This window comes from Amblyomma mixtum, chromosome 9 (genome assembly GCF_055824585.1).
Source record: "Amblyomma mixtum isolate Tamu chromosome 9, ASM5582458v1, whole genome shotgun sequence".
In the NCBI taxonomy this organism is placed as follows: Eukaryota; Metazoa; Arthropoda; class Arachnida; order Ixodida; family Ixodidae; genus Amblyomma; species Amblyomma mixtum.
The window spans coordinates 55,737,292-55,809,380 of record NC_143020.1 but is presented as its reverse complement, the minus strand read 5'-3'; the positions used below and the strand labels follow the sequence as shown (position 1 = coordinate 55,809,380).

Genomic DNA, 72,089 nt, shown 5'->3' with positions numbered 1-72,089 from the left:
GGATGCCTTTCGCGCTGTACGCACCGCCCTCCCAGACACTCCCATCGCGGACATCGATGCATGGGTGCAATCACTCACGCATAACGTTCACCACAACACGCGAAACATTGAAACTACAACCGAAACCCCTACACTCGACACACGCCTAGCCCACCTCTGGGAAGCTTATCACAGCCTCCTGGAACGCTGGAAAGGCAACAAACTTAACAGGCCACTTAAAAAGCCGCTGGCCGCGCTGCAGACACAAATTCAACAACACTCTGAGGAGCTCTGCCGGAACAACTGGGGACAGATATGTGACGGAATCGCAGGGAACCTGTCCAGCAAACGCGCATGGCAACTCCTCCAATACCTCATTGACCCCACACACACCAAATCAGCGACAAAACACCACGTGACACGCCTCACACACGAACACATTGACGATCCTGACACCCTCCTAGACACACTTCAAACCATGTACACCTCTCCAGGCGCCCCCACACCTTTACCCCACTACACAGGACAAGCAAATCCCACACTCGACACCGGCATCACGGAGACGGAAGTCAGAGCGGCCCTGCTGATTCTCCGCGCCAACTCCGCACCTGGTGCAGACCAAATCACAAACTCCATGCTCCGTAATCTGGACGACCGATCAATCACCCAGATTACGAAATACTTCAACCAGTGCTGGAGGGAGGGTAGCCTGCCGCAGTCGTGGCGCCACGCGAAGGTAATATTCATACCAAAACAAAAGAAACCACTTACCATCCAAAACCTTCGCCCTATTTCGCTAACCTCATGCCTCGGGAAGCTCCTCGAGCATGTTGTGTTAGCGAGACTCACAAATCACATGGCGGACAACAATCTTTACCCGCATAGCATGGTGGGATTCCGCCGCCATCTATCCGCACAGGACGCCATGCTGCAACTCCCACACCACCTTTTTGACCCGCTTCTTCCAGGTCACACCAAGGCAGTCTTAGCTTTGGATCTTTCCAAAGCTTTTGATCGCATTGAACATCAGGCGATCATGGCTGCCCTATCCCCATTGAATGTGGGTGTGCGCACGTATGCCTACATTCAAGCATTCCTCACTGACCGCACAGCTGAGATACACTTCGGCCCTTTGTCTTCCCCCTCCTACACGCTTCAGAGTATCGGCACCCCTCAAGGGTCCGTACTTCCCCCTTTCTCTTTAACATTACCCTCATCCCCCTCGCCCGAAAATTGGCAACTATTCCCCACCTGAAGCACACTCTTTATGCCGACGATATCCCCCTGTGGGCCACCCACGGCAGTGACGGCGGCATAGAGAACACCTTACAGGAAGCAGCCACACTCACCCAAAATTATGCACGGACCATCGGAGTGTCTTGCTCCCCAGAAAAGTCCGAACTGCTCCTCATCCGTCCTAAGAACCACCGCTGTCCCCGCTCCCCCATTGTCATTGAACTGAATGGTGACCCGGTACCTGAGGTTGGCACCCTCCGTGTATTGGGCCTGCACATCCAGAACGATGGCAAAAACACCACCACCCTCAACAAACTCAAGCAGGTTGTAGGCACGATATCGCACCTCATCCGAAGGGTTTCGGGACATCACAGAAGCATGAAGGAGCGCGACCTATGTCGCCTCATTCATGCCTTTGTCCTCAGCCGTGTGCTGTACACTACCCCATACTTACAACTATCCAAACATGACATAAATGCTTAGGATGCTTTGATTCGCAAGGCATTCAAGGTAGCACTTCATCTTCCCCTCAACACACCCACAGACAGATTACTAGGCCTGGGCCTCCACAACACGATCGGGGAACTCGTGGAGGCCCACCGACAGGCCCAATACATCAGGCTCACACAAACCTCCACAGGTCGGTATATCCTGGAATCCCTCGGAATCGGACTACCGGCCAACGACCCAGCCCTCCTCGCCATCCCACGACCCCATAACCAGGAGCTCCTTATCACGCCGCTCCTGAGGAATATGCACCCGTCCCACCATGAGCAGCGCCGCAGAGCCCGTGCCAAGGCACTCCATCGAGCGTACGGCCCCGAGCCGGACGCCCTATGGGTGCACGCTGCCTGCACGGGTGATGAAGCGAGAGCAGCTGTGGTGGACTGCTCTTTATCCGCCCTTCTCACACTACCTCTCCCTCCAGACACCTCCCCAGAAGCTGCAGAGGAAGCCGCCATTGCACTTGCTATCACCCTCACGGAAGCCCGGTACATTTTAAGTGATTCTAAAACTGCGATTCTAAATTTTGCTCGAGGCCGAGTCCATGTCCCTGCTTTTGGCATACTGGACTCGGCCGATGCACCCCCGCCCCGCCAAGTGGAGCTGATATGGGTGCCCGCGCACTCCGGGAATCCCGGAAACGAGGTCGCCAACCTTTTAGCCCGAGGTTCTTTAAACCGGGCTCAGGTGCCCTCGGATCGGGGATTCACAAAGGAGCGCATGCACTCATTCAGCGAGCTGACGCAGGCCTACAGAGCCTCAAGCCAGCTCTACCCCCACACCCAACACGGCTAGGGAATTCTGTGACACGGGATACGTGTCCGGACTTAACCTTCACTCGCAACATACGACACGCAGACTGGCTCAACACCGAGGAGACCCTCGGTAGCGACCACTGCATCCTTAACACTACACTACGCACACGACCCCTCAAGCGTCCCGGAACACAAGCCCGTATCCCAGATTGGACGAAATTCAGGCAAAATTTTCACGCACTTGATAATACACCCATTTCGGAGCAAGGATACCAGATGGTCCCAACAGCTGCTGACACACCTTTGCTCGCATGAAACTCAGATGCAGCTCTCAGAGGCGGTCACGGACGTGGATAACCACCTTCTACACCTCTGGGAAGCCCGTCGCAGCCTCGACCGCCGTTGGCGGCGCCAGAAACATAACAGAAAGCTTAAAGCTCGAATTTCCGAGCTTACCCAGAAAGCGGCAGAGTACGCGAGCCAACTCGCCGACTCCAACTGGGTGGATAGATGTAACACGGCCGCGCGACAAATGTCCTGCCGCAACACATGGCGTCTCTTTCGAGCCCTAATCGACCCAACCCAAACACGAACAGAAACACAAAAACATTTGCAGCGAGCAATGCATGCTTTCCCTGGCAACACAACTCAACTGGCACAGAAACTTCGGGACCAGTATCTGTGTACAGCCCAAGACGCCCGTGGATCTGCGTACTCTTATGCAGGCAAGGAGAACGCGGAGCCGGATCAACCTTTCCAGCTCCATGATCAGCGGGCGGCCCTCGCCAAAATGAACCGGGGCACTGCGCAGGGAGGGATAAGGTCACCGTCAAGCTTTTGACAAACCTGCCTGACTTGTCATACCAGTCCCTCCTCGCCTACATCAATGCAACTTGGCGCGGGGACACCCCCCTTCCAATTGACTGGAAAACGGCTCTGGTCACTTTCATCCCTAAAACAGGCAAACCAGTTGACACAGATAACCTCCGCCCCATCTCTCTCACCTCTTGTGTGCGCAAACTCATGGAGACGATGGTGCGGGATCGGTTATCTGCATATCTTGAACACTAACATGTATTTGCGAGCACCATGTTCGGATTCCGCCCACACAGATCCGCACAGGATGTCCTCCTGCAACTTAATCGGGAAGTCCTTGACCCCCTCGAATGCCCCCATAATGACCGGGTAGTACTCGCCTTGGATCTCAAAGGGGCATTTGACAATGTAACACACGAGATGATACTCACTAACCTAAGTCAGACCGACTGTGGCCTCAACACATTCAGATACATATGCCAATTTTTAATGGATCGTCAATCCTACATCCGCATCCAAGATAGAGAGCATGGTCCTTACCTACTCGGCACGCGGGGAACCCCCCAAGGGGCGGTACTTTCTCCGCTGCTCTTCAATCTGGCTATGATGCACCTGCCGGCACAACTGGATGGTGTCGCCGGCGTGCAGCACCCCCTGTACGCCGATGACATAACCATATGGGCCACGCAGGGAAGCACAGGAGACATTGAAACCAGCCTGCAAACAGCGGCGACGATAGTAGACCGCTACGCCCGCCGCTGCGGTCTTCAATGTTCCCCTCAAAAATCGGAATTTGTGGACCTCCGCCCCTCACAGAAGTGAGCAACTAAAATCTCTCTTTCTGTTGAGAGTGGTCCCATACGCGAAAGTGACGCGATACGGGTACTAGGACTCTACATCCACAAACACAGACGGCCAGACACTACATTAGCCAAACTCCGAAAGGTGGGGGACCAGGTGGGCCGTATGGTCCGCCGGGTTTCCAACAAACGCGGGGGGTTACGAAGTAAGGATGCCTTGCGGCTGGCAAACGGCTTTGTAACCAGTCGAATTCTCTATTAGACTCCTTATCTCCACCTACGGAAACAAGAGGAGGATGCGCTTGAGGTCATCCTTCGCAAAATTATTAAGCGTGCCCTTGACCTCCCCATCACTACTTCAAACAGCCGGCTTATGGCTCTTGGGGTGGTGAATACTTTCCGGGAGCTCCGGGAGGCGCACCTTACAAACGAGTACACGCGCTTGTCGCTAACGGAGTCGGGTCGCCGCCTTCTTGCTCGACTCCATATCCAACACACCCCTCCAATGGAAGACAGGTTTCGCATCCCAGAACTGTGTAGACGTGCCCTCCACGTGCGGCCTCTTCTAGCAACATGTCACACGAAGACCATAATGGTCGGCGCCTGGCACGAGCGGAAGCGCTAGCCCGACATTATGGCAACAAAACAGGTGTATACTACGTGGACGCCTCCGGTCCTCACCACGGGGGATGGTACACGGCCGCGGTAGTTCACAACAGCAACACAGTTAACGGCCTCACCTTCAGAGCCAGAAGTGCAACACAAGCAGAAGAGGTCGCGATTGCTCTCGCGGCCTCACATTCCGATTCAAAATACATAATCACCGACTCGCGAGGGGCCTGTCGGAACGTCGAACAAGGCTGCACTCCCTTCCTAGCATATCGAATATACGGGATACGGACCCCGCACACCGTTACATTATATGGGCCCCTGCTCATCAGGGGTTGGCAGGAAACGAGGCAGCAGACGCAGCCGCCCGCGCGCTCTCTCACCGGGCTGTTTCCTCCTCCCCACCCGATCAGGAACCCGATTTTAATCCGGTGTATACATTCAAAGAAATTACAGCCTACTATCAAAACAGTCATCGCCTTTACCCAAGCCCATGTAAAGGCCTCAAGAAGGCGTATGAGCGGCTCCTTCTCCGCCTTCTCACCAATACATTACTGTGCCCGGCAGCACTAAAGCATTTTGACCCCTCCTGTAACGGCAGCTGCCCGCACTGTAGTGCGGTGTCTTCTGACACCTATCACATGGTGTGCGCCTGCCCCTCCAACCCGGCTATTCCCCCCATCCCCAACCCAACCCGGGAGGACTGGGAGGCGACCCTGCTCGGCTGCCACGACTTACAGGCCCAACAAGCCTTAGTCGGGCGCGCCCGGGCGGCGGCCACCGCCGCTGGGGTCCCATACTAGGGACCTCCACCTAGTGTTTGTAAGGATCGGTCCCTTACGGGCTGATCGAAGCATACCTCCTGTCCTTTCTTAATAAATGTTTTCACCACCACCACCTCCCCGCCCCACCCTTCCCTAGATAACAAACACGCAACGCTCTGGCGCAGAATACAGACACACTTTCTTCCCTCACCCCTTACCCTTGCCCACTATCATCCCTCCTTTCCCACTCCGGCATGCGCCCTATGCCCAGAACCCTTCGCCTCTTCCCTCCACATCCTTTCCCTCTGCCCGGCGGACCCTCCCCCGCGGGACCTAGAGAACCTCAAGACCTGGGAGGACTGGGAGACCCTGCTGCGCTCGGAGGACCCGGCCTTGCAGACCATCGCAACCGGCCGGGCTGCCAGTGTTATGGACCTTAGAACATAAACACTTGAGTGCAGTGGGGTCGTGCGGGGACCCTGGGGCGTGCCCCGAATTCCTTGTGCAATAAAGTTTTTTAGAGCGCAGCTCTTTGGCGTCCGTTCCTGGGTTTCGCGTCGTCGTCGGCGTCGGCGTCGGCCTCGTAACAAGCTCCGCCCCCAATGTCATGCTTTTCAATTGGTCGAAATGCTCGTGACGTCACAGTGCGCGAATTTCAAATGGGGCCAATTGTACTTTGGCTAGTAACCATGCAACCAATCAAAGGGATCGTATAGTGATGCTGCAACTAAGTTGGACTGAGTTTAGTTAATTGCTTAATTAATCAATTAGCCTAATTAATATAGAGGAGAATGAAGACGTCAGAAGAAAAGAAAAGAAAAGAAAGACGCGCGCCGCAGCGACAACAGCGTCCGCGGAAGGAGACGCTGCTGAAAAAAAAAACAGATAAGTACGAAGCCGCGTTCCCACCACCACCACGCACTTCCCCACTCAGAAAGACGTTGCTCGTTTCATATACGTTGTGTCGAACATCCTAGACAGTTCCAACAATTGACAGGTTAATGACAGAACACGATGGACAGAAGTGCAATAATGTCAATATGAAATAGCCTAATTAACCTTTCTAGTTAGACCGCATAAATCTATAAAACCGAGAACGAAATTGGTCGAGTTGGGGAATCGAACCAGGGTCTCCGGAGTGCGATACGAGCACGCTAGCCACTCCGTAATGCCAGCTGAATGGTTTGGAATGAACAAAGGCGCGTCTAGCTAATACGGCGTCTTCGTTCACTCCCATCTTCCCCCTTCCCCTTACCTCACCCAGATATGCGAGAGAGATACATTTCCTTTCCTCAAAAAATAAATTTACCGTCCAGCAAGGCGTACAGCCGAATTGGCGATGGCGTTCTGTGGACTCCCTGGCAGCGTTGCAAGACGCTGTCGCGTTCCACTCTTACAGGCGAAGCTTAACATGTTAACCACACATCAGTAACACACGCAGACAGCCAATGGACGCGTCATTCGCTGGCAGCACTTGATTCATCATTCACAACCACATTCTTAACGTACGCTCCCTTGCCGCACATGCCAAGGACGTACACCACGATCACATTCTGCGCCATTCCTCTGTACTTTGCTTTGCTGAAACCTGGATGGATCCCGAAGAGCCTCTCGAAATCATAGATTTCCTATACTGCTGTGGTGCTCGCAGAGACCACAACAGAGCGGCGGGAGTCGCTATCTACTTGCGCACAGGTCTCTCTGCAATACCAGTCGAAATGTTTGGCACGTCACATGAACTTGGCGAACTGTGCGCCGCAAAGTTGCCCAACGGCTTGCTGGTAGTAGCTGCCTACTTCGCCCCTACCGCACTCACGAAAGACGTCGTGCACTTCCTGCAACTCGCATTAACCGTCCATCGATCCACACCGATGTTAGTAGTGGGGGACTTTAATGTTGACATAAAGACAAACAGCAATTTCCTAACACTTATGCGGGAGAACATCCCGTTCCTCTCGCTCGTAACGTGTCCCACGGCTGTGACAACCTCGCGAGGCACTTGTATAGATCTCGTCTTTGAGAATCAAGCATTGGTGTACCAAGTCGAACATATATCAGTATATTTCTCCGACCACAAAGCTTCATTCATGACTGTCAAGAACTGTTAGTGGAATGTTTGTTAAAGGAATACGTGTGAAAAATAAAAAAAACTCTGTGATAGCGCATACATGTGTTGCTCGATTTCTTTGCCTCAATCTATCGAAAAGGTGAAACACCTTTTTGCTGCGCTCAAATTTCGCATTAGGAAGTAACGTAATCGTCGGTAATTTTTTTCTCTCTCTCTCTTGTGGCTCAGCCCGAGCAACACCACCTAGACGAACTTCGTCTAGGTGGTGTTGGCCCGAGCCAGTGGGCAGGCCCGTGCACTTTCCCTTTCATGCTTCCTAAAGTCGCAGCAACAACAACGTTGTCAACACCAACGCCCATGAACACAACGAACGCCGATGGCCTAGAGCTTCAGCGCCGTGTTTATGGCACAACGTTGTCAATGCCAACGCATGCAGCGCACATCTGTCCCTATCGCCACGTAGGTTAAAGCCCAATTGAGGTGTCCACCATTCCAAGAGGGCAGTTATGCGCCTTCCCCCTGGTACAGGTGTCCACCGAGATGTGTGAGACAGATACTGCGTGTTTCCTCAAAAACCAGTTTACCAATTTTACCCTCTGCTTTCCTAGCTCCCACTCCATTGGTTTGCCTAGCATAGAGCGCGACTGAGGCGTTCAGAGCTGCAATCTAAAATTTTATTTACATATGTACACATGCCACGGATACAGGATACGGTGACATTCACGATATTACGCTAACCATGAAAAGCAAGACATTCAAACATGTGGTTCAGAAGGAAGGAAGGAAGGAAAAACTTTGTTTTACTCTAGTCCTTTTTCCTGCGGTTTGGGAGCATCTTCAGAGACGTTTTCTCCTTGATTTTACCCCCAGGAGTCTTCTCTGTCGAAGTCGTCCGCCTCTAATCAGTGGTCGGTTGCCCTCAGTCCAGGGCTCCGCTGGCCACTGCCGCCCGTTGAGCTCGCTGTACCAGACCTTCTTGGTCTTCACAGCGGTCGCTGGACAGCAGAGTCTCCCACTGCTCCGCACTCGGGTTTTGTATTTTGGGGACCACGTCTATCTTTTGGCAGGCCCATGTGATGTGATAGAGAGTAGGTTTTCCGTCGCACCAGGGACATTTGTCCGCGTATATGGTAGGGTGCATTTTGTTTAGTATATGTAGGTTTGGGAAAGAGCCTGTTTGTAATTGTCTCCAAGTGACAGCTTCCTCTCTGCTGAGAGATTTGTGCGGTGGGGGATACCGCAATCTTCTGCCTCTGTAGTTTTGTAGTATGGCCGAGTAATCCCTGGGTGCTGGCGCGAGTTACGCGGGCTCATCGGATGCTCGGAAAGTAATGCATCCTCGAGCCATCCTGTCGGCCTCTTGGTTTCCTGCCACCCCCGTGTGCCCCGGTACCCACACAATTTTGTGTGGGATCTTGTCGCTTTGTTCTTCCTGGTTTTTAATTCTGTCGCTCGCTGCGAGGAGTATACGGAGCGCGTGACGACCTATCCTGCCATTCATGTAATTTCGGCAGGCTGTTTGAGAGTCGGTGAGTATTGTTAGCGACCGCCCGGTTCTATAGCCCTCCGCCACCGCTAGAGCAACGGCTACTTCCTCGGACTCTGCAGCTGTGCAGCCTCGGAGAGACGCGCTGGTCATTTCGCGTAAAGACGAATCGACCACCGCCGCCACAGCGATTTTGGTGTCTCCTCCTCTCCAAGACGCGTCTGCATACACGGTCGTGGCTTGAGGAGCGTATGTTCTTTCGATGAAGTCGGCCGATGTGGTTCAGAAAAAAATTTGTTTACACTTGCCAATGTTACCAGATACATTCACATTGACAAGAACACATGACATTAAGCATGTAAAGCGAGCCAATTAAAGAGGTACCATAAACATCTCTAAGGAACTAAAACAAATGATGTAAAACAGTATAGCATTTATACCTATTGACAGAAGAGCGAAAAGGCAATAATTTGACATTGAAACATTGAAAAGGAGACCTTAGCGCCAGTTTGGTCTAAAAATCACCGTTATTTCTAAAATAACGGTCTAAAAACCGTTATTTACTCAAATGAAAGGGCATGACCATTGCCGGAGAAACTCTTCCCCACCCGAGAAAACGAGTTCCTCGGACAAAAAACTGGTCAGTTCCCGTCGGAGGCGGCCGAGAATTGGCCACACAGCGCGGCGTCGAAAGCCACTAGCGACCGCGGCGCATCGATTGCGCCATAAACTAAAAAGCCTGCAACTATTAATAGGCGACCAAAACGGCCGCTTGGGAAGCGGCGGCAGGAGACGAAGCACGAAATGCCCTGCCCACGAAATCCCGAATGAACCGCGCGCCAAAAGACACGCGCTACAACACAGGTGACTGTAGAGAGAGAGAGAAAAAACTTTATTTACACAGGGATTGGGGGCACGCCCCAGGGTCCCCGCACGACCCCACTGCACTCAAGTGTTTATGTTCCGAAGGTCCATAACACTGTAGCGTGGCGATTAGATTCCGGGAGCCGGCAATTCGGACAGGTACTGGAGCGTAACACACCCCACCGCTCCAACCGATCACAAGTAGGGAGCACTGCCCAGCCAAGTTTCCAGAAAAAGTCATGTAGATGGTCTGGGAGAGGTAGACGCTAAACGCGCCCTCTGAACGCGGCGCATAGGTGAGCGCCGAGACGCCGGCACAACAGGCAACAATAGCAAGCCCATAATGTCCACCACACGGTCTGCAACGATGTTGACAGCAGGTGCTACTGCTCTTATATGCCTGTAAAAGGCCACTGATGAAGCATAGAAAGCGGTAGGTTGCTCTGACTGGGGTCCATGATTAACAGGGGCCGCCGGATCGAAAAAGCGTAAAAAAGGGCCCAAACAGTACCGAGCCAGGATTCGCGCCGGAGACGCTTTTACTAGCAGGATATGCAAAATACTCTTCAACGCTAGCAGCGAGGACGTGACGGACAAATTTGGAAAGGCAGAGAGAGAGAGACAGAAAACTTTATTTCAACAGGAATTCGGGGCACGCCCCACGGTCCCCGCACGACCCCACTGCACTCAAGTGTTTATGTTCCTGAGGTCCATAACACTGGCAGCACGGCCGGTGGCGATGGTCTGCACGGCCGGGTCCTCAGAGCGCAGCAGGGTCTCCCAGTCCTCCCAGGTCTTGAGGTTCTCTAGGTCCCGCGGGGGAGGGTCCGCCGGGCAGAGGGAAAGGATGTGGAGGGAATAAGCGAAGGGTTGTGGGCATAGGGCACATGCGGGAGTGGGAAAGGATGGATGATAGTGGGCTAGGTTAAGTTGTGAGGGGAGAGTGTGTGTCTGTAGTCTGCGCCAGAGTGGTGCGTGTTTGTTATCTAGGGAGGCGTGGGGTGGGGGGTAGATCTGGCGTGAGGCTCTGTATGCCTGGGTCAGCTTACTGAATGTGTGCATGCGCTCCTTCGTGAATCCCTGATCCGAGGCCACCTGAGCCCGGTTTAAAGAACCTCGGGCTGAAAGGTTGGCAGCCTCGTTTCCGGGATTCCCGGAGAGCGCAGGCACCCATATCAGCTCCACATGGCGGGGCGGGGGTGCATCGGGCGAGTCCAGTATGCCAAAAGCAGGGACATAAACTCGGCCTCGAGCAAAATTTAAAATCGCAGTTTTAGAGTCACTTAAAATATACCGGGCTTCCGTGCGAGTGATAGCAAGTGCAATGGCGGTTTTCTCTGCAGCCTCTGGGGACGTGTCTGGAGGTAGAGGTAGTGTGAGGGGGGTGGATGAAGAGTCCACCACAGCTGCTATCGCTTCATCACCCGTGCAGGCAGCGTCCACCCATACGGCGTCCGGCTCGGGGCCGTACGCTCGATGGAGTGCCTTCGCACGGGCTCTGCGGCGCTGTTCATGGTGGAACGGGTGCATATTCCTCGGGAGCGGCCTGATGGGAAGCTCCCGGTGAAGGGGTCGTGGGATGGCGAGGAGGGTTGGGTCGTTGGCCGGTATTCTCATTCCCAGGGAGTCCAGGATATACCGACCTGTGGAGGTTTGTGTGAGCCTGATGTATTGGGCCTGTCACTGGGCCTCCACCAGTTCCCCGATCGCGTTGTGGAGGCCCAGGCCTAGTAATTTGTCGGCGGGTGTGTTGAGGGGAAGATGAAGTGCTACTTTGAATGCCTTGCGAATCAAAGAATCCAAAGCGCTTATGTAATGTTTGGATAGTTGTAAGTATGGGGCAGTGTACAGCACACGGCTGAGGACAAAGGGATGAATGAAGCGACATAGGTCGCGCTCCTTCATGCCTCTATGAAGTCCCGAAACCCTGCGGATGAGGTGCGATATCGCGCCTACAACCTGCTTGAGTTTCTTGAGGGTTGGCACCAACCTCCGGTATCCGGTCACCATTCAGTTCAATGGCAGTGGGCGAGCGGGGACAGCGGTGGTTCTTAGGCCGGATGAGGCGGAGTTCTGACTTCTCTGGGGAGCAAGACAGTCCGATGGTCCGTGCGTAATTTTGGCTGAGGGTGGCTGCTTCCTGTAAAGTGCTCTCTATGTCGCCGTCACTGCCGTGGGTGGTCCACAGGGTGATATCGTCGGCATAAAGAATGGGCTTCAGGTGGGGAATAGTTGCCAATATTCGGGCAAGGGCGATGAGGGTAATGTTAAAGAGAAAGGGGGAAAGGAAGGACCCTTGATGGGTGCCGATACTCTGAAGTGTATAGGAGGGGGAAGACAGAGGGCCGAAGTGTATTTCAGCCGTGCGGTCGATGAGGAATGCTTGAATGTAGGCATTAGTGCGCGCACCCACATTCAATGGGGATAGAGCAGTCATGATGGCCTGATGTTCAATGCGATCAAAAGCTAAAACCTCCTCTGTCCCGTGGTTGTCCAAGAACCGCATGGGCCACAAGCTCGGTTCCGCCTGACCAAAAAAAAAACTATAGTCTGCACTCGCCTTATGACACGGAGGGGCAGTTTAACAGTGTAAAAGAGGTACCAGAAGGCACCGAGCATGACGGACTGAACCAGGTAGCGCCTCTCAAGCAGAGGCAAGTCGAATGTCTGCGCCCTTCGCACACCCCTTCACCAGGAGCTCCTCATCAGGCCGCTCCCGAGGAACATGCACCCGTCCCACCATGAGCAGCGCCGCAGAGCCCGTGCGAAGGCACTCCATCGAGCGTACGGCTCCGATCCGGACGCCGTATGGGTGGACGCTGCCTGCACGGGTGATGAAGCGACAGTAGCTGTGGTGGACTCCTGTTTATCTGCCTTCATCACACTACCTCTCCATCCTAACACCTCCCCAGAGGCTGCAAAGGAAGCCGCCATTGAACTCGCAATCACCCGCACGGAAGCCCGGTACATTTTCAGTGATTCAAAAACTGCGATTCTAAATTTTGCTCGAGGCCGAATCCATGTCCCTGCTTTTGGCATACTGTACTCGCCCGATGCACCCCCGCCCCGCCAAGTGGAGCTGATATGGGTGCCTGCGCACACCGGGAATCCCGGAAACGAGGCCGCCAACCTTTTAGCCCGAGGTTCTTTAAACCGGGCTCAGGTGGCCTCGGATGCGGGATTCACGAAGGAGCGCATCCACTCATTCAGTGAGCTGACCCAGGTATACAGAGCCTCACGCCAGCTCTACCCTCCGCCCCACCCCTCCCTAGATAACAGACACGCAACACTCTGGCGCAGATTACAGACACACACTCTCCCCGCGCCCCTTACCCTAGCCCACTATCATCCCTCCTTCCCTACTCCGGCATGCGCTCTATACCCAGAACCCTTCGCTTCTTCCCTCCACATCCTTTCCCTCTGCCCGGCGGACCCTCCACCGCGGGACCTAGAGAACCTGAAGACCTGGGAGGACTGGGAGACCCTGCTGCGCTCGGAGGACCCGGCCGTGCAGACCATCGCCACCGGCCGGGCTGCCAGTGTTATGGACCTCAGGAACATAAACACTTGAGTGGAGTGGGGTCGTGCGGGCACCCTGGGGCGTGCCCCGAATTCCTGTTGTAATAAAGTTTTCTCTCTCTCTCTCTCTCTGGGTAGACCCCACAAAAAAGTAACAACTCTATAACAAACAAGCAACACTCTGGCGCAGGCTACAGACACACACTCTCCCCTCACACCTTAACCTAGCCCACTATCATCCATCCTTTCCCACTCCCGCATGTGCCCTATGCCCAGAACCCTTCGCTTATTCCCTCCACATCCTTTCCCTCTCCGGCGGACCCTCCCCCGCGGGACCTAGAGAACCTCAAGACCTGGGAGGACTGGGAGACCCTGCTGCGCTCGGAGGACCCGGCCGTGCAGACCATCGCCACCGGCCGTGCTGCCAGTGTTATGGACCTCAGGAACATAAACACTTGAGTGCAGTGGGGTCGTGAGGGGACCCTGGGGCGTGCCCCGAATTCCCGTTCAAATATAGTCTTTTCTGTCTCTCTCTCTCTCTCTCTCTCGAGTAATTAACAGCAGCCCCAGACAAGGCGGCGTACTCACAGAAAACATTAAATTTTCAAGCAGGCTGCGTTCATCAGCTAAGTACAGAGTGATGTCATCTGCATAAGCAGTGACGCGTACCGCTTCGCTGCCTGGCAAAGCCAGACCTCTACTAAGGGAGTGGCGATTGACTGCCAAGAGGAAAGGCTCTAATGCTGACAAACAAAAGGGGGTAGAGCGGACAGCCTTGACGAACGCCGCGGCGATCATCAAATGCGGTATTTTCCTGCCATCAAACTGGTCCCAAAAGTTTTCGAAGAAGCGCTAATGGAGCTATTAAGGCAAAATATCCTCACCGAACAGCACCGCCCAGGACACGAGCAAATGCACTAGTTTTGCATTTGAAAATTCTTAAAAAAAATGCTTGCGTTCTCGCTGGTGCGAAGGAATTTGTTTGTCATTTCGGTTTTGCAAGTTTTAATGCAAGGCGTAAAAACAACTTTCAGACTCTACTTGCACGGTTCTTATATTTAGGCAGCAAAAGCGTGCTGCGCTTGCAGGGCATGGTGATTGCGTAATCGAATGGAGGAAAAATATTCTGAGCGCAGGAAAGGCTCATTTTCGCTGGCCAAGGAAATGCCCAGATGTGAATTGGTAAATTGGTTATTTTGAGGAAATGAAATGGGGCAGTATCTGTCTCACATATCTCGCTCGACACCTGAACCGCGCCGTAAGAGAAGAGAGGAAGGTGAGAGTGAAAGAAGAGAGAAAGAGGTGCCGTAGTAGAGGTACCGGAATTATTTCGACCACCTGGGGATCTTTAACGTCCACTGACCTCCCACAGCACACGGGCGCCTTTTGCGTTCCGCCTCCATCGAAACGCGGCTACTGCGGTCGGGTTCGAACCCTCGTACTCCGGCTCCATAGACGAGCGCCTTCACCACTAAGCCACCGCGGCGGGCGAACCTTGATGTTCCTGAAAAAAATTCAGCACAGTTAAAGACTGCTTACAGCATGAATGCAAAGGCGATAGAGCAAGTAGGGTAACTGTTACAGCCGGTGTCGTCGCATCGGCGGATGCGGTTGTTGCGACGCACATCTGTTCTTTCAATCTTTCATTTCCTTCAACTCTCCTTTGCACACGGAAGCGGTTCTGAGCCACGGGGCAGGCCAGTGCACTTTCCTTTTCATCCTTCGATAACGTCAGCCACGAAGCGATCCTTATGGGCCTAGACAACCTGGATTGCGGACGCAGAATCCACGGCTTCGTCAAAGCCTTCCTGTCCGATAGAACTGCCACCATCGGCATAGGAGACCTTCGATCGAAAAAAATTCGCACTCCAAACAAAGGAACACCCCAAGGGTCAGTTATTTCACCCCTACTCTTCAACATAGCTATGATAGGCCTAGCTCGAAAACTAGAGAACATCGAAGGCATCAGGCATGCAATGTATGCTGACGATATAACAGTCTGGACAAACACGGGCTGTCTCGGAGAGAAGGAACAAAGGCTACAGCAAGCGGCCTCTTGTGTAGAGCAATACCTCGCAGAAAGAGGACTCGCATGCTCGACCGAGAAATCGGAACTGCTGAGAGTCTGGAGAGGCAAGCAAAACCGGACCGTCCAACCAACGAGGACCTAAAACTCAACGTCTACCTAGATGGGACGCCCATACCCGAAAAGACAACAATAATAATTTTGGGCATGTGGGTTCAATCCAACCAGCGCAGTACTCACACTTTTACCCTACTGAAAGCAACAACGCTACAAGTCGCACGCATGATCACCCGCATAACCAACAGGCGACATGGCATGCGTGAAGAAGACACACTAAAACTAGTCAGAAGCCTAGTAGTTAGTCGAATCACGTACAGCCTACCCTACCAGTGCCTCAACAGAAATGAAATACAACAAGTGGATGCCCTGCTACGCAAAGCGTATAAGACAGCGCTCCGACTACCACGCAACACGTCTACAGAAAAACTCATGGCCCTGGGATTACACAACACCTTTGAGGAGCTACGAGAGGCGCAGCATGAGTCGCAAAAACTCAGGCTGTTGCAAACAACGACAGGAAGAGCGCTCCTGCAGAGGCTCGGATACCGCGAGCAGATGCGAGAAATGTCGAGGACGGCAACGATCCCCGACGAGCTTCGCAAGACCCTCAAGGTAGCGCCAATACCAAAAAACATGGATCCCAACCTCCATCGAGGCAGAAGAGAAGCGAGGGCCGAATTCATCGAGAAAACATACGCTCCTCAAGCCACGACCGTGTATACAGACGCGTCTTGGAGAGGAGGAGATACCAAAATCGCTGTAGCGGCGGTGGTCGATTCGTCTTTTCGCGAAATGACCAGCGCGTCTCTCCGAGGCTGCACAGCTGCAGAGTCCGAGGAAGTAGCCGTTGCTCTAGCGGTGGCGGAGGGCTATAGAACCGGGCGGTCACTAACAATACTTACGGACTCTCAAACAGCCTGCCGAAATTACATGAATGGCAGGATAGGTCGTCACGCGCTCCGTATACTCCTCGCAGCGAGTGACAGAATTAAAAACCGGGAAGAACAAAACGACAAGATCCTACACAAAATTGTGTGGGTACCGGGGCACACGGGGGTTGCAGGGAACCGAGAGGCCGACAGGATAGCTCGAGGATACATGACTTTCCGAGCTTCCGACGAGACCGCGGAACTCGCGCCAGCACCCAGGGAATACTCGGCCATACTACAAAACTATAGAGGCAGAAGAATGCGATATCCCCCACCGCACAAATCTCTCAGCAGAGAGGAAGCTGTCACTTGGAGACAATTACAAACAGGCTCTTTCCCAAACCTACATATACTAAACAAAATGCACCCTACGATATACACGAACAAATGTCCCTGGTGCGACGAAAAACCTACACTATACCACATCACATGGGCCTGCCAAAACATAGACGTGGTCCCCAAAATACAAAACCCGAGTGCGGAGCAGTGGGAGACTCTGCTGTCCAGCGACCGCTGCGAAGACCAACAAGGTCTGGTACAGCGAGCTCAACGGGCGGCAGTGGCCAGCGGAGCCCTGGACTGAGGGCAACCGACCACTGGTTAGAGGCGGACGATTTCGACAGAGAAGGCTCCTGGGGGTAGAACCAAGACGTCTCTGAAGAAGCCTCTAAACCGCAGGAATAACCATTACTGTAAATAAAGTTTTCCCTTCCCCTTCCTTCTTTCAATCGCAACAACAACAATGCAAAAGCTTTACTGTCCATGAGTGCTGTACCTGCGGCCGTGCCGTGGTTAGGACGATCAGCTAAAGAACCCCAGAGTACCCGGGTTTGAGCAAAGACGCCCGTGTGCTGTGCGATGTCAGTGCAGGTTAAAGAGCCTCCAGGTGGTCGCAATTATTACGTGACAGCGTGTACAGCTCGTTCGGTCGAAAATCCGTCGGCGTCATCGCTGCGGTTCTCGGGACCACACGTCGGAAAAACTAGTGTCATTCCAGCCGTTTCCCGCAGAATATTCCAGATGGTGCCATACGATTCAGCATTTCGTGCTGCATAAACATAGTAGTTAATTTGGAGCCAAACTCGCGTATATTATGTTCACTTACGAGGACTGCCTAAAGGCTTTTTCATTCTTGAGGAGCATAGAATGACGCTTTTTACAGGCATCCCTACTACTCATCGCGCCTGTTAGCTCTTCCTATCTTTCTTCTCTCCACAGCGATGAGCGGGCCCCAGCTCGAGGGCCCGAATCCGTAGTTTGTCCTCACACTACCTCTCCCTCCAGACACGTCCCCAGAGACTGCAGAGGAAGCCGCCATTGCACTTGCTATCACCCGCACGGAAGCCCGGTATATTTTAAGTGACTCTAAAACTGAGATTTTAAATTTTGCTCGAGGCAGAGTTCATGTCCCTGCTTTTGGCATACTGGACTCGCCCGATGCACCCCTGCCCCGCCATGTGGAGCTGATATGGGTGTCTGCGAACTACGGGAATCCCGGAAACGAGGCTGCCAACCTTTTAGCCCCAGGTTCTTTAAACCGGGCTCACGTGGCCTCGGATCGGGGATTCACGAAGGAGCGCATGCACACATTCAGCGAGCTAACGCAGGCCTACAGAGCTTGAAGCCAGCTCTACCCCTCGCCGCACCCCTCCCTAGATAACAAACAACACTCTGGTGCAGACTACAGACACACTCTCTCCTCTCACCCCTTACCCTAGCCCACTATCATCCATCCTTTCCCACTCGGGCTTCGCCCTATGCCTTGAACCGTTCGCCTCTTCCCTCCACATCATTTCCCTCTGCTCGGCGGACCCTCCCCCGGGGGACCTAGAGAACCTCAAGACCTGGGAGGACTGGGAGACCCTGCTGCGCTCGGAGGACCCGGCCCGTGCAGACCATCGCCACCGGCCGGGATGCCAGTGTTATGGACCTCAGGAACATAAACACTTGAGTCCAGTGGGGTTGTGCGGGGACCCTGGGGCGTGCCCCGAATTCCTGTTGAAATAAAGTTTTTTCTCTCTCTCTCTCTGACGCGCGCTGCAGTTGCCGCAGTCATAATGTTCTAAAATTGCCGTGCTTCTCTTCGCAACGGTAACGTAGTGGTCATACTCCCGATCTCAGTCGGCAGACCATTGCGAACGTGGTTTGGGCGCTTTCTTTGAACTTCACACACTGCGGCCACGGCGACGGCAAGGCAGTTTTAAAGAAAGTCCAAAATAGGCCTTCCTTTATGCTCTCGTAAGAGGACTGTCAGTGATCAAATTCAAATTCAAATTCTTTATTTACATTTAAAAGTACACAAAGATTTGTCCAACACTGTCTGGACCCGTAGCCGTAGGCTAGTCATGGGTCCAAAAAATGAAATACAATCATACAGACACTCCAGTGCAATGCAATTCGAACTTGTAGAAGCGGGGAGATACACGTGTATGAACGCAAGTGCATAAATGAGAAAAGAAAAAAAAACACCACAAGGAACAACTCTATAATATGACAAACATCGTCGATGTCCAAATAAGAAATAATAATAATATTAATAAAAACGAATGCGCGCAGCAGGTTGAGTAAGCATTAGACCTTAGTATGTATGTGTCGAAAGAATTTTTTTTGCTGTAGCAGTGAAATTTTGAGCGTATTTTACTTCGTGGGGAAGGGTATTACATATTTTTGCACCAATAAAAGCGAGCTGCCGTTCTCCATATACGTTGTGAGTGGGTGGCAGATTAAAGTTTCCGAGCGTTGCATTCCTGGTGGGACGTGATGACGTGCGAAATAGGGATATATGGAAAGGATGGTAGTATCTTGCGATGCTGTTTACGGTAGTAGATGTTTTCAGTAGGCGTAGTGAATCGAAAGGTAGTAGTTAACTGTAAGTCTTCGAATAATGATCTGCTGGGATGATCCGGTTTCGAATGAGTTATGACTCTTTATGATCGTTTCTGTAATTTTCGGATTGGCTCTATATAACTGTTGTAGCTCCATCCCCAAGAATCTAGGCAGTAAGAAAGGTGACTGTGGATAAATGAGAAATATAAAATGCGTAAAATATTTGTGTCAAAGAAGTCACATGCCTGTAGCAGTTGATAGCACCCGGATGCCATTTTCGCCCCCACTGAAAATATGTGATTTTGCCAGTGCAGGTGCCTACCAAAGATTACGCCAATATATTAAAAAAAGTGTATGTTTCAGTACAGAGTTGTCAATGGAAATGTTCATACAGTTAATATCTATTTGTTTACTACGGGAGTGAAATACAGTGTATTTTGTTTTGTCAACATTAACACACAGCTTGTTAGCGGAAAACCAGTAAGAGATGCTTGCTAAATCTAAGATTGTTTTGGACTCAATTTCCTCGATGTCGTTTCCTGTAATAATTATAGCGGTATCATCGGCGTACATCAGTATATCTCCGAAATGTAGTGCACGTGGAAGATCGGAAACAAAGAAAAAATTCGCTGTGGCTTAGCTTGGTTAAGCCCGGTAATTGCGAAAGCAATATCCGTACCTACGCCATGGTTGAGCTGGTAGTGCAGCTGGTGGTGGTGCTTGTGGTTAGACTTGTGGTGATGCATCGGTTATACAATCCAATCCAATCCAATCTGATCTAATGTAATGTAATGTAATGTAATGTAATCTAATCTAATCCAATCCAATCCAACCCAATCCAATCTAATCTAATCTAATCTAATCTAATCTAATCTAATCCAATCCAATCCAATCTAACCTAATCTAATCTAATCCACTCTAATCCAATCTAATCCAATCCAATCTTCATGTGCACCGCCGTCGCACACGGACGGCGGGAGATGGTCGCCCAGCTCTTCGGCGTGACGTCACACAGAATTCATGCGAAACGTCAATGGTGGCACCACCACGTCACGGCAAAGGCTTGAAAGTGCAAGTAGTATTGCTTTCGCAATAAAAAGCAGGGGCCCCAAAACAGACCCTTGGGGCACGCCCGTGTGTATACGTTGTGGTGACGATGATGCATTATTCATTACGACTACCTGATGAAGTTGATCGAAGTAACTAGAAAACTGCTCGAAAATCCGTTTTCTAAAGCCGTAGTGTTTTAGCTTGTGCAAAAGGATGGAATGGTCAACGGTATCGAAAGCCTTTCTTAAGTCGAGAAAGACCACAGCCACAAGTTTGTTGTTATTTAAAGCACAGTTTATTTTTTCGGCTAATAACTGGACTGCAGTTGATGTTGAATGATGCTGCCGAAAGCTGTGCTGCTGTGGGCAAATTATACGGTATTTTTCTATACATTTATTAATTCGATTTGCAGGAATTTTTTCGAAAAGGATATTAACAGCACTGAGCACTGATATAGGTCGATAACTAGAAGGGTTTGAGCTGTCTCCATCCTTGTATATTGGAACTACTCGGGCGGTTTTTAGCGGTGGGTACTTGGCGGTTTCCAGTGAGTGACTTAGAACGTGACATATTATAGAACCGAGGATATCAATGTTGTCTTTCAATATACGTACAGTTATTCCATCGAATCCAGCGGCTTTATTGCTAGCCATAGTTGCCAATGTAGAATGTATTTCGCTAAGTTCAATGTCATCTAGAAAAAAGGTATTTGGTAGTGGACTCGGGAACGAAGAATTTACATCTGTGTTATTTACAGAGGTAGCTGCAGAAATTCCTACGTTTGTAAAATATGAATTAAAGCGGTCGACAACGTTCTGATCAATAACTGCCGGAAGTGTCTGTTTGCGCGGTTTGCCAACAACACTGTTCACAATTCCCCACAGTTTTTCGGAGTTCCCAGTGCTATGTTCAATGAGGCGTGTATAATATTCCTTTTTCCGTGTGCGCATAGCTGCCACAGATTTATTGCGCATTTTTTTGTACTGACAAAAGTAATAGTAGTTATCCTTATGCTGTTTCCATTTGTGATACCAAAAATCCTTTTGTTGTAGCACCGCTAGAATTTGTTTTGTCATCCAGGGCGAAATGGGCCGCTTATACGAACGAGCAGATAACTTCGTACTGCTGCTTGTTGTAGCGCACGTAAGAGTGTAAATCAGATTGGAGAATTCAGTTTCAACGTCATCATGGTATATGATACTAGTGTCAATAGACTGAATTTTGGATCTGAGTAAAGTGTAATCAATTGTGGTAATTACTTTGGTGGGTATTGATTTCGTTTTAATGACGTTTTGAACCGTTATATAGGTAGGTAGATGATCAGAAATAGGTTGGTTGCATACCCCTGCACATATATTCGAAGTTATATTTGTTAAGATATGATCAATGACCGTTGCAGATGTGCTGGTTATTCTAGTGGGGATGGTAATCAAATTCCGAAAATCAAAGGAATTCAGCAGATGCGCATAGTCATTATGGTGTACGTCACGGGTATCTGTTAATGTCTCCGCTAATTATAACCGGGTATTTGTGTTCTGACATGAGGGTGAAAAATACTGATTCATGTTTTTGAAGAAATAAGGCTACAGCTGAATTGGGGGACCTATATACGACACCCACGATAACGGAGTTGTCCAATCTGATAAATGATGCTTCGATATAAGATGTGCTGCAAGAAACGTTTGGCAATGCTGAGTAGGTGTGACTGTTGTGAACAAAAAGCGCTACGCCACCACCACGCGAAAGTGAATCACGTGGATGTGAATGTGTTAGGTAATTAGGAATGAGAACATTTTCGCCTTTTTTGAGCAAAGTTTCAGATATTGCGATGACGTCATAAGGTTTTTGGTGCTGGGAAAGATAGGCAAGCAGCAAGTTTAAGTTTTTTCTTATGCTACGTATGTTGCTGTGAAATATGTGCAAGCTACCGTTCTTTGTCTTCGTGAACGCCGTATTTCTGCCCTGAGGTGGCTGTGCTTAAGAATGCGTCACAAGACAATTTTCACACGATCATCTTCGCATGCAAGATGTATGACTTTGGAATTATCTGCCTTCCGCACCAGGATTCTTCAATTGGAGACCCAGGCAAATTTACAACCTTTTTCCCGCTTCAGTTGGACGGCCTTGCCTAGCAAAATTTTGTTTTCAGGACAGAGGTGGTCGTTCACAAAAAACTGGGTCAGTTCCCTCAAAACCGAGCATCGATGTGTTCAACCGGTTTTTCTTTGCAGCCTGAAAGAACTTGTCCCGCACAGTGCTTGAGGTAAACTTCACAATGATGTTTGACAGTCCAGATCCTTTAGTTGGAACACGATGTGCGACATCTATATCACAGTCGTAGAGCTCGACTTTTAGGCACTTGGCCACTTTCTGCACTGTCACCTACATTCTCATTCTCTGTCTCTGGTATGCCCTTTAGCTCAACATTGTTGCGCCTACCATATTGCTTCAATTTGACAAGTTCCTTTTTCAAGTCCCCCATGCCTTTCCTCATCCTCTGACAATCTCTTTCCGTATCTTGAATCTGTTGCATCACCTCAGTGAGCTCTTCTCGGAAGTTCCGGATTTTATTCTTGAATTCATCGAAGCTGTCACTGCTATATTCAACGGATTTCCCGATGGTGATTACGTCCGTTCTGAGTTCGGCTATGGCTTCAAGAAACTTCGCTGTCATTTCAATGAACAGCTTGGCTATTTCCTTAATGGTATTTGGTGCCTTTTCTGTTATGGATGTAGCAGAATCCTTCAACACTTCCATAGTGTAGAAAATCTCGGAATCCGGCCCTACAACAGACACAAACAGGCAAATAGGGAACAAATGGCATAAACTTCAAACCACGTTCAGAGCAGACTGGCAGCTACAAAAAATAGGTACCTCATGAAGAAGCAAAATATTTCAATAGCCCACCTGAAAAAAATATTGCCGACGATTACGATAGCTGTTTCAGCTTTTGTATAAGTTGAGGCAAGGAATTCCAGCAAGACATGAATGTACAATTACAGGCAACTTGTTATTTTTCCCATATACTCCTGCTTCAAGAAACATTCCACAAACAGTTCTTCATTGTCTTGAGGGAAGCCTTGTGGGCGGAGAAATGGATATATGCTCGACTTGCTGCACCAATGCCTGGTTTGGTTTGGTTTATGGGGTTTAACGTCCCAAAGCGACTAAGGCTATGAGAGACACCGTGGTGGAGGGCTCCGGAAATTTCGGCCACCTGGGGTTCTTTAACGTGCACTGACATCGCACAATACACGGGTCTCTAGAATTTCTCCTCTAAAGAAATTGAACCGCCGCGACCGGGATCGAACCCGCGTCTTTCGGGTTCGCGATGCCGTGGGAGGTTTTACGATCGAAAGGAACGCTATGTTCTCCCGAATATGTGGTGAGAAATTCCTCTTTGTCTTTATATGTACATTAAAGTCCCTACAAACCCTGCCACCCTGGCAGGTGGCCGTTAATGGTTCATCGCGAGAGTTCGCTCACCGTTAGCGCGAACGATTTACAAAACGGCAGAAAATACATTAGTCTTGAAATTGCATCTGTCATAAATGGCAGCGATGGACGGAGGAAGGTCGTTCCAGTCTGCGCTCGTTTTAGGAATAAATGAATTATGACACATTTTTGTTCTGGAAAATAGAACAGCATTTAAACATGTGGTCAGAACGGGATGATATGTATGATAGGCGAGCAAAAACATGATACTTTAATACAGAATTGGGATGATACATTCTATGGAAAAGACAGAGTCGAAAACATTTACGGCGTGAAGAAAGGTCTGGCAGGGTGATTGTGTCTTTCATGGAAGTAATGCTGGCGTGACGGAAATAGTTAGGTAAGATGAAACGTGCTGCGCGATTTTGAATCAATTCAAGTGTGTTTATTAATGTGATTTGACTGGGATCCCATACTGCGCAAGCATATTCTAGCTTCGGCCGCACTAATGTTTCGTAAAGTGTTAGTTTTATTGCCAGAGACGCAGCAGAGAAATTTCGACGTAAGTATCCAGGAACCGGGTTAGCGTTATTAGTGACATGCTCGACGTGCGTATGCCATGATAGGTTACGTGAAATATGAACACCTAGGTATCTGTACGACTTTACGGATTCAAGGGAAGTGTCGCGAAGAAAGAAAGTGCGCGTGTTGTCAGTGATATTAGTGCGATGCGATACATGCATTGTTTTGCATTTGCTAGCATTTAGTTGCATGAACCATTTATCGCACCAGTTAGATATGCTTGAAAGATCTTCTTGAAGCTTAATAGAGTCAGTGTGGTCAATTCTTGTGCGATAAATGACGCAATCATATGCGAAAAGCTTGATAGATAAAAGGGAAATGCATCACCGCACGTACCTATAAGCGCGATTCAGACGTCCACTGGCCCAGGGAGCCAGTTATGCGCACTTACCTTAAAATGATCGGAGTGTAAAACATTCTCAACGCCAATGCCAACGAACACAGTAAACGCCAACGGCATACGGCTTCAGCGCCGCGTTTCTGGCACAACGTTTTCAATGCCTGCAGCCCACATCTCTCATCACCCCACGTACCTTTAAGCCTGATTCAGGCGTCCACTGACCCAGGGAGCCAGTTATACGCAATTCCTTTCCTTAAGATGGCACAAAGTTGTCAATGCCAACGCGTGCAGCGCACATCTGTCACTGCCGCCACATTTAAAGCACACTTGAGGTTTCCACTTTCCTAAGAGGGCAGTGATGCGCCTTTCGTTTGCTTTCCAAGCTCCTGCTCCATTGGTTTGGCAGCTTAAAGCGCGACTAAGGTTTCCACTGCTAGTTACACAATACAACGGCGACGGCGATGCCTCGAAACGCACCGCCACCACCTTCAAGCGCAGAAACGGGCGCCAAAGAGCTGAGCTCTAAAAACGACTCCAAAGTAACGTTTGGTGTAGAGCACTCATTTAATGTGCACGCCCATGTCATCCATACGTCCTGCCTGAATCAATGATTGGGAAGCCTAGCCGTAGAAGCCGTGGCCGTAGCCGCCGTAACCTCCGTAGCCCCCGTAGCCTCCGTAGCCTCCATAGCCGCCGTGTCCTCCGTAGCCGTAGTGCGCCCTTTGGTTATCGTAATGGTGAGTGACGGCGTGGCTGTAGCCTCCGTGGCCGTAACCGTGACCGTAGCCGTAGCCGTAGTAGCCAGCGTTGGCCGCAGCCAGGACAACAAGGACGAAGAGGGTGCACAGCTGTGAAATGGCATCACCACAGGTTAGTGTTCATGTCGGACATCCAAATGTGCCAGATACAGGATTTCAACCCGTCGAAAGTACATACACAGCTTCGGCCGAAGATGTACATGCTGCCCCGTTTGCTGTTAACCGACAAAGCTGGGCGCGTGCTGCACCCTCGGACCTAAACTCTAGAAAGGTAGGATATTTCCCCCACCCCACCCGTCAGACGTTTGCAGAGCTGGCCGTAGAAAATAAGCCGCACTTCCAGGCGGTATTGGAAACACAGTAGCCAATATAATTTTAAGACACTTTGTTCCCCGCATTTGCACTGAATCTCAAGTACAGTTCGGCTTCAGCACTTTCTATATGTCGGTGTGAACTTAATTCTTTCCTTTGTCTTTCACTCAAAGCACAAAACACTTTTATGATGAGGTTTTATATGTTCATGGCTTGTGGAGGTTGGCTAGGGCGGCAGCAGGTCCCGTGTGGTGCTTAGAATTCCCACCGCGCAAAATATCTTCATAGACAGAGGTAGACATCTGGTTGACACAGCATCGTTAGTTGTTTCGGCAAGGGCTGCTGAATGTGGATACTACTATATCTTAACACTAAAGTTCAATACGAAGGAGGAATGGTTTGTAGCCATGGTAAGTGCTTGAAATATGTTTTATGGCAAATTTTTGTTAGCACCTGGTTTTGGTGCCGTAGTTGTCGGCATCTGGAAGAAAGGCTCAATTCTGATTTTTAGATGCGATCTTTTTATTTAGGATTAGTTAAAATACACGAAATGCACCTGACATTAACTGTCATCGCGGCTGTAAAATACTTCGTATATTACTTGACTGTTAAAAACACATGCATGCATTAACTATCTTCCTATGCCGAGATAGCTAAAAGCAACTTCTACTAGAAAACGTCCATCGAATGCATTACATTTACTTCCGTCCTCAAGCAACGACCCATACAGTAAACACTGCAGTCAGCCCCATGTTTAAATCATTGACATGAACCTCATAGTTACACGTACATTCACTACCAGTTATTTCAGTAAAGAGCGCTCCGTGCCCACCGTGCGAGTTGCTAGAAGAGCGCTATATCTGGTTTGTCCACATTATCACTTGTTTCAACCTTGACTAAATCAAATGATGCTGTAAATAATTGCCTTACGCAGTGGCATGAATGTCGCAATCATAAAACAATGTCAGGGTATCCTCATAGATCTAACACCGTGGTTACACTTTGACAGGCAAACTCGAGAAGACGTTCGTAGCCGTGCACATTTCACAACCGACGATGGGGCTTCATACATCCAAAGCGGGTATCCATGGAGCAGCAGTCCTGCGTAGTATACTCACCAGGGCCTTCATAGCGAACTGCAGCCGAGTCGCTGAGAGCAATGTGTTCTGCTGAGCTGGCCGCAGTGCTTATATACCGCCCGAACCTTCTCCGAAAGAATCGAGTTTGACCGGCGACGAATTAAAGGTCAGATGGAGAGCAACTTTAGATATCCACGGAAACCGGGCGCTCACCAGTTTCACGAGAGCGAAAGAATAGACTTCTGACAAAAGAAAACGACACGGTTCGGTTAACACGCCCGTTGTGCAGCGCCGAATAAAAAAAAAAAGTAAACAGGCGACTAAAATACCTGCGACTGCCCGTGCAAACCAGCTCGTATAAGGTATTGAATCCGTCGACCACTCGAGAACTCACGAAGTTTATCAGTTCGCTGGTATTGTGAAGCCATGCTTCAGCCATGTAGGCAGCCGCTTAAGTGTGCTCGGTCATGAGGCATTATTTTTTCCATGTACGATCCAGAACTGTACATTTTGGCCTTGCAAAAGTTATAACGTTGATTGACTTCGTAACGGCAGTTAACGGTATAACGTGTGAGGAGCTTTATGGCTACGTTTACAGGCGTAACTATCGTCAGTACTCATCTATGGGGCAGAAACTTTGAGGCTAGCGAAATTATTGACATTGAACGGCGAGCAACGCAGCTAGCTATGGAGAGGGAAATATTACAGCGGAAACGTTCAGAAGATACAGATTTATTCAGTAGTTCGTGTTATGAGAGGCCCTATGTCCACAAACTTTTTACCGTCGATGTCCCGTTGGTGTTAGGGGGGGGGGGGGGCTTTGTACGTAGCGAGAGAGAAAGAGAAAGGAATTTTAATCAGACGAAAAGGAGGAGAAGTCGGCTGTTTGTGCTGTTGCAATACTTGTTTTACGCTCTGTCTTTGTTCTCGCTAGTGTCAGCCACAAAGGTATAAAGGTAGGAAGAACTTTTATTTTCCTGAACTAGGAAGTTAATTTTTCTGTGAGCAATCCGCTGAAGTGTGGGGAGAGGAGATCTGTTCATTAATTAAAAAAATTTATGTCATGTTCGGGGTTGACTTTGCGTAGAACCCTGAATTGCGTTGTGGCCGAAAGACGTGTGCAGAGTGTTTTGCATGTCGCGGTCGTGAAACTCGTTCCTTGCTGAGTGATCTGTGTGGGACCACGAATGTGCAGTGGAGATATTCCAGAAAGAAAACACAGTGGGCTAGAGAACGTTCGTCATAAGTGCACGTGCTGTGAAGAGCAGTGACACTTGACATTGTGACTTGCAACGTTAAGCACACCATTCCTGAATGTCGCTACTCTAACTGCAGCCATCTACAACGTAGTTTGTGGTTATAGCACATATTCGCTAAGGTAACCTCCATATTGCCTAACGCGGCTCCTGGGATGAATGCAATGCTGCAGCTATGTAACGCATCGTGTTACCACGTTACAACACTTGCCTCACGTAAATATCAACGCGTAGAAAAAGAAATGAAAAAAGACGACCTTTGTAGCGAATAAGAAGGGACAATAAAATGAAAATCAAAAGAAATAATCAATACACTCTAAGAATAAAATGGAGGATGCTGCATGCCATCTTGCCTCTGCGCATACTTGACTTTCAGAGAATGAGCTATGACAACATATTTTCGCACTGCATTAAATACAGTGTCATGCGCCATGGCGGTTTTCATTATTTGCTTCTTAATTCAACACGCTGTAAGCGCCCTTTTCTTTCGCCAGCAACTCAAAAGTATTCAGAACATCAGCCCCAGAGAGAGAGAAGTAAGTTAACTGTAAAACCTTTTGCGCTATTGTCACTTCACATGCTTTGTGCAAAGATGAGAAAGAGAGAATTGAAAACCTACGGAGTAAAAATAAGGGAAGAAACGGGAATCAAAGCGCTCATAGATGCAATCCTCCCATTAAGCCTGGATTGAACCTGATGAACGAATTCAGGATAGAGAGTGCGGGAGTTGGGGGGGGGGGGCGGGGGAGGGGGATTGCCATCTCTTTCTTGGCTTGTCGGTATTGGTCCTACACAGTGGTCTTGGTATATTGTTGGACCGGACAAATATATGTCGGTACTGTGAAGTGCTAAGAGTCGATATTCGTTTGCAAGATGATGACAAGAGGCCGGTACTTTATGGTCGCATCCTGCAGAAGTACCAGCATATTGTCGTGTGTGGCCGGTTTACGTTGTATAGTTCTTGCCGAATTGATGAGGTTCATTGGAGGAGCGCCTGAGTGTTACAAGAACCTTAGGATTTAGGGGACCACTTGCGATATGTAGCAACCTTACAATGCTCTATGGCGGCCCATCACACAAAATCCTGGCAGTTGTTAAGTGTGGGTACTTACGCTGGAAATAGAATTCTAAAATGGAAATTGCACGGAAAATGCAACAAGCTCAATGTACCCTCTCTAAAGACAAATGAAAAGAAAACTGGCTCGGGACATGAATCAGGGAAAGCAGGTATAGCTCTGGTTCAGCCATATAGCCTGGTGTTCTGCATTCAGTGGGACCACGCAGAGACTGCGTATCCTTCCGCCCTCATCTAAACCTCCCCTTTCCACAGAAGCCACCCGCTGGGTTCTTCCCGCCGAAGCGACCTTCCGATGGCGCATTCCTCCGCTCTCACCATCACATCCCAAGCCTCCCACCCTTATTTCTTCTCGCGCTTTTCCTCTTCTTCATCTCCCCTAAACGGGAAGAGATCTCTCGCTCTCTCTACTTTGCTACCTGCCAACGTTAGCAGTTGGCAACTAAGCTGATTTTAACTGAAATTAATTAGATCAACCTATATACAATACAGTTGATAGGCTAATTTAAATTAATTCACTCATTAATTAAGATCTTATGGCTGATGCTGCCAATTTTCCGAAAGAATGCAGGGCTTGATGGAAAGTGCACGGAAAACAAAAGGAACAAAACTGAGTGAAGATGGTAGCGCTTTTCTGCCGTTCTCATTCGGCCCTCTGTTTCAGCCCGAAAGCGTTAAGGCGCCCTTTCTCCGGAAAATCCAGCGTCGTCGTCTTCGGAGTTTTGGGCGAAAAATCCCCGTACAAGCAGCCTAAGTGGACCGCCTACATTATGTGACCTTTTGACGTCATCACAACAACCTGCCTACTGGATTGTGAGCAAACTGACCACCGCGGTAGAAGCAGATAAATTTGATTGGTTGCGTGAGGTTGCTCTTCCCGGGCAGCCTCCCTGGACCCACTACTGGGAGCAACTGTCATCGCAGGGAAGTTGCTCATCGCTTAACCGCTGCACCACTGCTCCAGAGAGTGGTATGAGGACTCCCAGGGATCCATGAATGCAAAGTCGGGAGTCACCAATTTCGTATACATGGGCATTAATTAATACACTAACGCTATCTCCGCTCACCCTTAATGCGGTGCTCTGCACGGTTTGTGCCCAGCATGAACCACCAGATTGCCAAGGCCTACGACTTACTAGTGCACGGTGATATGGCTAAACCAAATGTGTAACAGCCACGCTGTAAAAATCTTTCTAAACACAGCCTTCCCGAAACAGGAGCACGCCTCCTATATTGCACCTATATAGCACGTTTACTTTTCTCACCGAAATTCTGCAGAAGTAGACACGGGTGCATAATTGCGCACAGTGCTCGCCAAGTTGCCGGTATCTGTTAGCGTACAGTCTTTGAGTAAAATATATTTAACCGACGCGCCCATAGTATTGTCATAATAAGACGTTTGCGCTCACCGTCCCAGCACTGTGGCAACCTCTGCTTTATAAATCTTGAAAACATTGCAGGCTGCACGTAAAAACGCTGATGTCTTGCATAAGTACTCATCGATATCATAACTTAAAGTTGGAGAAAAAGGCAGTTGAAAGGCGTAAAACTAAATATAATGCAAAATCAAAACATGCCAGGAATAAGCGTCACATGTGCCGAAAGAATTAGGAACAGACTGGGAGAATATGTCGCGACACAGCGGAGATATTGTGCTCGGTATAACCGTAGAGGACGATGGTGAGTGTGCCTATCAGACTTATAACTGCTTTTTTTTTTATTTTTCCGTTGTCTTTATTTTTGAGGAGGTCGCCCTGCTTGTGATTTTTTTTCTGCATTCTGAACAACAGAAGTGATTGTTTAAGCTTATGTATACCCGGCATTCTTGTGTTCGTCATTTGTGTCTTAATGAGACAACATTTCTCTTGATTACAAACGTTTTGGAGGTACAGTGGGAAGTCCGAGTAATGCATGACTCGAAAAACGCAATTTTTGATCAAATAATAGGAGCCGTCGCCTTTCTAAGCTTTTCGGACGCGCTTTGCCGCCTCATTCCAGCACATCAATTCATTGTCACAGTGTTTCTCATCAGTGTACCTTTTTGCATTTAGCTACGTGTAATGAGACAAACGTAAGCCTTTAACCGCGAGATAACACAACCATAAGATTTTTTCTTTCTTCATCTGATCACAGCAGAAGGTAATGCATACTTGACCACCTTGTATCTTTTAGTTATCCTTCTCCCGTGTCAAGTTTCATTTCTCATTTCCATCTATAACTGAAAGGTGCTCGATCTGATGGGACTAGGGTCTGTTGATTTGCTCTCGCTGCCGATTGTCGCTGCGCAAGATTGTGTGTCGTGCGCTGTAGTGTACATGACTGGCCAGCTGAAGCAGTCATATGAGCTGCACTTAGTAATTGTGGGTTTTCGGGAGGATGCCGAAAGTGTCAGAAAATCCGTACGCTCTCCGTACGTGTTCCATATGGCTTTCATAGCCTTTCCGTAGAGTTTTCACGTGTACAACTCTTTATTAATTGTAGGGCTTCAAAGTAAGTAGATACGAATTTCGATTTTACGAATTTGTTCTCCAAATAGACCGTAACGACTTCGTATGTTCCGCATGGTTTCCGTGTGATTCCCAAGGTAACCATTTATAAATATAGCAATCGTTAGATGGAACAATTAAAAAAGGACCAAACTTGGCAGATAAGACAAAATGAAACGTTTCAGAAACTCTCAGAGTTGCTCACTTCCCCGTGCAGCCCTCGCTGCAAAAGATTTACGCTTTTATTTTTTTATAACTTTTACTTATCATGAACCACTACTTCTAAAGAAGCAAACATGTCTAGATGTTCAGCATCAAAAATTGTGTTTATTTTGCATTTGCATGGTATCTGTACATGAAGAGGGGGAGAGAGGGGGCGTGAGGGAAAGACAGACATGTCAGCTAAGCTGGGTCCTGTTTGCTAATCTGCACATGAGGAACAGGGACAGAGGGACAAAAAGAAAGAACAGAAAGTGGACAGAATGAATCCGAGACATGTCAGAGACCGGTCCATGACAACTGCAGCAGTTGTCCAGTTGGTTTGGGCGCCGCTGACCTGTACGGCCAATTTCCCAGTATTTCCACTATACAAAAAGCTCCGTTCTCCAGGTGACGTACTGTAGTCAGCAGTATCAGGCGTGGTAGGCCGAAGTGAAGGCAGGCGTAGAAGAGAGATTGAATGGGCTCATGATGTCAGCAACTCTCGCACACTCAAGAACTACATTTAGGCGACAGCTCAGAGTACTTAGCCGTAGAACCCGTGACCGTAGCCGTAGCCGCCATAACCACCGTAGCCGTGACCATAGCCCCCATAGCCACCATAACCTCCGTAACCACCGTATCCGCGCCCGTAGCCCCCGTAGCCACCGTAGCCGCCGTATCCTCCATAGCCGTAGTGCGCCCTCTGGTTGTCGTAATGGTGAGTGATGGCGTGGCTGTAGCCTCCGTGGCCGTAGCCGTGACCGTAGCCACCATGGTATCCCGCGTTGACCGCTACCAGTGCAGCAAGAAGGACGAGGACGCAAACCTAAAAATAAAATAATGTTATTTAATTATCTTCAAAATTTACCTCGACAAGAATACCAGGGCTATAGATGAACAACATTCTATGGAATGTGCAAAAGACTGTGCGTCGTCGTAAGCTTTGGCACCAAATTCCCACAAATCGTTGCCTTTCTGCATCTGAAAGAATGTGTCCTCGGCTTGAATAATTAGCTAAACTCGAAAGCATAGTATGCTTTCATGTGCTTTAACATTTTGACTAATGAATATGCTGATATAACAAGTAAGCTTTAATATTCTTGAATATTTTGCTGCTTAAACTCCCCTGTGAAGCACCCAACCCTAAGAAGGTATTTATGCACATAATGTGTTCCCGTATGCATGTGCGATGGAAAAGGAAAAAATCTACTGACACACTGAATCGAAAGTAATCCCGGATGCCCCAAAACACTAAGACAGCCATAGACGCTGGATAAAGCTGCTGCTTTCGTAAAGTGCACTTCGTCTAAAACATCGGCAAGTTGCGATCGTATAATGTCTATTGGCACTTTAAGATGCTTGTGAGCGTCACAGCTGCTATGTCAGAGGCGAAATCCAGAGGTTCACTCGGGGCAACGGTTCACATGCAGCGCCGAGTCCAGAGATATGATCCGCGTATCCAAAGATGCCGTGCCCAAACACGGATACTTACGACGGTCTTCATAGTGAACTGCTGGAGAGCTGGCGAAAGCGCACTGCACTGTTAGGTGAAGTACGCGAGGGAACTTATATACCACATAGCCCTAGCGAGCGAAACCAGCGACGAATAACAGGCTACGAAGAGAACAAGAAAAGGTAGCCTTATAATCCCGGCTGTTACCAGTTTATGGCCGATCGAAAAGACCAAAACCTACGCCCAAAGCAGAATGGCATGGTTCACTTCGCGTACGTTCGCTGTATGGAAGGAGAAAGTAAAAAGTGAAGAAAACGCGATACTACAGAAAAACGCGGCAGTTTCATTGTTCGTGCAGGTCAGCACTCGTCGACCGCAACTTGTGGGGTGCTCAGCCAGTCGGTGATTGATTTTCGAACTTTAGAAATCCAGTGTGCGAGGCTCTAGCGGCGCAAGCATCACACGGACATCCTGAACGCCTCTGCGAAATGTTATTGAGCGATATGGTCTGCATTACTGGACAGAGCCTAAGACAATGATATAAGGTGTGTGTGCGTGTCATCGGCCACTACTGAGGGATGAGTTGGAGCAACACGATAACTGACAGTGCAAGAAGGCTCGCCGAATTTTCATTAGCTTTAATAAAATTAGAAGCCACAGTAACAACAGCAGCAACAGAATCCAAATGGACGCATCTGAGAATCGCAGAATTCGGGCGCGGATATTAGCTTCATATCACAAGTATTTTGGGGTAGGAAGGCCACTGGTATGCAGCAAAAACACAGAACATGTTTGCAGCTTTCCACTTGAAGCCGCTTTCACGGATTGTGAGGTGTCGAGCTCTCTTGTATGTAACTAGCATCGTGCCCCTCATTTTGAACCAAGGGTTTTGCTTGATATGCTAACAAAGAAAAGTAATAAACATATGCTGACTTTATTTATTTTTTTATTTTATTTGGTCATACTGTTAACTCTCAAAAGAGGGTCGTTACAGGGAGGGAACAAAAACAAATACACTTCATAAGCACTTCAATGAGCAATCATGAGTCAGAGTTCAATATTTGTGCACCATTTCTCAAAAACATATCAACACCTAGCTCAAATTGTTGCTCGTTAGCACTCTCCACAACATCACTTGGCAATTTGTTCCACATTTCAATTACATCAGGGAAGAAGGAATACCGGTACACATCCGTACGTGTGTTAATAGGCTGTAGTACCCTGCTGTGGTTTTTTCGGGAACCACGTTTTAGAGGCGCTTTCAAATAATGTTCTTTATTTATTTTTAATGGCCCTTGCATTATCAGGAAAGAAAGTTTGAGTCGATGTTTTATTCTTCTAGTTTCCAGCGTTTCCAATTCACACTGCTGCATCATCTTTGTAACCGAGTCAGTACGGCGATACTTGGAACATATAAAACGTGCTGAAATCCGCTGTATTCTTTCTACCTTCTTTTTTAAGCATTTTTGGTGGGGGCTCCACACAGCATTCGCATATTCCAGAACTGGTCGTATAAATGTTTTGTAGGCGACTAACTTAATTTCTCTAGTCGCGTTTGGAAGTTTTCTCCTAAGAAAGCAAAGCTTCTGATATGCTTTTGAATAGATTCTCAATGTGAATACGCCAGTCTAAATTATGAGTCACTGTCACCCCCAAGTATCGGAAACTCTGTACCTCGACCAAGGTATTTTCTCCAATATTATATTCAAATCTCATCACGTTCTGTTTTTTAGTTACGTGAGTGTATGTAGATTTTTTTCGCTTACGATGCACTGATGTCACATATCTGCTAGGCTTCAAAACATCGCAGATGCTGCATACAATAATAATGACAAGCATTAAATAGATGCTGCCTGCGGCGCTCACGAGGCACTTGGGGCCCAAATCTTCTAGGCGTAAAAAGGTGGCAGGGAAGTTACTTTGGAAGGGCATTGTTATAATTATGAAGTTGATTCTTACATATAATATTCTCGTATTTTTTCCTCCTAATGTCCGGGTGCAACAGCTTCGGATTAGCGTGCGCTTACAGAGCAGCCCTCACGAGCATAAATGCCATAATGGCATTTGTGTCTACGCACCCATCTGGGTTGCGTGGACGGTGAACTGCGAACTACGTTGATGCCTGTTATGACAGGCGTTGGATCCGAAAGAATATTCACAACGTTTTTGCTTTCATTTAGTTAATGATTTACACAGCTTTCGCACACCCTTATGCGTCAAAAAGCTGGCAAAAGGACACGGTTAATTGGAGAGACATGGGAGAGGTCTTTGCCCTGCAGAGGGCGTAGTCAGGCTTATGATGATGATGATGATGGCATCTGGCGGTAATTAGCGGTAGCGCATGCTCTAGAGAAGCGTGCGCGCTCTAGATATTTTGCTGTAGCAGTGTGCGCTATATAGTACACGCAGACCCGTTACACCTCAAACCCATACGAATATTACTTTCTTCACGGATACCTGTTGCCTTAATTTTAAATCTCACTATTGTACTGCGGAGTTTTGCGTGTCATGTCGCAATGCCTTTAATTAGCTACAGCCACGTCTGTGGGCTAATATCATGTGTGGTGAAACTAATGTGTAGGTTCCGTAATTATCGTGTAAATCATACGAGCATGTTGCGTTGCGTTTTTCATTCTTGAAATGTTGCTTCGTTTTGTATATGGCGTTCGAAGCCACGTTTTGCGTTGTTACTTTCGAGCTCAGATAGTCAGCCAAATGCAGGCAAGTACAAAAGCTGTTTTTGCCTTTTTGCATAAGTAATGAACTAGCGGATCTCCTGGAACTGTTAATGCACTCCGCTACTCAGTACCCGCCAGAACTGAAAAGATTTCAGTTATGCTGTAGTTCTTTATTCATTGGCCTTCCTTCACGTATACGTATACAACTATGAGGATTATCTACTAAACTTAAACTCTTTGTAAGCCTGCGGACCACACGTAGCCCTACTTGCTTCAAGTGCCGGGAAATATGCGTACTGAATACTACAGAACAAAGAAACGAACAATACAGCGCGTTTTTCTCTTTTCCTATTGGGTCTCCTTGGGGTTCTGTATGTTTTTACAAGAGTGAATTTACTGTTTGACGCCGCCCATACTGCCGGAGAAAAAAAACTTCAAAATTTATTCACTTTTGATCCTTTCCCTCACAATATTGCCTCGTAATACTTCTTGAAGCCTTTTTTTATTTCTCAGACAAATTTGCCTACACGTCGATATGACGGAGGTGCAGATGCGCACCATATTTCAGGTCTTTTACAAAGTCATTGAAGAAAATGTGTGCTACTTTTCTCCGCAAAACCAGTGGGTTAAACAAGTCGGAACGGATGCCGCTTAATTTCTAGAGACATTCCCAGTCGAAAAAAGCGATAGAACCACATCAGAACCGCGTCTGAAATACGACAAAGATATTTTGTAGTATTGTCGTAACGAGGAACATTGCTATTGTCTTTTTATGGTTTATTGAGGTTTAACGTCCCCAAGCGATTCAGGCAATGAGGAACGCCGTAGAGAAGGGTTCCGGAAATTTCGGCCACCTCGGGCTCTTTAACGCGCACTGATATCGCACACACATAGACCTCGAGAATTTCGTCTCCATCGAAATGAGACCGCCACTAATCGAGCCCGTGTCTTTTAGGTCAGCAGCCGAGCGCCATAAACAATGACAACCGCAAAAAATATGTCGTAGTATTTTTCTTTTGCACTGCAGCTCTTTCTGCAGCAATATTCGGCAGTTCAGCAATACCTTTCTGTAATGCCTACAAAAACTTCTGTTGTTATTGCAAAAAATGCTTTGTTACTGCAAATGTTTGGTGAAAATTACAGGAGGTTTGTTGTGAAGACAGAAACAGGGTCGTTACCTGACTTGTCTTGTTTACAAGATCTCTGTCGCGCTGGAACAGGCAGCGCAATGCAGTAGGAAGGCCAGTACAACGAATATTTTCAGCACCAAACACAACATTTGTTAAATGTGCCGTGCGCTTTTTTACTTGCGCCATTCATTACGCTGTGTACATGCTCACTCGTTTTATAAAAAAAATTAAGATTGAATGTTATAACATTCGTATACAGTGCGAAAACATGGTGCAGGATGGCAGGTGCTGCCACCGGTGGAATTTGTGCGATACATGTTGGTCTCGAACAGACACAGACGAACATTAGACAAATTTTCCGGGCCTGAACCACCGGTTTAGTGCTTCGCACTAAAATCTTCGAGCCTGCTTTGTACAAACCGCGGGACATCCACCAGACTTAAGAATAGTTGCGTGCAGTCAGAATGTCTGGGGTCACATATTTAGCTGCACAGAGGTACTTCTGAGTTAGCCGTTAAAAGTCATCCCGTTCAAGTTGCCACACTTTAAGTCTAAGTTGCCGTGTGTCTTACTCTCAGAGTAAAAGTTTCCACCACCACCACCACCAAAATGGGTATAACGCGCTGAGCTAATCTTAGCAGCCCGTAAAGAAACAAAAAAAGTAAATGTATAAATTCCCGTTTCAAGCACTCGAGTTTACCTCAAGTGCGTTGGGATTGATGCGAGGAGTAATCATGATTTCTGCGCCAAACGCTACTAGGACACTGCATAGCGCTTGTACGGCGCATGCGATTTGCGATTTATGAGAATAAATCTCTTAATATCAACAGCGGTGGCTCAGTTGATTGGCTTCGGGGCTGATGAAGCCAAGGTCGCGGGAAGGATCCTTGGTTGCAGCGGCCGCATTTTCTTAGGGACGAGGTGCAATACCGCAGTGTTAGTGCACATTACAGAATCCCCTCGTTGGCCGAAATTAGTCCGCCAACCTCCCCTAAAGCGTCCCAGTCAATCCACATAGAGCTTTTTGGCGGTAAACCTTACCCAACTCCTATCAAATCTCCTGCTGCCTGCAGTTACCCAGCACTTACTGTGCTTGTTACGTCTACTCCTTCTTGTAATCATCTACTCTGATATAACTCTCTCAGGTAGCTTAGTAGCAATGGGGTTCTTCTGTTGAACACCAGTTCGCTGGTTCGATCCCAGCCCCAGCGGTAGCCAAACGCCAAACACAAAACGCCCATGTCCTGCCACATCGGGGCGCGCTGAAGAACCGCGCGTACAAACTGATCCTCAGCCAGAGGAAAGCTTTGGCACCTGAAATTGTTGTATTTACGTAATTCTAAACGTAATGCAGATGGGAAAACGAAGCAGCTACACTCTGAAGAGTGGCGCGGATTGGAGCGGGACAAGCTCAACTCGGGTATAAGCTTTCACCTTACAGCCGGCATAATGGGGATTTGGCAGTGGTAATAGCAATGGTGATGTTAGGTGCATTTCAATATGCTTTCTTTTTTTCTGCGCTTGGGTTTAGTACTAGAAACATTCATTTTAGCCCCGCCGCGGTGGCTCAGTGGTTACGGCACTCGGCTGCTGACCCGAAAGACGCGGGTTCGATTCCGGTTGTGGCGGCTGAATTTCAATGAAGGCGAAATTCTAGAGGCCCGTGTGCTGTGCGATGTCATTGCACGCCAAAGAATCCCAGGTGGTCGAAATTTGCGGAGCCCTTCACTACGGCGTCCCTCATAGCCTGAGTAGCTTTGGAACGTTAAACCCCAATAAACCAATAAACCAACCATTCATTTTACGCCTAAGCAATTTCTGTGTTCAAGATTAATAGCTGTTTTTGTTTGTTTTTTTTTTCTCAAAAGGCCTTCATACTTGTCGCCTCCCCTACAGCAGTGAACAAGCGACCGACCGAGAGCGTTCGCTGCACAGAAGTCTTCACCCTCTGCTATGAGTGCACTATCTTTCGGACCCAGCTGGACCATATGACCAGAGGCAACACATGAGCACCCATTCTGAATGGCACAATAGAATCAGCTTCCCCGATCGGTCGCCGAAATATTTGACTATTCTGTGTTTAAATCAGCTTTAACCCAGACGAAGACAAGTCCTCTTGTCGAAACGTTGGCTCAAGCAACCTGAGGTTTTCCCCTCCCTTGTTCATTTTGTGATCGCCAAGGACCATCTACCACACCCTCTCTCTACCATGGACTGATAGTAACATAGTACATAGAGTTCTTGCGCACTGCCATTTATTTATTCTTTTTCAGCTCATCTGGTGGTTCTAACAAACCTGGTTTCTTTTCTCTTCCTCTTTTCACAAATTCTGCTGTTCGAGTGCATGACAGTATGTTTGAGCAAGTTTTTTCCTGCCTATTTGAAAAATTGCTCCTTGTGTTTTTTTTTTCGTGGTATACTTGTCTGCTTTTATTATTTGCCCATAATTTTGTGCTAATAGCTGTTAATTTGTTTCATTTTATTTGCTGTTACTTATTTTCGCGAGCCATGATTTTGTTCACATTTTTATTTCACATTTTGTATTAATAGTGACTGTTTTTTTTTTCTTATTTGCTGTTGTACCCCACTCTACCCTATAATGACCTCGGGCCCGGAGGGTACTGAAGTGAATAAATGAAAATGAACAACTAAATAAATTCTCGGGCTCATAAGCTCATAATTGCATTACTGCGCAGGCCTCGCCTTGAGCGCAGAAGGTCAACGCGCGAGCTTTACGTCCAGATATGGAACGACATCATACCATGATAGACGAAGAAATTCCTCTGCCACCTGTCGCTTCCAAAAGCGCGAGCTTTAAAGGCGCTCAGGACAACTTTAATTTGGCATCCATCGGTAGTGTGCCGTGCTATAGTCACAAAAGACAGCTCTCACCAAAAACGGAGCTCTTGTTGTTGTTGTTATTGTTGTCCTCTAGATAATGGCGCGTACCCACTGCGGGGGATAGGCCAAGACACAGGCGGCAACTGATAGGTGCAAAAAATGTTAAACAAGAAAATAATGATGGGGAAAAATAAAATAATTTTGATAATAATAGCAATTAGGAAATAAATGAAAGAAACTCTGATGTGTAATTGAAATAGGCTAAACAAATGCTGTGAGATCGGTGACTGAAATAGAGAACGGGGCTAAATATTCCATGCTTCAGAAAGCTTTCGTTCCAGAGAAATATTGATCATGAGAAAGAGCAGAGCTTAAGACGGCAGCCGTTTAGTGTCTCTAAGGAAGTTTTGCATGGCGGAGAGCACATTCCAGTTGCTGTGCCCAAAGGAGGAAGCCCCAAGAGACAGAGCAACCCCAGCTGACAGACTTAGACCAAGCTGTCGTAACGGAAGCTCCAGCAGGCGGCTCCGTAAAGAGGATAAACGGTGGCAGGTCAACAAGAAATGATCTATCGTTACAAGTTAGAAAAGAAGAAGAAAACTTGCAGGGGACACACAAGCTTAGTTCAAGGGAATGACGCGATAGCATTAATGGGTTAATGGCCATTTATGCTTAATTGGTCGTTCTCGAATTTGCATTCATAGATCCCTGGGTGTCTTTAAACTCCTCTTGGCGCAGTTGTGCAGCGGTGCGCTTATGCGACCGAGGCTGCTCTTCCTGAGCAACCTCTCGCAAGCAAAAACTAATCTACCTGCCGCCTGCCGCGGTGGTCAATTCGCTGACAATCCGGTGGGCAGGTTGTGAGGATGCCACAAGGTCACGTGACCTAAGTAGCCGACCTAGGTTGCCGGAGTGGGCGCTCCAGCGGCGAAGCTTCAAACTGTCGCCAACGCCGACGTCGCCAACGCCGATGCCGCCAGCGCCGACGTCGCCGGCGCCGGCCAATTTTTTCAGACTGGGGTACTAAAGCTCTCGCGTTAATAGAAAATACAAGTGTCACTGTTGCCGGCCGATTTCGCAACTAAAGTTCCTGCGTCAGCAACTATTATCGAGTGCATCCCAGAGGCAAGGCAACCCAGCCTTCCCCTTCAAAAGGGTAGCAAAGAATCCCTTTAAGTGTAGACGTCATGGGTTTGAATCGGCTTGCTGGCAAATTTTTAAATCCAAATTTTTAAGCCATACATAGCTCATTGTCCTGCGGGACAAATTTTAACACACGAAGAAAAAGCCAAGGAATCAATTTTTATTCAGAGCAACTGCTGCATAGAGTTCCTCAGTTCGCCTTTACAAAGAAATTGAAGGCTGGCTTTGAGGAAAAGACATGGCGTTGTGACCGTCTCATTTCCGGCGACGCCTCAAACATGCCGTAAGGGAAGGGAGGAAGTTGGGAGGGAGAGAAGAAAGTGAGAAAGGTGCCGCAGTGGAGGACTCCGGATAAAAAACGAAGCATTCTTGTTAAGGGTTCAACGGCGAAGAAGCGTTTATTCTGCGTATTATGTCTGTAGTACATGAAGAGGGAGAGTGATCAGATGAATGGAAGGCAGGGGTGCTTTCCAGGCTAGGTCCGATTTCTACCGTGCACATGGGGAAGAAGAAGAAAGGGACAAGAACAAACGTGAGAGAACACAAAAAGGAGAGCGCAAATAGATGCCTTCTCACAGGTTTCCAGTGGCCTCTCAGATCTCCAAACTTGTAACACACTACAAGCACTGCAGCAGCCGTTAGATTGATCTCTGCGGCGGTCACCGGTGTGGCCAAGATCTCAGGACTTTAGTCGCTGGAAACGGTGCGATGCTCAGCCGATTCATAGCAGTCCGCAGTATCTGGCCGTTAACGCTGAAGTACGGACGCACTCAGAGATTTTGAACGATTTCCTTATAGCAGCAGTTGTCGCGCACCAGTATACAAGTTTCTATCACAGCTTGGAGACCCTAGCCGTAGAACCCATGCCCATAACCGTAGCCACCGTATCCGCCGTAACCGTGGCCGTATCCTCCATAACCGCCGTAACCTCCGTAGCCTCCGTAGCCACCATAGCCGCCGTATCCACCATAGCCGCCGTATCCACCATAGCCGCCGTATCCGCCATAGCCATAGTGCGCCCTTTGGTTATCGTAATGGTAGGTAATGGCGTGGCTATAGCCTCCGTGGCCGTAACCGTGACCGTAGCCTCCGTGGTAGCCAGCGTTGACCGCTGCTAGGGCCGCCAGAATAACGAGGATGCATATCTGAAAAACAAGAAGTCCTTAGTCACTTCTGTCCAAGACCCACAGGACTAGCAGGCCCACACGAACAATATACTAATAAATTCGTATTTGAAGCGAGTTCGTCCCCTGAAAATGCCGACAATTACAAATCACAGCGTTTGTCTCGTGGAGGGCAAGATATTTCGCATGTGGGAATGACGAACTAATTAGAAGCACAGCGGCACAGTTCAGTCCTCATCGTGTCATTCCACTAGAAAAAAAAGACCTGCAAAACGCCCATAATTTAAAGTCATTAGTTAACTAAAAGTTCACTGGCGTCAGGCAATACACGTTTGTCTCTGTGATGCACTTTAGAAAAGATCCGTGTTTTATCTCGCACTTATTAACTGCGTTACCTATTACTTCATTATTTTTCTGTAAAAAAAATAACGCAGACGTTGAATTCTGCTACGTTTGTAGAATATAAATTAGTAAAAAGCTCCAGGCACTACGCATTAATCGTGTACCTGGATAATCTGTACTAATCTAAAAAGCAACAGCACGAAGTTGACTGATGTTTGCTGATAAATACCTCCGGGTTTAACAAAAAGCTCCACCTCAGAACCATTGCCAAGATGCGAACACTATTCAGAGCACTTTTGTCTCTAATCACACGGAAATCATAGTGAACGTCACAATACTTCACTTTCAGATGGGATGAGGGTATATAAATACAGGAAGCACAACAGCTGGTACTCACGGTGGTATTCATGATGTACTGCTGCAGAGTCGGTCAAAGCATATTGCTGAAGCCTTCGACTCGACTTATATACCACCTAGCCCTAGCGAGCGATTCTAACAGCTCACACAGAGGGCAAACCTAGATACCCACGTGATGCCGGCGCTTACCAGTTTATGGGCACTCGAAAAGGCCAAAACGTTTACACAGAGCGGAGTGAAACGGTTGGCTTGGCGTAAGCTTTATGTCTACATCAAAGCGAGAAAAACGAAGAAAAAGAAAGCCAGGAACTATACGTCAGCGAACAATGTAGCACTTTCATTGTTCGCATCGGTCAAGGGACCATTGTCGGCTGCAGTTCGCGGTGCTCAGCCAATCGAAGACTGTTGATGCTCGCGATCACTCAGCTGCTTAATTCGAGGTCCAAGACGCAAGAGGTGCAGTCTGAGGGTCATGGGCGTCCTGCCCGTCAATTGGTCTCCAACCGCACACCCGCATCTCCGGGAACAACATATAAGACTGTCTTTTTGCCCACGCCGGATGAATATTTCGATTAGCAGCAGTGGCAACTAGCATTGCCAAAAGCGTGATTACGGAAACGGACGCACGGCGGAGCTGGCATAGTGCGGCATAGAGATAGAGTAGACACCAAGCATATTGTGAATATTGCCGCGAATTTTTGTAGTCTTTGTTCATTCTTCAAAGCTGCCGCCACGCCGCTTTCAAGCTTTCCTTGTGATGCCAGACGCGCCTAGATTTATCTCGATTGATCGCATCCAGGCGGAGCCGATTCTACGTTGTTCCAGTATGTTCAACTTTTCAAGCATTATCTCGAAAGTTCGCTATCAGCTTTAAAAAGAGCACGGCCGACAGCGGCGGAAATTCAATTCTTTTTCTATGTGGATGCAACAAGCGGTCAGCATGGAGCGGACGGTATCGGCAGTGGTAGATGGAGAAGGCGCACTCAAAATCACAGCCTCGTCGCGCACCCGAGACATAACGACGGCCGAAGAAGTTGCAATAGCGCTCGCTTGCGTCGCTACCCGAACGCATATAATTATCAGCGACAGCAAGGCAGCCGTACGAAGTTTTGCAAAAGGTAGAATTTCAGAGGAAGCCAAGCGAATCCTGAAAATGAACCCAATTAATAGAAGGATATCCATAATATGGACACCTGCGCACAAATCTCTCCCTGGCAACGAGGCTACGCACGAGCTCGCTCGAGACCTCTACTCGAGCGGCCGTAGAGCAACCCGAATGCAGAGGATTAAAAGATAGCATAGCCACTTATAACGAGTTTACTGAACACTATAAATCACTAAGAAAGACATTTCCATCCCCGTATCGGTCTCTAATCAACAATGCGCGTATCTCGTGGAGCTTACAAGCTAGAAATTACACCTGCCCAGTCTGGATCTACTTGACACAGACCGGGTATGAAAACGACGCGAAGTGTAAGAATAGCGGAAAAAGGGGCACTCTTGATCACATATTTTGGAATGCGCCGATTCTCAGGGCGCCAGCATAAACATTAACAGTAGAGAAGCCTGGGAAATTTGGCTGCGGAGCGAGGGCCCAGCAATCCAGCAGCAAGTCACCCGCCTGGCGGCTGAGGCCGTGAAGCAACCATGTAACTTCACTCGTCCTTAGTCTGCGGAGCATCCCTACCCGCGTCCCAGGCCTCCTTGCCAGGACCGGAGATTTGGGGGCTGTTTCCCGGTGGATCAACAAAAGTTTTCGTTCATTCATTCTGTTCCATGACCGCCGAGCTCACCTGTTGTTACGCCGCCCCTGAGACATTCGGTTCTTTGCCGGCGCAAGTCAGCCCAAATAAAGAGTTTCGTTTCGAAGCCATTCTTCCTGTTTTCCTGCTCGCCGGACTGTCACCACTACGTGACATCTGGTGGAGGTGCTGGGTGGTGACTATAGAAGCAGCTGAGCTCTTTCTTTCCTCACAATATTTCCGGAGCCCTCCACTACGGCGTCTCTCATAGCCTTAGTCGCTTTGGGACGTTAAACCCCATAAACCAACCAACCATCCTTCCTCACAATGCTTGTGAATGCCTTCAAGAACTCCACCTTCAATGATTCCCACGTCGCTGGAGAAGCTTCGTGGTTTTCGAACCAAATTCTCGCTGGTCTTTCCAAGACAAAGAAAACGTGACTCACTTTAGTCTGGTCGTCCCAGCTGTTGAACACGACGACACGCTCAAACTGTTCCAGCCATTCTTCAGGATCCTCGCCCGATGAACCGTTGAACGTGGGCGGCAGTCGGGGCTGGCGCAAAATAAGGGGGGCTGGTGTCGTAGCCATCGCTGACGTCGGAATTGAGGAGTCCTTCTTTGCTCGCGTACGGTCCGTAGCAGACCGTATTCAGGTAAACGCCTCTGGCGACGATGGCTGCTTCGCACTTCATATTCGGTTGGGATGGTTTCTGCGGCTTTCTTGCGATCTGCTTCAGCGAGTAACGGACACAGTTCTGGCAGGCCTGAAGTGGCAGATCTGTCTGGTATATTCAGATGACATCGTTATCTTCGCCTCGAACTTTGAAGAGCACCTAAAACGGCTACGAACAGTACTAGACGCAATCAAATCGTCCGGCCTAACCTTGAAAGCAGAGGCGTGCCACTTCGCCTGTGAAGAGCTGCTGTTTCTAGGCCACAACGTTTGCAAGGAGGGAGTACGCCCACAGACTTGACACGAATGACAGAACGCGTGGCCTTGACTGCCGTCAGCGCCACGACGCGATATTCATTCATTCATTCATTCATTCATTCATTCATTCATTCATTCATTCATTCATTCATTCATTCATTCATTCATTCATTCATTGGTCTTTGTTGCTTTACAAATGTACGCAAACACTGCTCGGACCTATAGCGAACGGCTAGTAACGGGTCCAATAGAATAAATTATACAAGCATGCAGGCAACAATATACCAAAATAAAGACAGTAAATTAGTATAACGAAGCCTGTATATCACTCTCAACAGTTGTAAGAGCATCAACAAAAGAAACACATATATTACAGATTATATACACTAAAAACTTACAGATCAAACAAAACGCGTAGAATTTACACAAGAATTAAGGCATCACAAAAAGCTAGAGGAAAATAGCTGATAAGTATTTACAAAGCATCACAAGGGTACAACACACGAGAAGAGGATAAAATGATTTCAGTACAAACTTTTTAATTACAAAACATTTTTAGAACAGACGCAAATGTATAAATCTATAAATAAATCAAGGTATCAGGATTCGGCTACATGCAAACAATATCAGGCAAATCTCTAAGACGATATTCATCGTGTGCGAGTTAATGCTCTCGGTATGTTCACGGTGGCTTTCGATAGCTATCTTATAACATATCTTCTAAACTTCTAGAGCACATTATATCACCAAGCACATTATATCATCAAGCTAGAGCACATTATATCATCAAGCTTAATGTCCCACCTTGATTCAATTCATTTCTTCTATTCTCATCAGCATGGCTTCAGGAAACCATTTTCATGCGAAACCCAGCTGGCAGAGTTCACCCAAGACATCCTTAAGGCCATAGACGATGACCTCCAAATAGATGCAATCTTCTTAGACTTCTCGAAGGCATTTGATCGCGTACCTCACAATCATCTGCTTGAGAAACTTTCGTTCCTGGCAATTCCTGCCAATCTCATATGCTGGCTCGAACATTTTCTAAAAGGACGCTCGCAGTTCACATCAGCCAATAACATCCAGTCACCATTAACAGATGTAAAATCTGGTGTCCCTCAAGGGGCCGGGTTATCACCATTACTCTTCTTAATATACATCAACGACCTGCCCTCTAATATTCAATGCAAATTGCGACTCTTTGCGGATGATTGTGTCATCTATAATGCAATAAGTAGCCCAACCGATAACCTCACTTTGCAACAGGACCTTGACTTATTGCATCATGGTGTGAAAAATGGCAGATGCCTTTAAATCTTTCTAAGTGCAAATCGTTGTCCTTCACTCACAAACACACCTCGACGAATCACACTTACAGCATTTCATCAGTCCCTATAACCGTTTGAAAATTTTATAAATATCTCGGTGTACATCTCACATCAACAAATTTCTTGGATCACCCACATTAGAACCATTTTCTCCGACACTTCACGCACACTTGGCTACCTGAGAAGGAATTTGAAATCTGCATCCCCTAACATAAAACAACTCGCGTATGAAACATTTGTGCGGCCAAAATTACAGTATGCATCATCCATCTGGCACCCATGGCAATCGGATCTCACCATCGAATTGGAATCGATCCAAAATCGTGGAGCTCGGTTCATCACTTCATGTTACTCAAGAGAAGCCAGTGTCACCGCCCTCAAGCAGTCCCTCCGTCTCTCAACACTGGAACCACGCCGCGTCGTTTCCCGCCTATGCTTACTTCATACATTTTATCATAACACAAGATCACGGCACGCTCTATTAACCGCCCCACTACGAACGTCCTCCCGGCTTAGTCACGGTAACCCGATAGCACGCATCAGTGGCCACACGTCTGCTTACAACAACTCATTTTTCCCCAACGCAATAGCACGATGGAATTCACTGCCTAACGACATCGCTGCATGCACTGATCACAAAACATTCCGCGAGAAAATCAAAATTCACCTCACATAGATCTTGATCACTTCTGCGCTCTTTGTAGCGAGTATTGCTTCATATATCTTTAATGAATGATGTATCACCTGCTGGGAAACCCTGATGTGACTAAAACTCCTTTTATGTTTGTTTGTATGTTTGTTCTTTTTATTGTTATGCATGTTCCCATCATCGCCGTTGTAAACCAATATGTGCCCCCCCCCTTATGTAATGCCTTCGAGCCTTTAAGGGAACAATAAATGAAATCAAATGAAATGAAATGAAATGAAATGAACCGCGGCAGCTTAGCGCGCAGTTTTTTTCTGGTTCCCACGATAAGAAAACTGCAAAGAGCGCTGCTGTGGCCGTGGAGGCCGCATCGGCGAGCAAAAGCGCAGAAACGCTCCCGCGACGAGCGCTGTCCACGCCACGATCAGGCACAAGCGGAAAAGCAGTGAAAGCGAGCTGCGCACCAGATATTGTCAGCCACCGTAAACACACCGAGAGCATTATCTCGCACCGATGAATATCGCTTCGTGGCGCTAACGGCAGTCCAGGCCACACGTTTCGTCATTCGTGTTAAGTAGGTGGGCGGCTGCGGCCAGACCCGCTGAAAACAGGTGCTACTGCAATGTTTCCACCGCCGGCCGATAAGAAAGCTGCGCGCAGATTCCTCCGACTGTGCGCGTATTACCGAAGATTTGTCAAGAATTTTTCGCCCATCGCAGAGCCACTGACACATATCTGACAAAAGCAGACGTGCCATTTAAATGAGAAGCGCCGCAAGTAGAAGCCTTCCAGGAACTCCAGCGTCGTTTAGTCCCCACCGATCCTCGCGCACTTTGATGAAAACGCCGAGACTGAAATTCATACTGACGCAAGTAGCGTGCGCCAAGGCCCTGTCCTCATTCAGAGAACTGACGGACTGGAGAAGGTAATCGCATACGCTAGCCGTTCTCAGTTCAAGGCCGAGGCTAATTATTCGACAACTGAGGAGTGCCTTGCCATCGTCTGGGCTGCGTCGAAATTCCGCCCCTACCTGCACGGACGACCACTCAAAGTGGTCAGCGATCACCACGCGCTGTGCTGGCTTGCCATTTTGAGGGTCCCCTCCGGCCGCCTCGCTCGATGGAGCCTGCGCCTCCAGGAATTTGACATCAGCGTCGTTTACAAGTCCCGACGCAAGCACTCTGACACCGTCTGCCTCTCACGAGCCCCTGTAGATGCACCGCCGGCGGACGACGATGAGGACGCCTTCCTGGGACCCATCAGCTCCAGCTCTTATGCACAGCAGCAACGCTCGTACCCCGACGTAAAATGCCTCATCGAATACTTGGTAGGCAAGGTTTCTTCATCCCCCGCCTCGTTCAAGAGAAGATTGTCGTCGTTCTGTTTACAGAATGATGTCCTCGTGAAGAAGAACTTTGCAGCGAACAAGACAGCCTACCTCCTTGTTGTACCTGCAAGTCTGCGCGGAGAAGTTCTTCAGACTTCACACGACGAGCCGACAGCTGGACATCTTGGGGTTTCTCGCACCCTCCGCCGCATTCAAGACAAGTATTACTGGCCCCGACTGTCTGCCGATGTCGCACATTATGTGAGAACCTGCCGAGATTGTCAGCGACGAAAGACCCCTCCAACCCGACCAGCAGCATTTCTGAACCCCATTGAACCCCCCTCAAGACCTTTTCAGCAGATCGGCATGGACTTGCTTGGCCCGTTCCCGAAATCAACATCTGGAAATAAGTGGATCATTATAGCGACCGACTACCTGACCCGCCACGCCGAGGCAAAAGCCCTACCGAACGGAACAGCAGCAGAAGTCGCCAAATTTTTCGTGGAGTGCATTCTTCTGCGACATGGCGCACCCGACGTGCTCATCACGGACAGAAGAACAGCACTCGCCGCGGACTGACGCAAACATCGTGCGTTACAGCCAAACCAGCCACCGGAGGACAACTGCATGCCATACGCAGACCAACGGACTGACCGAGCGCCTGAACAAAACCATCACCGATATGCTCGCCATGTATACGTCGACGCCAAACACAAGACCTTTGACGTCCTCCTGCCATACATCGTCTTCGCCTACAACACCGCAGTGCACGAGACCACCCAGATGACTCCTTTTAGGCTCGTTCATGGCAGGGAGGCCACAACCATGCTAGACGCCATGCTGCCCAACGATACCGAGGAAGATAATGTCGACGTCGCCGCTTACCAGCCCGAAGACTTGCCCGATTACGGATCAAAGACCAGCAGACACTAGCAGACCTTCTACAGTCACTAGTTGCACTGCAGCAAGCATTCGTTCATAGGCCTATAATTTATGACATCACGTCCTGGGGTTTGCCGTATTGCCACGTATCATTGTTGTGTCCGTTCGTTCGCGCTCAAGGCCGCAGGAACGGGGCGTATTCATCTTAATACAGCGCGATACACAGGACGAGAGAAAGAAACAAGAGACGACACGAGCGCAATCTAACAACTGAGTTTTATTTCTAGAAGGGTTACTTATATACGCACCAAACACAACGATAAAACACAGACACATCGCGATAGCCCTCACAAACCCGTACGCGCATGTAGCGGACTGCAAAAACCGCCTCATCCCAACAAAGCCATTCAGCATCTTAGCACATGACAAGACCCTGCAATCAACCTGTCGCCACACATTCCCCCAGAGCTCGAAACTCTTTCTTTATCTACCAGATTAATGGAAGGCGAGGCGACACATGTTCCAGTCTCCTGGCTTATCAAAAACGCCTCAACTAACTCCCTGCAGGTCCTATCTGGGTGACAGAACAAGATGTTAGTCCTGTCCAAATGGGGGAAGCAGTCTTTACATTTTCGGCAGTGCAAAGCCAGGTTCGAGGACACTGCCCCTTTTACTGATCTGCGGTGCTCAAACAGCCGCTCATTAATACAGCGGCCTGTCTGGCCGATGTACGTCTTGCCGCAGGAGAGCGGTATCGAATAAACGACTCCAGTCTTGCACACGACCAGTGGTTTCTTGTGGGAAACTGTGCATTCATTCCTTGCTTGGTCGTCACGGCACTCGATCTTCATCCTTACCGCGCTGCACACTCTGCTCATCTTATCCTTCGCTGTAAAAACCACTTTCACCAGGGGCAGGTTCAGAGACTGAGGGACGCTGGTTATCCGGATATGGCTCTGGCTCAAATATCCGAGAGGATATTGACTAGGGGCGTTTGTCCAGCAAAAGAAAAAGAAAAAGACGGCATGCTTACAAGAACCGTGGCGATTCCGTACGTTCATGGCATGTCTCACCGTTTGAAGAAGGTAGGCTCGAGATTTGGGGTGAAAGTGGTTTTTACAGCGAAGGATAAGATGAGCAGAGTGTGCAGCGCGGTAAGGAGGAAGATCGAGTGCCGTGACGACCAAGCAAAGAATGAATGCACAGTTTCCCACAAGAAACCACTGGTCGTGTGCAAGACTGGAGTCGTTTATTCGATACCGCTCTCCTGCGGCAAGACGTACATCGGCCAGACAGGCCGCTGTATTAATGAGCGGCTGTTTGAGCACCGCAGATCAGTAAAAGGGGCAGTGTCCTCGAACCTGGCTTTGCACTGCCGAAAATGTAAAGACTGCTTCCCCCATTTGGACAGGACTAACATCTTGTTCTGTCACCCAGATAGGACCTGCAGGGAGTTAGTTGAGGCGTTTTTGATAAGCCAGGAGACTGGAACATGTGTCGCCTCGCCTTCCATTAATCTGGTAGATAAAGAGTTTCGAGCTCTGGGGGAATGTGTGGCGACAGGTTGATTGCAGGGTCTTGTCATGTGCTAAGATGCTGAATGGCTTTGTTGGGATGAGGCGGTTTTTGCAGTCCGCTACATGCGCGTACGGGTTTGTGAGGGCTATCGCGATGTGTCTGTGTTTTATCGTTGTGTTTGGTGCGTATATAAGTAACCCTTCTAGAAATAAAACTCAGTTGTTAGATTGCGCTCGTGTCGTCTCTTGTTTCTTTCTCTCGTCCTGTGTATCGCGCTGTATTAAGATGAATCCGTTCCAACTTGCCCAGTTTTCTGTTCTAGTTAACTGGGCGTTATTATTTTTATACGTGACGCGATAAGCGACCGGACTAATCTCGATTGATCACAGCCATGAACAACGTCTATTTTTTTCCAGATTACTGTAGTTAATTTGAACCGGCTATCTCGAAATTTCCTTGTCGGCTTTAATTGAGCGATGCAGCGAGCGGCAACCATGCTGTTCGACGACCGCCATACACTCCAGTTGCTAAGCCGCCTCCGAGGGATTCAGTTCTTTGTAGGCGCAAGTCAGCCTAAATAAAGTTTCGTTTTTAAGCCATCCTGCCCGTTTCCTTGCTCGCCAGACTGCAGTCACCACTACGTGACAATATCATTGTCATATTGCGCCACTTCTGCCTATTTAAAAGAAGTGTCTCACATTTTCGGAGAAAAATTGTGAACATAAAAAATTGTAAAATACTCTCGTGGAAATGTTGAAAGTAATGGTCCATTCTTCTGATATGTAGTGAAATTTTTCTCTAAGGTGTTTTCATCAATCGCATCGAACCGTTAAGACTGCGATAGAAAACCAATAGGGAAAGCTTTTACCGACAGCAAAAACATAGAAAAAAGAAATTCAAAACTGTCGTCGGTTGATCTCCAGATATATTAATCTTTATAGTGAATTGTTATGTTTTACGGAAAAACTGATTCATCATTGGTTTCCAGCTAAAAATGCTTTTGTCCAGAATTTTTGGATGTGAATAAATAAGAGTCACGATTTTTGATACATATTGCAGTGAAGAAGCACAAACACACAGAGAAGGAACACGCAAAAAACACGGACGAGCGCTGCGTCCGCGATTTTTGCGTGTTGTCTGCGTGTTTGTGCTTCTTCGCTGCAATATGAATCAAGAATGTTACCAACTTGCCGAAAAACGTGTTTTACTCAAGAATTACGATATACAGCGCTCACAACGCTTACGTCAGTTACATCGTATACCATTTAAACAATTTTTCGGCTACTGAGCTCTTATAATCTAATCTAGGAATTTTCGCCTACCGTTTGGCAATTAGCCCTGATCTGTATTTAAAGAAACACTGAGGAGAAATTGAAGTTCCCTGTACAGATAAGGCACTGCGTTCTAGCCACAAGGAGACCACTGCCACTGAAAACAAAACTTTTACGATCTAGAAAATAAATTTAAAAAACAGGTCCCACCATCAGTGGCCAATTTCGCAAATAAGCTACTTGCGGCGACACCGATTTTCAAGCGCGGATCACAGAAGCTCGGTTGCACCACTATTTACTTGAAAAACGGTGCCAACCAGTTCTTTCGCTGTAGACGTTACGAGGTTGAATTTAGTGCCGGGAAAATTTTTAAGATCAATTTTCTAAATCCTATGTGCGTCTTTTTCTGCCACGCAAACGTGAAAACGCAGTATTCGGAGTCCATCTTTCTAATCCTAATGCTACCAGTGTTTCATTAAAAATAACCACTTAGTCGCTAAATTTCATACTAATTACAGAAAACCACTGCCGTCCTTCATGAAATCACTTCGATCGTAAATGTTCTTAAATTTTTGTTATACTTTTTATCATATTACGACCTTGCGCGTTCAAAATTTGAAAAGTGATAGTACTCATGTCTGTTTATTACTTATTGACTTGAGTGCGCTGAGTTGTAAACACCGAGTTTTCTTTGTTGTCGTCAGTTTTTACATGTATCGTTTCCTTGTGGATTATGTGGTTAGTTTACCCATTTTGTATTGCCGTTGCACTTTGTACGTGTTTTCTTTCAATAACTACACGTGCCGTACATGCGCAATTGCGTCAGTTTAGTTACATAGTAATTTCATACTAATGGAAAAAAATCTAACCACCGTTCTAATTTAAGGCCTCCTTCTGGAAAATTTACTGCAAAGAATTTTCTTCATTGTTTCAAGAGCAATATATTCAAACTCAATAAAGTAGGGGGGGGGGGGGGGCTGCTCTATGACACTATAGGTCACTGACGTTGAAAAGACCGCTATGCCAGCTACGGCCGCACCCGGAACCGAGAACATGAAACGCCCGCCAGATCAAGCGGCTCTCAAGGAGCAAACGGTTTATTCCGGATCTACCAAACCACCGGCCTAACTCGGCAGCGTCAGCTAACATCTTGCAGGCGATATAAAACAACTGCAAAGTAAAAGACTTCTGGAGTCAGTTGCCTTGTGGGAGGTCCGCAATGCTTGCTCTCAGAGTGAGTCCTTTCGCCACGTACCGGTCACTCGTGTACCGGTTGAGCGGCCATTATGCCAGGTCACCCTTTCCGCATCGTTTACCTGTGGTATCTTCTTAACTCTTTCATCTGGTAGACCAACTATCGACCTTCCAGCGTTTCGCTCATAAAAATGCCAAACTTTTCTGTACGCAGATTTGCCCCAACTGCGTTGGATGTGAAACGCCTACTCTTCAGGTCTTCTTCCACGTTGGAAAGCAACCAGTAGTCCAATGCGATCAGGTCCAGGCTGAAGTGCTGTAAGTCGGATGCCTGGAAATTCAATAAAAGCCAGCTGCTTTGAACTCGCTTTCTTGTAGTCCGCCATTTTGCAAACTATTGCTCCGATGCCTAGGCCGCCGCCTGCACAATGGTAACATCGCCTCGGAGACAGACAGAAGATGCTAAAGTTAAGGTATAACGTTGAGAAACAGGAAGAGGCCAGAGTGGGTAAGGGAACAAACGCGAGTTAATGACGTCCTAATAGAAATCAGAAGGAAGAAATGGCCTTGGGCAGGGCATGTGATTCCAAGGCAAGAAGCAGGTGGTCCTTAAGGGTAACGGGGTGGATGCCACGAGAAGGCAAGCGTAGCAGGGGGCGGCAGAAAGTCAGGTGGGCGAATGAGATTTAGAAGTTTGTGCGGCTAGAGTGGCCGTAGTTGTCGCATCATAACCCTAACATCGCCCACTGCAGGGTAGAAGCCTCCCCCATGTAGCTACAATTAACCCTGTAAAAACTCATTTAATGACATTCTGTCATGTTGAGCGTTTTAATTAGGACACATTACTGCACGCTTCTTCGCAACGCTGTGATCCCACAGCGACCCATTACGCTCCCGTACCGGAACAGTAAGGACACTCAAAATTAGTAATGCTTTATGAATACCGTCCTTTGCGCAAGAGTCTCATGCGAATATTTCACCCGTCCTGTAATTTATTTATTTATTTATTTCATATACCCTCAGGGCCATTGGCATTAGAGAGGGGAGTGGTTACAGGAAAAAAACATAATACAATAAACTAAATGGGGCTATTATCAAAAAAAGTTACAGATGTGCCTAATCATACAATGTTAGCTAAGGCGTTCTTGAAAAGCTGGTAATCTTTGATGGTTGCTGTTGGTGCGGGAAGGTGATTCCACTCTGCTGCTGTTCGAGCTAGAAATGACTGAAAGAAAGTGTTAGTTCTGCAAAATGGGGCACCGACTTTGTAGGCATGATCTAATCTTGATGATAGGTGATTCATTTGAATATAGTTTTACCGCGGCTTATAATACCTGTTTAAACATATTTCTTGTTTCCTTATCTGCCTGGGAGAGAAAAATAGAAGTTTGTCTGATAAATACATGATACTTTGCATGAGTTCTGGTAGAGAAACGCGGTAAAGAAGACTGCAGAAAACAGTTTAGTAGAAGAACTAAAAAAATGAAACTAAAAACATACATTGTCTGATTTCGGCTGCAAAGCTATAAGAGAGGAATGCAAAAAGGTTTTAATGTTTGCCTGGAAGTCTAATATTCTTAGTCCTTTACTGTGTGAACTCTGCTATTAATGATAATCGAAGCTTATATATTAAAAGTTTTCTTTGCACATTCTCACCTTTCAACAAAGGCATTGTGATTGAGAAATTTATTGGGTCAGGCTTCCGTATTTAGAAAACCATCGTTGGATATTAGTCCCTCTCCTTGAGAATGCACATGATACGTGACCTCGGCGTTCCGTCGAAGTTTTAATGAAGGTGAAAGTAAATCATGTTATTAGGACTGTAAGTATTTGCCGTGTCACCGTAGCTTTATTTACACGATAATTTTGATACGTTGCGTATGGCAAGTAAATTTTTTTCGTATTTCGTTGTATTGAGTTTTAATGCGCATCGGCGGCTCAGACTATAATGCCTATGCTAAGGCCATCTTGCAGAGCGTTAAATAAATTCCCTTCGTTGTTCTCAAATAGCGTAACACTGCATGGCGGAGGAATGTGTAACTCATAGCTGCACAACTGCAGTGCAATACTAGAATGCTCTGCTTCTATTCCCGGTATTGTAGTTACTTACTTTTTCCAAATATTCAATTCTGATTAACACATTCGATTCAATAATAGTATCCACAACCCATGACACATTGTGCGCAGTGGCGGTTTAAACCTTTGCTGGGATACATGTCAGCCTAGTCGGCGTTTGTCTGAGCACGGAAGCAGGAAAATGGCAGAGAGCAGAGATAATCTGATAGGCAAATTTAATTATAATGCCGAGGATAAGAATCAGGTGGATGAAGAGCGGTATAAACTTAGTGGGAAAAGTCCTTATACTGGAGCGGAAAAAACGGGTATGTTGAAATTGAGGATGAGAGTGGACGCGCTTGTAAGCGTTTTTGCTAAATCATAAATTTCTTTTTTCTTGTGTGGGCTTTGCTTTGTAGACGTAACATTAAACTGCAGATCACCTTCTTTGCAAACCTTCGTTTTTCGTCATCTGGCAAACAGAAACCTCTGATGAAGCTGAAATCACAGTTGCTTTTGTTTTCTGTTTATGGAATGATCAGTTTCGGTATACAATTCACTGTTTGTGGATGTTTCAAAAACAATCTCGTGATTTGTAGACCACCAACAAGCGCGGACAATGCCGAACTTTTTTTTTAAGATTCCCTATCATATGTCCTGTCTAACACGACACTATAGTGATGTATTTTTAATGGTTTCATTCACTGTGCTTCAGCCCCGTCACGCAGCGATGTAGTTTTATATGAGCTTACAGGCATTTATTGGTATTTTTGGTTTCGAAGCTTTTTGTTCTCCCGACCTGTCTTTTAAGCAGAAAATAATGCATGTGGCACCCCATAGGTAGTACCTGGCCTTTATAATGCATGTACTGTTGGACATTTTTCACCGCAGCAAGAAACCTAATGAAGCATACGCCCGTAGTAAAAGAGTTGTGATGTCTCCTAAAAGGAGAACGTGACCGCAAAGCGCCTTTCTGCGGAAAGATGCAATTAATTCAATCCTCCACGTGGCCCTTAGGAACAGTGTACTCGTAGCGGGCAATATAGCAAAAACATTGTTCCAGGACGAACGGAGACCTATGAACTACTGCCGGGAGCGGACTACAGTCTTGAAATGACGGCAATATGCAGAAAAGAGTGGAGTACAAAAATTTAGAAAATTTCCCAGCATGAAGGAGCATTGACGAAGGTTGTATCATGTTCCACCACCTTTCTCTATAAGTCCGTTCACTGTCAGGCCTGCCTGATTCATAAGACTAGCGATGGCGCCACTATTGCTTTCACGACGCCCATTTTGTTGTTCACTGAAGGAGCATTATTTTTCTTCAAGAGGGGGGGGGGGGGGGGGGGGAGCTTTGAAGTTTTCGGTTGTCAATTATAACTACATCCTACAGCGGACGTCGTCGGATGACGATGACAACGACGATTCCGGCTCTGTTCACTCATAAAAAGTATCTCATACAGTTAGGCTTACAGACTCCCGCGCACTTAAAAAAAAAGCAATCATTTTCAAAAGTTCATTACCAAAGGACTCTTTTTATTTTGCACAGTCACTTCACTTGTACAGGAGAAAGCAGAGGTAGCAGATTAGGAAGTAGCAGAGTAGTTAACCAGGCTAGGCCTGGTCTGCTACCCTAAAAGGTAAGAGAGGCATAAAGAGACAAAAGGTAACAAAGCAGAGAGTGCACAGAATGGAACGGGGCAGTCTCTGCGTCCTATTCAGTACGGTTACTGCAGCGGTAGCTGCATCGATCTATGGTCCAACGATCTGTAGAGCCAGCATCCTAGGATTTAAGACGCAGTAAAGGCTCCGTTTCCCAGCCGGCTTAGGGCAGTTCACAGTAGAAGGCGCTGACCGTTGAACCGAGGACACGAGCAGAGGAAAGTGTCAATGCTTTTTTTTTTCACGCCAGCAGTTGTGGCACATCCGTGCATACGATTTCGTTCATAAGTGCGAAAACCTAACCGTAGAACCCGTGCCCGTAGCCACCATATCCACCATAGCCGCGGCCGTAGCCCCCGTAGCCACCGTGACCTCCGTAGCCGCCGTAGCCTCCGTAGCCGCCATAACCGCCGTGTCCTCCGTATCCGTAGTGCGCTCTCTGGTTATCGTAATGGTGAGTGATGGCATGGCTGTAGCCGCCATGGCCGTAGCCGTAGCCTCCGTGGTAGCCAGCGTTAACCGCAGCCAAAGCACAGAGGACGAAGAGGGCACACAGCTGAAAAAAATGGGGAAGCCTTAGTTGAGTTCTATATATGCATATATACACTCAAAATTATGGCAATCTAGGACAAGGTCCTAAGAAATGAACATATGGTTTCAAGTCTTATAAGCTATGACGTTCAGTGCACGTAAAAGGCGGCGTTTGTGCAACAGAGGGCTAGGCAGACAGCTAGAGGCCAAAATTGTCTGAGCTTGAACGGATGACACCACTTTCGTCGAGCGACAGTGTTGCCAGATGAAAATAACATCGTGAGAATACATTACTGCGATTTCTCTATGTGACATTACGGTAGCACCTTGCAAGAAGTGTAATTTGGTTTTCTAAGACCCGTTCGGAAGATGACAAACGCACCTCGCGTTAATACACTGAGTAGCTCATCTAATCATTATTATTTGAAAAATTTTGATACAGCTATGGTATTCTGGAACGCTTGAAGAATACAAAATAAAATTCACGGTAATGCTAATTTTAGCGATTCCTGGGGTGGTTGCCAAAGGCTGACAGCAGTCAGAATGATCAGCAACTCTGGATAGCATGTAGAGTATGTCCGTTGCTTTTGTGTTCTATAAAGTCGCGTTAGCGCCAAGGGTAGGCTTTAATGAGTGCTTTTTGCTTGGTGTGTCCGGCTATCCCAGTGCACTAACCAATCACGCGTTTTGAGGATGGAGGCGCGCTGTGCATATAGGAGTGCAGGGAAGGCTGAATGCAGGATAGGTGAGTGCAGTGTGCGCTGACGATGCCGTTCGCTGACCACAGATATGCAGTTTTTGCTGCAACAAGGTTGCCCGAGCCATCAAATTTACTGATATCAGCTGGTAGATAATATAGGTTTTGGTAGGAACGGGTTCCTATCACGGACCTAGAAGCTCCGATCCTGTTTCTTTTGCACTTTCGTGTTTATTTAGTCTGAGATGTTCGTGCTAGTTCGCTTACAATTTTACGGACCTAAGACGAGATAATTGTGGCACAAAATTACCCGTGGTCGCCTTTGTCGAGGATGTCGCCTTTGTCAGAGGTTCAGTAATAAAAAAATATGAGTGCAGAGATTTAACGTCATAGGATGAAAGCAGTTGCTTTGCACTGGGAGAAGTTTAGCGTGATATCGCATTTATCAAACCAAGGAGAAATAATGTAATGGCCGTATTGGAACACATGATGGTCGTCAGAGGACGCGCGGTAAATCACACTGGCATCGGTGAAAAGACGCAAACAAGATTTATATATTAGGTAGCTGAAAGTTCCTGTAGATCAGAAAATACTAAGCACTAACGCGGTAACAACCTCGCAGAACATCAGAGGTACTAGAATTAAGTGTACACTTGAACCGTCTTACATTTATCGTCACCGCTTTCGTCAGCACTACACCACTTCAGAAGACACACAATGAAAACTACGTTGTCACGTATGTGCAACATAGAGCGCTTTTGCCAGCTAATTATTGCCCGCACAGTCTAAAGTGCTATCACGCTAGAACAGTATTCGAGAATCACATGCGAACACAGTTCGCAATTCGGCCCTATTATTGGCATCAACTGTACTATGTGTAGCTCAAGGCATACGGTAAGCGGCACCGCTGCCCTTTCAACGCTGAAATCCAAAGGGTAGCTTGAAGCAATTCGCACTTAACAGCAGATGCCGGTCGTAGAGATCCTCTGCTGGCGTCCCCGCACATGGGGCACAATTGCGGATACTCACGATGGTCTTCATGGCGAACTGATGCCGACTTGATCAAGGTGCACTGTACAGTTCACAGAAGCCTGCAACAGAGTTTATATACTCTCTCGCCCAAGCAAGCCAATCCAGTGGCGGATAACAGGTCACAAAGCAAGCAGGTTTATATACCCTTGTAATAGTGACACATACCGCTTTACGGAGTCTGCAAAAGCCCCGAACGTTTACCCAGAGCGACTCGACATGGTTCGCTTAACACGGCGCGTTCCATGCGCTCCAAAAGCGAGGAAAAACAAAAAATCGCGGCTCAGGAGAGCGGGTTTTCACTTTTCGTGTTAGCTGTCACTCGTGGGCACTAGAAGAGAACGTCCACTCTGAGATGGTTGAAGTTTACTCTCCGACGATCGCTGAATCCTAGGCCTGGGTCGCTTCGCGAGAAGCCATATCAGGAGTCTAGTAAATCTAGCCACCAAATGAACCTTGACCGTCGGCTCTGTGACGCTTTCAGCAGCGTCGACGCGTACACTGTAGTAACTGCTCCCGTTGTGTAGGCAATTTTTCTGACGGATACGCTGGAAATAATGCGACGGAGCTCATAAGAAAGCATGGCGCACTTATAACAAGCAACATGGTTATTAGTGGCAGCAGAGGTAGTAACAGTGGCCGCACTAAAAAAAAAAGTAGTACAAATGATATAGCAGGTGCTTCAGGCAAGCGCGCCATTTAATTCAAAAACTACGTTTCTGGGACGTAAAGACTGCTTTGGCGGCAGAGTAACATTATCGTTCCTGGACATTACTAAATGGTTAATCAGTTTAACTAGTAGGTTGGAGAACTAAGCTCTCCGGGCTAACTTTCATACCAATAACCGTATCCATTATTTATCAATACAAAAATGCGATCACCCCTAGACGCTAAGGCTTCACAAGCTTTGACAATTACACGCACGATTCGGCGTAGTAACATCACTGTTGGTAGACGTGATAAAGGAGAAACATGTTAACTAGTCAGGAAGAAAACTAAGTTCTTATGGCTAACTTTTTAACTATTACAGGTAGGCGCTTAAAATGAATTTGAGATTTGTACTAGGCCAATGCCAACAGGCATCTCAGTTTTCTAAATTAAATAAAATGCGACCACCCTAAGCGCAATGGCTCCACAAGCTTTGGTAATTCTACGCGCGATTCTAAAATCGTGCGCCTGTGGTGAAAGAACCATGACTCCAGCAATGCACGTAACTTAATTGGGCGCATGCCACGTGACCTTCTCTACCCCTCGTCACTCGCCGCAACTATCATGGTGGTGGTGAAAACTTTTATTTCATGAAATAGAGTTTCGGCGCCACAGAGTGGCCCCGCTGCATGGTCGGCGTCCCTAGTCCGGGACACCGCATGACGAGGCCCCGTCTCTCGCCCGTTTCACCAGAGCCCTTTGGGACTCAAGCGAGGAGCAGTTGAGGAGGGCAGTCTCCCATGCCTCTCGGGAAGGGGTAGGGGAAGGGGGAGCTGGAGATTTTGAGTACATGCCCACACCATGTAGAACATATCACAGGTCTCCCAACAGTGCGGGCATCGCCCATCCGTGTTAGGATCGTAATGTTTTATGATTGCAGGGCAGAGTAGAGTACCTGTCTGCAGGCGCCTTAAAGTTCGCTCCTCCGTCTTACTCAGCCCCTTTGCAGGGGCCGGGAAAAGGCGGTGGTTGTCGCTATAATGCGTTATTATTTCCCTAAATCGCAGCAGCGGCTGGTTAGTCTCCGAGCCAGAAGAGCAGGGATGAGGAGCCCGGTGAATAAGCGCTCGGGCAGCCGCGTCAGCGGCCTCATTACCTCGTAAGCCCTGGTGGCCAGGAGCCCAAATGATTCTTTTCGGTGTTGGATCAGTGGCAGTCCGTCTTAGAATGCAAGCAGCTAAGGGGGAGATCTCCCCTGCCAAGTAATGATGACATGCTTTTCGGGAGTCCGGGATAATGATTCTCGAATTGCCGTGGGCGGCAATAAGCGCTATCTATGGTACTTTAAATGGTGATGACCACTAACGCTGAATACTGTCACTTGTGGAAGAAGGCGAGCATATTTTGCACATTTATTCTACAATATACACTCACAAGTCGTACTCTAGTTCTGTTTCATGGAATCTCCGTTTCTTCTGACTTGAGTGCACGGTGGCATGATTTGCTTGTGCTCTGTTGTTCAAAGCAATCGGCCTGTATTAAAAACAAGGTGGTAGGCGTGACAAAAATTTGTTCTTCAGTATGCAATAGAGCACAAATTATCATGTTTTCCTAAAGCTTTCAGTAATAGACAAACCTGCCGCAAAGGAGCGGCAAGTTCCTCTCACGCCCATCGTTTTTTCGCTAATTCGCTCTGTAGGAACGCCGCGCTGGTCACAATGCTAACAGGTTCTGTCTGTCAATTGCCTTTTCCACTTATAATTTGCGCTCAATGCCAGCCAAAGTCACAAGAATACGGCTCTTCCAAAACGCATATCAGTGCCGGCGAACACCCGCCGCGGTGGCTAAGTGGTTAAGGCGCTCGTCTAACGAGACGGAGTATCTGGGTTTGAACCCGTACGCGGTGGCCGCGTTTCGATACAGGCGGAACGCAAAAGGAGCCTGTGTGCTGTGCTATGGCAGTGCACGTTAAAGATCCCCCAGTGATCGAAATTATTCCGGAGACCTCCACTACGGATATCCTTCATGTCGACGCGGCACAAAATTCTAAAGGAGGATATTTCACGGCAGTTGCAGCCTATGAAGACAGCACAGTGGGGGCCGCCGCCACTATCCGAACTAGTTCGCCTGCAGAGGCGGAAGGAGCCGCCATCGCACTTGCTCTGGCCCACTCCACCATTGACACAAACATACCTAACCGAAATTTGCACAGATTCCCAGGCCGCGCACCGCCACTACCTAAAGGGTGTGGCGACGCCGGCAACACACCGTATTCTTACCACGGCCATCTCTCTCGACCGAACGGTTACTCTGTCGTGGGTCCCTGGGCATGCCTCGATCCCCGATAATGAGCGCGTTCATGAGCTGGCCCTAGAAATCTCCTCCCGGACCCCGGATGATCTGGCACCCAACCCTGCACAAGAAGCCCCATCGGTCCTCTCTACATATCACCAAATCACCACATTTTACAAATTCAGCTGCATGACACTGCCACCACCCATCAGTACATTGTCGCCCTTATCCAGCGCCACATGGCGACAATTACAGACAGGCTGTTTTGTTTCACCCCACCGTCTCTTATGCTTCCACCCCACCGTTCCTCTTGATTGTAAGACCTGTGGCGTCCCCAGATCCACACTTTTCCAGTACCTTTGGGAATGTCCTTCCCCAAAGGCAGTAACCCCCATCCCCAATCCCACTCATTCTTCCTGGGAGGCTGCTTTACGGACCGCTCAGCCAACACCACCTAGAAGACTTAAGGCCCCCACACGGCGGCGTGACGTCACGCAGGTCAGATCGTCCTGAAAGTGGGCTTCACCTTGCCCGATACTGCACGTAAGCGGCGCGTTGCCGCAAAATAAAACTAAATTCGCTGGCTCTTTTTACACGTAGGAACTGACTAAAATGCCGTATCTACAGTTATGTACGAAGCTTGGACGGGAAAAATCGCCACGGTTTGTAGCCTCGTGCCTTAAGCAGGCGTTTTGCATGCTTACACATGTAAGAAACAGTTTTCTGACTGATTGGATGCGATAGATTAAAATTTTATCATCACTGTTGGGGATCACCTCTTTGTCACGTAAGTATAAGCTATTCACTTTTCAACCTACCGCCACGATTATAATATAGTTAACACTTTCAGATGTCTTTTGTTTACAGTTTCAAAAGCCCTATCAGGGATGTTATGAAAATGGCAAAATTTGACATTACACGAAACTACAATGTCAAGAGTTCAAGGTGGAAGAAATGAACACTCATAAAATGACACTCATTTCTGCTCAGCAGCAATACAGGGTCGTTTATTATACACAGCTTGACAGTCTTCTCGGTGTACAAGAATACATTTTGGTAAAAGTGCACATAAATGTGATGCACGTCAGTGTCAGAAAAAAGTTGGTAGAGTAACTTTTCTGCGAATACACTTCACTGCTTTGGCACATACTATTGCTTCAAGCCTGCAAAACCAGGCGTGCACAGTTTTTCGTGACACAGAACAGAAACAGATTAGAACACGAGAAACCATCTTGAGAATGTAGGTAGGATGAAGGGCATTTCATTTGACATTGATGAGAGAAAAAGGTATTTTTTTTTTACAAACCATACCGTGTAAACAAAACTGCATAAATGTCACCTCAACTTTTAACAGTTTGAATTTTTCGCTTTGCCGTTGCGGCAAACAACTTGTCATTTGCTAACTTGTCGTTTGCTGCTTTGCACAAGTTGTTTAAAAGGGTGTTTGCTGCTGCACTCAAAATGTAATGCATGACTTGCCGTCTCTTCAGATGGCGTGCTTGTGATGATTATGTTGGATCCAGGTCGGATTCTGGTAATGAAGTTCTCTCCTCCGCATGCTGAGTGGTGGCCGGTAGCCGCCTGGATTGCTTTCGAGATAGAAACTGTGGAAACTGTTTCAGTTGCAGCCCTTTCTTAGGTCTTATAATGACTTTCACGTCGGTCTTAGGTAGCGGTGGTACCCTCCGCGATGGCGCCTTGCCGCCTGTCTTCTCCAAATTGGCCGCTGCGTCCCGTCCGACTGGCGTCTGTAGCCTCCTGGCTTCCGCTCTGGCTTTGTTTTCTTCTTTTGCTTGTTTGAGCTTTTCTCGTCGTCGCGCCCTGGCCCGCATAACTGGCGTCCAGTTATCCGCGCCATCGTTGTCGTTTTCCTCCGCGTCCGTGTTGGCGTCGCTCGCGCGTTCCCGGCACGTTTCGGTAGAACTTTCGTCCTCAGAAACTTCGTCTTCCATGTGAGAATCCTCGCACTGTGAATCCTCGCTTTGCACGCCCTTGGGAGCGTTTCCGCTCCCGCTTGGGCTAGCGAGCATCCCTCCGTCGGCTTCTGTCTCGGCGCAAGCGCCGAGGTCTAGCGGAGGCCTTCGTCTCGTTAGGCTTAGCTGCCGCGGGTCGCTGGCGAACTTTACAACTCGATAAAAAGTCGCAAAATTGGCCTACCGTTTTGAAGTTGGTATCCAGATGCGTCGGATATCTTGCTTTCCTCGCACACCAAAAATTGTTAGGCCACGTCCGTTTTAACCTGGTAAAATTAGCCCACAATGCGGGAGGCGGTCCGACATGCGTCCGCTCCCGCCACAAGGCTAGCGTTCCATCCGAGTGAGGATCTGAGCTTGGTGACGTAGACGCTTGTGCGAGGAGGCGACGCGGGGGCCTTCAGTCTTCTAGGTGGAGCGCCCAATGGCCAGAAATGGCTGGTAGATCGGGCTTTACGTGAAGCACAAGCCCGTGGACTCCTGAACCAGTAGGGGACCACCCCGGAAGATTTTTTTTTGTAATAAAGTTGTTTCCATCCATCCATTCTACGGCACCTCTTACTTCTTTCACTCCCACTTTCCTCCCTTCCCTTACAGTCTGGTTCAGGTGTCCACCGAGATATATGAGACAGATACTGCCCCCTTTCCTTTCCTCAAAAACCAATTTATTTACCCTTGAACATGACAGTCGTCATGGTGGCGCTTTCGTCGCAGCAGTTTTCCACAATTTTACTGCGTTTTTTTTTTTTAGCCGATGAGGGGACTCTAGTAAAGCTTCTATGGTAATTCACTCCCGCCATGCTAACGCAAACTCCAACCACATCATTTTTTCGAAAAAAACAAACTTGCGCTGCAATCTGCAGGATTAATCCGACATTATTCCGTCCGTTCTTAAATAGCTAATTGTTCTGTCTGGCATCTAACTACCGTAGGTTCCTTCAGCGATATGAATTTCATCGCACTCGTTTGGTTTTGTAGACCCTGGTTGAGGGTCTGGTGTTGGGACCGGGGAAATTGATACCCCCCCTTCTTTTCTAGCACATGTTGCGTTGAGTTTCTTCGAATTTTTACTGTTTTGTAGCTGTTTGCTGCCTTGCGATGGGTTCTCCCCCCCCCCCCCCTTTTGTGTAGGCACCACACTGTGCCTTTCTGATACTTTGTGAATTGGACTATGTTCAACCCCAAAAGAGTAATTTGTCTCACTGTATGATCTTTTGTTCGGAGCAGGCTCCCCAGTGTATATATGTGTGTACTGAATTATTTGTTTGGTTTGTACAAAATAAATTTCTCTTTGTGTCGTTTCCGCAGCCCCATTTTTAGCAGGCTTGCCGCAGGTTTCCACTGAACTCCATGACGGCCTTGTGGCTGTGCCAAAAACAGATGAAATCAAGGAGGCGTTGGACTCCATGAAGCGAGGCTTAGAATTTTGGGATAGTGTGGGCCCTATTTTCTCGGAAGTATTAAATATATGCTTTACTCAGCACGTATTTCCTGAATCATTCAAAAGAGGCCGCATTGTCCTTATTCCTAAAAAGTCTCCTATGTCGACATGTCCGGCAGATTGGCGCCCTATCACACTGCTAAATTCAGATTACAAAGTATGTAGTAGCAAAATTACTCGTTCATCGTCTACGAGCTCTCCTCCCGTCACTTATTTCCTGCCACCAGGTTTGCTCCATCCCAGCCCGTGAAATACATAGTTTATCTTCTGTAAGGCGAGACATCCTAGCGTATACTTTACGACGGCGCGCACAGGGTCTTCTTGTTTCCCTTGATCAGTAAAAGGCGTTCGACTTCTTAGAGCACGAGTACATTTACGGGATGCTGGATGCTTTCGGCTTCCCACCTTCTGTCGTGCTTCTCATTAAAGAGATGTACAGAGATATCTCAAGCACTCTGTTTCTCGATGGCCGGGAAAGTACCGCATTTGATGTTCGCCGCGGCGTCCGTCAAGGTTGTCCGCTCTCCCCCATTTTGTTTGTCTTAGCATTAGAGCCTTTCCTCTTGGCAGTCAATCGCCACTCCCTTATTAGAGGTCTGGCTTTACCAGGGAGCAAAGCGGTACGCGTCACTGCTTATGCAGATGACATCACTCTGTACTTAGCTGATGAACGCAGCCTGCTTGAAACTTTAAATGTTTTCCGTGAGTACGCCTCCTTGTCTGGGGCTGCTCTTAATTAATCGAAGAGTAGTTACTTTCTTGTGGGGTCTACCCAGACTCGTATTACATCTTCAATACCTTTGCAGTGGTGCGCGCGGATGCGCATTTTAGGTGTGACCTACGACTGTGCTGGAATATGGAATGGTGTGTGGTCTTCGGTCGTCGCAGACACTACAGCTCCTGTGCGAAGGGCGCAGACATTCGATTTGCCTCTGCTTGAGAAGCGCTACCTGGTTCAGTCCGTCATGCTCGGTGCCTTCTGGTACCTCTGCTACACTGTTAAACCACCCCTCCGTGTCATAAGGCGAGTGCAGACTACAGTTTTTTTGTTCTTTTGGTCAGGCGGAACCGAGCTTGTGGCCCGTGCTGTTCTTGGACAACCACTGGAGAGAGGAGGGTTAGCCTTTCCAAATTTGTCCTTCACGGCCTCGCTGTTAGCGTTGAAGAGTATTTTGCGCATCCTGCTAGGAAACGCGTCTCCGGCGCGAATCCTGACTCGGTACTTTTTGGGCCCTTTACGCTTTTTGGATCCGGCGGCCCCAGTTAATCATGGACCCCAGTCATAGCAACCTACCGCTTTCTATGCTTCATCAGTGGCCTTTTACAGGCATTTAAGAGCAGTAGCACCTGCTGTCAACATCATTGCAGACCATGTGGTGGACATTATGGGCACGCTATTGTTACCTGTTGTGCCGGCGTCTCGCCGCTCACCTATGCGCCACGTTCAGTGGGCGCGTTTAGCGTCGACACCTCTCCCAGATCATCTACGTGGCTTTGTCTGGAAACTTGGCTGGGCAGTGCTCCCGACTTGTGATCGGTTAGAGCGGTGGGGTGTGTTACGCTCCAGTACCTGTCCGAATTGCCCGCTGCCGGAATCTAACCGCCACGCTACAGTCACCTGTGTTGTAGCGCGTGTCTTTTGGCGCGCGGTACATGCGGGATTTCGTGGGCAGGGCATTTCGTGCTTCGACTTCCGCGGCCGCTTCCCCAGCGGCCATTTTGCGCGCCTGTTAATAGTTGCAGGTCTTTTTAGTTTATGGCGCAGTCGATGCTCCGCGGTCGCTAGTGGATTTCGACGCCGCGCTGTGGCCAATTCTCGGCCGTCTCCGACGGGAGCTGATCAGTTTTTTGTCCGAGGAACTCTTTTTCTTGGGTGAGGAAGAGTTTCTCCGGCAATGGTCATGCCCATTTATTTCTGTAAATAACGGTCGTCTTGTCTTGTTTTTTAGGCCAAACTGGCGCTAAGGTCTCCTTTTCAATGTTTCAATGTCTAATTATTGCCTTTTCGCTCTTCTTTCAATAGGTATACATGCATTCCTATTTTACATCGCCCATTCCTGTTAGTTACTTAGAAATGTTTATGGTACCTCTTTAATTGGCTCGCCTTACATGCCTAATGTCAAGTGTTCTTGTAAATGTGAATGTATCTGGTAACCTTTGCATGTGTACATATGTAAATAAAATTTTTTCTAAACACGAGAAATTCGTTTTGTTGCTTCAGTTTTTCAGTAGTTTGGTTTTTGAGATCATTTTCTTGCTAAAGTTTTTTGGTTTTTACTTCAAATTCCCGCATATGTGGTTGGGCCGATATTATTCTCATGACTGCTCTATCCCCCTTGAATGAGGGTGCGCGCACGTATGCCTACATTCAAGCATTCCTCACTGACCGCACAGCTGAGATACACTTCGGCCCTCTGTCTTCCCCCTCCTACACTCTTCAGAGTATCGGCACCCCTCAAGGGTCCGTCCTTTCCCCCTTTCTCTTTAACATTACCCTCATACCCCTCGCCCGAAAATTGGCCACTATTCCCCACCTGAAGCACACTCTTTATGCCGACGATATCACCCTGTGGACCACTCACGGCAGTGACGGAGACATAGAGAACACCTTACAGGAAGCAGCCACCCTCACCCAAAATTACGCACGGACCATCGGACTGTCTTGCTCCCCAGAGAAGTCCGAACTCTTCCTCATCCGGCCTAAGAACCACTGCTGCCCCCGCTCCCCCATTGCCATTGAACTCAATGGTGACCCGGTACCTCAGGTTGGCACCCTCCGTGTATTGGCCTGCACATCCAGAACGATGGCAAAAACACCGCCACCCTCAAGAAACTCAAGCAGGTTGCAGGCGCGATATCGCACCTCATCCGCAGGGTTTCGGGACATCATAGAGGCATGAAGGAGCGTGACCTATGTCGCCTCATTCATGCCTTTGTCATCAGCCGTGTGCTGTACACTACCCCATACCACTATCCAAACATGACATAAACGCTTTGGATGCTTTTATTCGCAAGGCATTCAAGGTAGCACTTCACCTTCCCCTCCACACACCCACAGACAGATTACTAGGCCTGGGCCTCCACAATACGATCAGGAAACTGGTGGAGGCCCACCGACAGGCCCAATACATCAGGCTCACACAAAACTCCAAAGGTCGGTATATCCTGGACACCCTGGGAATCAAAATACCGGCCAACGACCCAACCCTCCCCGCCATCCCACGATTCCTTCACCGAGAGCTCCTCATCAGGCCGCTCCCGAGGAATATGCACCCGTCCCACCATGAGCAGCGCCGCAGAGCCCGTGCGAAGGCACTCCATCGAGCGTACGGCCCCGAGCCGGACGCCGTATGGGTGGACGCTGCCTGCACAGGTGATGAAGCGACTGCAGCTGTGGTGGACTCCTCTTTTTCCGCCCTCCTCACACTACCTCTCCCTCCAGACACCTCCCCAGAAGCTGCAGAGGAAGCTGCCATCGCACTTGCTATCACCCGCACGGAAGCCCGGTACATTTTAAGTGATTCTAAAACTGCGATTCTAAATTTTGCTCGAGGCCGAGTCCATGTCCCTGCTTTTGGCATACTGGACTCTCCCGATGCACCCCCGCCCCGCCAAGTGGAGCTGATATGGGTCCCCGCGCACTCCGGGAATCCCAGAAACGAGGCCGCCAACCTTTTAGCCGGAGGTTCTTTAAACCGGGCTCAGGTGGCCTCTGATCGGGGATTCACGAAGGAGCGCATGCACTCATTCAGTGAGCTGACCCATGCGTACAGAGCCTTACGCCAGCTCTACCCCCCGCCCCACCCCTCCCTATATAACAAACACGCAACACTCTGGCGCAGACTACAGACACACACTCTCCCTTCACCCCTTAACCTAGCCCACTATCATCCCTCCTTCCCCACTCCGGCATGCATTCTATGCCCAGAGCCCTTCGCCTCTTCCCTCCACATTATTTCCCTCTGCCCTGCGGACCTTCGCCCGCGGGACCTAGAGAACCTCAAGACCTGGGAGGACTGAGAGACCCTGCTGTGCTCGGAGGACCCGGCCGTGCAGACCATCGCCACCGGCCGTGCTACCAGTGTTATGGACCTTCGGAACATAAACACTTGAGTGCAGTGGGGTCGTGCGGGGACCCTGGGGCGTGCCCCGAATTATTGTGTAAATAAAGTTTTCTCTCTCTCTCTCTCATTGTGGTAGACCTGAGCTTTTTGATAACTAATAAAGTGGCAGTTTGGACTTGTTGGTAGCACATGACACAAAACATCGCGAAAGCACGCAGCGAAATAAAAGAACAGGCACAAGCGAACACTCGTGTGTGTTCTTTCTTATCCATGTCTGCTGTTGGGCTATTTTGTATGTCCTGATAATACCAGCTTTGAAACTCTTCATGCGCTCCGTGCTTAAAAGTGAGGGGCACCCATTGATTACAAATCTGCGTTTTAAGTTTTGTGTTTGCCTGTTGTTTGATGTATTTGACGCACATGGATTGGCCGCTAGGGGGCCGTGTAGTACTGACACACCCCACGTCGGCTCCGCACAGACAGCGGAATTCGCCAATCGCCAGCATCACCAGCCCAAATTTCACCACCCACTGCTCTGCGAATGTGAGCGCTGCACGGCATCAATTTTTGGCCCGACTACGCCATTTTTCGGGCACACACAGCCCTTTCTTCTCTCCGTGACCTCCTCGCCTGAGCTATGCCTCGCTCCGCTGGGAGCTAAGCCTACTCCGACGGACGCTTCCGCCACCAACGCCATCATGGAGGTGCAGGTGCAGAGAGAGGTTCTTAACCCCCACGACAGCGACCCTAGAGACGGGACACACATTCTTGGTGTGATTGCCCGCTCCAAGGACGTCCTTTCAACAACCCGACGCCAGGAGGCCGCAGCCTCTGCTACCGGTGCCCCCGAAGTATGCATGCCTTGACAAGTCAGCGCACCTGCAAGCAACGCGCACAGCTGCGCAGCGTTCGCGGCAGCAGCCGCCGCTTCCTGCTGTAGACTACAAGATCGTTTTTAGATCACGAGGTGGGCTGCACCTGGGCCTGCTTCCACCTCGACAACTACGGGAGGCCATCCTCCAAGCGGCGTCCCAGCTTTAGGAGCCAACGCGTGCGCAAATCAGGCCCAGGAAACAATACCCGTACCGTAAGCACGCCCCTCAAAGCTGACGCGCTTGCCTTGGTTCGCGTAACAAACATCAGAAACCAAGGCAAGGACTTCGCCGTCGCAGCTTACATAGCCCCGCCGGATGGAGTGGTACACGGAGTCATCTCCATTGCTTTTTGGAACGAGACCCCGACAGCGCTCCTGCAAGACCTCATCACCGGCAACCCAGACACCCTCATCGTGGACGCCCGCCAAATGGGCACCACGCGTTCTATTTTAATTACATTCCGCACAAGACCTGTCGCACGCGCAGTTCTTTATGGAGGAGCCCTCCACAGATGCACGCCGTATCGAGGGCATACAGACGCCTGCACGAACTGCCGCGTCCGAGGTCACTGGGAGGATGTGTGCGTCCAACCAAGATCACATAAGTGCCGCCGCTGCGGCAGTCCCATCCCAAAGATGGGCCCTCATGCACCACCAGCTGCATTCTCTGCGGAGGCCCTCATTTGACTGGAACTGGGAACTGCAAGGCACGGGGCCGTAAATTACCGTCTCCCCTGTCTTCATCGCGGCTTTCCCGCTGCGATTAACTCAGCACAAGCAACGGACGCAGCTCGACGGCTTCTCGGTCATCGTCTCGAACAAGGGAGAATGGCAGCAACAACTCCTTGCGTCTCACCTGGGCAGACCGCGTTTCTGGCAACGCCACTCGTCATCCCCCACCACCCCAGTCCTCCCAGGCAGATTCGAGAGACCAGGAACTCAAGGCCTTGCGTGAGGAGGTAAGCCGCCTTTCCTCCCTCTTAAGCTCCCCCGCCCCGTCCATGTCCCCTCAACCCGCACCCCTTGTCATTAACCCGACCTCACCATCCACACACACTTCGAACACCCCTCCTACAAAGACATATAAATACCAGCGCAA

The 72,089-nt window shown here is 48.3% G+C and overlaps 3 protein-coding genes across 3 annotated transcripts; all 3 read right to left on the bottom strand.

Moving 5' to 3' along the window:
- Nucleotides 1-32,360: 32,360 nt before the first annotated feature.
- On the bottom strand, nt 32,361-33,320 carry LOC149329114 (uncharacterized). The gene is made up of 2 exons (XM_089562127.1): nt 33,309-33,320; nt 32,361-32,642 (listed from the first exon to the last, which is right to left on the bottom strand). The coding sequence occupies exons 1-2, from the start codon at nt 33,318-33,320 to the stop codon at nt 32,361-32,363; spliced, it is 294 nt and encodes a 97-aa protein (XP_089418253.1).
- An 8,422-nt stretch (nt 33,321-41,742) lies between these two features.
- LOC149329113 (uncharacterized) lies at nt 41,743-45,216 on the bottom strand. Its single transcript, XM_089559177.1, has 3 exons — nt 45,073-45,216; nt 42,692-42,710; nt 41,743-42,223 (listed from the first exon to the last, which is right to left on the bottom strand). The coding sequence occupies exons 1-3, from the start codon at nt 45,214-45,216 to the stop codon at nt 41,910-41,912; spliced, it is 477 nt and encodes a 158-aa protein (XP_089415303.1). The 3' UTR covers nt 41,743-41,909.
- Nucleotides 45,217-57,298: 12,082 nt separating this feature from the next.
- LOC149329112 (uncharacterized) lies at nt 57,299-64,933 on the bottom strand. Its single transcript, XM_089560112.1, has 3 exons — nt 64,796-64,933; nt 59,699-59,760; nt 57,299-57,997 (listed from the first exon to the last, which is right to left on the bottom strand). The coding sequence occupies exons 2-3, from the start codon at nt 59,708-59,710 to the stop codon at nt 57,740-57,742; spliced, it is 270 nt and encodes an 89-aa protein (XP_089416238.1). The 5' UTR covers nt 59,711-59,760; nt 64,796-64,933; the 3' UTR covers nt 57,299-57,739.
- Between the last annotated feature and the right edge of the window lie 7,156 nt (nt 64,934-72,089).

Excerpts from the sequence above, each read along its gene's own strand:
- LOC149329113 (XM_089559177.1), bottom strand. The coding sequence starts at position 45,216 with ATGGCTACGACACCAGCCCCCCTTATTTTGCGCCAGCCCCGACTGCCG.